General features: G+C 37.7%; 2 protein-coding genes across 2 annotated transcripts; both read left to right on the top strand.

Annotated features, from left to right (window-relative positions):
- The first annotated feature begins 47,543 nt into the window (after positions 1–47,543).
- LOC108680757 lies at positions 47,544–58,893 on the top strand. The gene is made up of 15 exons (XM_018169652.2): positions 47,544–47,556; positions 47,783–47,945; positions 48,493–48,755; positions 48,970–49,516; positions 49,872–50,068; positions 50,529–50,710; positions 50,915–51,098; positions 51,659–51,841; positions 52,352–52,561; positions 52,878–53,012; positions 53,389–53,517; positions 54,040–54,141; positions 54,821–54,942; positions 55,574–55,869; positions 56,253–58,893. Exons 1-15 carry the CDS (start codon positions 47,544–47,546, stop codon positions 57,748–57,750), a joined length of 4,224 nt encoding a protein of 1,407 aa, XP_018025141.2. The 3' UTR covers positions 57,751–58,893.
- A 420-nt stretch (positions 58,894–59,313) lies between these two features.
- LOC108680738 lies at positions 59,314–70,199 on the top strand. Its single transcript, XM_018169629.2, has 9 exons — positions 59,314–59,507; positions 61,950–62,104; positions 62,786–62,908; positions 63,587–63,643; positions 65,309–65,459; positions 65,770–65,865; positions 66,079–66,184; positions 67,930–68,090; positions 69,545–70,199. Exons 2-9 carry the CDS (start codon positions 61,969–61,971, stop codon positions 69,888–69,890), a joined length of 1,176 nt encoding a protein of 391 aa, XP_018025118.1. The 5' UTR covers positions 59,314–59,507; positions 61,950–61,968; the 3' UTR covers positions 69,891–70,199.
- The last annotated feature ends 1,890 nt before the right edge of the window (positions 70,200–72,089 follow it).

Here is a 72,089-nt window from a genome sequence, read left to right as displayed (position 1 = left end):
CTTACCTCTGGTCATACAATGGCAGACGGTCCGAGTTGTGAGTATGTCAATATTTTTCGCTTCTGAAGAGTTACTTTTATCATCATGTATGGTTATATATGACCTCAGAATACCTTTTATTGAATATTTTCTTATTGCGTTTCTTCATTTTGTCAATCAGTCAAATTATTACAGTCACGCTGAGTCCTAAATTCATTTAATATAAAAAATTACATCCCTTCGATACCTGCCAACAGATATAATATAACGCATGCGGAATATAGACAGACGCAAAATGTTTATTGCTGAGCATCGTGTTTTCACATTAATGTATACAGAACAGCAGGAATGTAATAAGCGAATAAACATTGAATCCCATTCGCTTAAGATAAATTATTCAGCGTCCTCCTAAGACAGGTACTTGCAACATGATACTGTGGGCACTCCAGGGTGGCATTTCCACCCTTTTTTTAAATCGGTATAATTTCGGGACATGTAATTAATGCTTGCCAGAACATTAATTAGAGCATGCACCCTAATTAAGTCGTCGTCTCAATTTTAATAGCTTCAATTCAGATGATCAATGCATTCTTCAAAGCAGCACAATTTGGACCAAAAATCAGATTGCAATTATGATCTCCCGCCAGACAACCCTAACGAGATCTGCTGCCCAAGTCTAGCGGCAGGTTGGGTTTCCGGCGTCGCTATCTCTTCTTCCTCGCGGGGATCAAAGACGCTGAAGCTGCTCGCAATTTTCGTCGAATCAATTGGTTGACCGGAAATTTAGGATGAATTTTGTTAAGCTAAATGCATCTGGAACGTGGTTATCTGGTATGTTGAGCCATGCGTTTTAATAATAGATATGGGGAAATGCTTACTGCGATTAAAGGGATCAAGATATTTTTTTCTATTTTTCCGATACAGCGTTCGAGACAATAAAAAATTGAAGCTAAAACTTATAGATTAGTTAACAAATATATTACGTATCGTTTTGTCAGATGGATTCTAAATTTAAAAATTAAATAAACATCCAGACCAATACCTATTTTCACGACGAAAATAGGCAGTTTGCCCATGCGCAGGAAACCACTATCAATTTTAATTTTATCTCAATGATGAAAGCTGCGGACTTGTCACCTGCAGTGGACCAGAGAACCATATAACGGAGGCTCGCAGCAAGACCGTCACTTGTCCAGCATTGTAAGCTTGCACCAGCATCATCGTCTCGAGGTGCCCTACCTCATACCAGCATTGTCATTCTCAGGATATTAAAAGTTAAATTTACAATATTCCATTGTAATTTCTGGTATTCAATAAAATATTCAATATTCTGGTATTTCAATTCGCAGGTTTTTTCAGGGCATTTTAATCAGAAAATTTCCTGAGTAACTGTCCTGGGATTGATTTTAGATTTTCAGAATAAAATAAATTAGGTAAATCACTAAACATTTGCTAAGTTCCTTTATGTCTGGGTAATATTAAAATGGCAAGTTTTAAGCAAAGCAAAGTTCATTTCAAACGGTAACGAAAAAATTATCTGCTAAAGATCTATGCAATAAAATTCAATGTCCCTCTTAACTTCATCTTCGAAGTGTCAGACATAGTTCATGCACATTTTGGAATTTATTGTGTTGTATTTAGTATTATTTTCGCACGTCGTCAGCACTACTATCACTAATATTATCATAACTCACTTCTTGTTGCAGCATCAAATCATTTGGGTTGTACACCATTTTTTAAATTTGTTTTGGAGAAAATACATTCGAGACATAAGTGGGTTAAAATTAGGAACAAGTTGTCGCACGGTTTTCCTCCTTATTTTTATGGTATGCACTCTAAGAATAGATCGCCTCTTTATTGGAGAATTCACTTCTCTGTGCGATTGTCACGATACAAAAAATAAAAAATACTCTTTTTTCATTGAGGCGAGTAGTGTGAACCACTCTCGATTCTTTCTTCAACGTTTCTTTGAAGTGCCTGCTCTTGAAATTGCAGGAAAGAATGAAATTGGTATTCGTCTGAATTATTTAACTACACCCATCCGGTATACAACAATCATATTTTCGTGGATCACTTAGGGTTTTGAAATGCAAAGTAAGGTACGTAACTCGACTGCTATACCTTCGCAAACCTTTCTGTTAATTTTACAAATAACGAGAATGACAGTTGTGGAGCTTAATTCGCCTCGAAACAGTTCTGTCCATGTTTCGAGCAAAAATTTAATTAACAGCGAGTCCATTTAGTTCTATATTATGCCGACTTTTAATTATATTATGCAGAATGTTTTCTTTCCGTGCTGCGAGATAACATAGCCTAAGCAACGGCTCTTGGAGTAAAGGATTTACGTGGGATTTGTCCTGTTCGATGAAGCGACTCCTATTCATATATGGAAAGTAAGTAAGCTCTTTGCTTTCAGCTCCTTTAGCATTGTTATTACACAGGATGTGGTGGAAAATAAGCAGGCTATTACGCGTGACAGGAGTTATTACAAGCATCGTTCATGAAAAATAACGAAAGCTGCGGTTATTCACCAAATAATAATAAATATTGAACAACTGGTTGTGCAAATCCAGAAGTAAACAGTACTTAATTACGAAATACGCATTTTACCAGAAACATATATCAGTACAAATGTATCCTGAATTATGTACAAAAAATATGCCAGTCCGCATGCAACTTGTAGCACACGCCACATTAAAATTATTACAATCTGTAAATAAAAATGAAATAAAATGTCAAGAAAATATCCGGAGACAAATTTCATCATCAGCGCTAGAAAACTGGCGTAAAAAATTTGGGCAATATATAGTAATAAAGTTAGATCAGAATATTGAAAACTACACCAAATTTGAAAAACTCGGTGGAAAAAACGCAGATATACCCTACCTATCAACAATATTGGATAAGTAAGACGTTATTATGAAAATTTCTCGTCGTTTGAACTAATAACGAAAACTAAAAGTTCCTCGATTGTCAACGAGACGTGTACCATTCGCGTGAATACGTACGTGCACATCCGAATGACATTCATGTAGCATTATGTTGGCAGAACAATATTGCTATCTGTTCAGTATGACATAATCGGGGACAAATATCGGCAAAAATCTCACATTAGAGTTAGATTTGCTCATCTAGAATAGAATAGAATAGAAGTGTCGGCGTTGAAGAAATAGGCCCATGGCCTGTTGCCGATTTTTGAACTTTTCGTGACTTGATTCACAAGGGATCCGGCCTTTGGAACCCGATCTTCCCATAGCTGACGATTGATTGAGATAGCTGCTGGACTTGGCATTTTAAGTATATAGTAGATATTAGTCAGTGTGGTCCCGACTGATAGGTCAGTGCGGTGACAAGTAGCAGGTTTTTCTAGGAAGCAATGGCATTCGAAAAATTAAGTGCCCACAAAACGATATTCTTTTTAAACCGTATTACTCATCGTCTGTTGCAAGAATACAACTCAACCGAAGAATATTAACGGTTAAATGACAAATATCCTACATGAAGATGACTAACAACTACGCAGATCCGTGAAAATTTGTGCGCCCGTACAACGCATCTATTCTAAACCGTATTACTCATCGTCTGTTGCATGAGTACTACTCAACTTAAGAATATTAACGGTTAAATAACAAATATCCTACATGGAGATGGCTAACAACTACGCAGATCCGAAGTGAACCGTTGACCTGGCGGGCAGCGAGCGGGTGAGTAAAGGGGATGAGACCATCCAGACTCCTGCCCCCGACGTCTCTACCTCGAGTTCACGGCGCAGCGATGCCTTCACGAACCGTGTTTCTTGCGCGCTGCCTCCACTCTACTCGGCCATTGCCTCGTCTAGGCCGTCGTGATGATAAAAATGTCTCCTACTTCAAATCTTCCCTTCTGGGGCCATTCCTAAAAGTGATAATTGCCGTCGAGAAACCGGGAATTATCCACCGAGATTGAAGCGAGCCACTAGGCTTCCGCAGTTTCTTCTCAATCCAAAGCGCGGGAACAACAATAGCGTCTTGAGTAAGTGGCCTTAATTCTGCGGTCTTTCATTTCTTTGATTGCGCGTAATTTTTATTCAGTATAGCAAGATATTTTTCGCATACAAAATCTGATTCTAGAGAATAATTTTATCATATATGGGTGTACCCACTCATTTCATATTACCGATTCCTATATTAATTTTCAACCCCCAGGCATGATTTGTAGAAATTATTTAGGAAATGAACTTCAATCTCAAATGTATTCACTGCTGAGGAGCAGATGAAGCATTCACAGTGATTTTTGCATCGAATATATAGTATCTGTTAATTAACGAGTAAGTCTTGCATAGAATTTGTGTAATCTGGTTAGCTAAAATTCAAGAATTATTTCAATATACATGCACATTCCGGTACTCATCGAACGACTTGGACAACTATGAGTAACTAGTAACGAACTAATTCTTACTCGTTGAGCCCAGTGCTATCGATTTCCAACGATATGTTCAGAAGAGATTAATCCTTTCCTTGATGATCTTGAACTCGAGCCGCCATTTAACCAGGAGCCAAGTTTGCCAAGTCTGAGAGTGCGATGGGTTCCTGCTGATCCTGTGGAGGCTCTTGGAGGAGTCGGCGCACTTCCGGCGCCATTATCGAATCTCAAACTAAATTTTGATGAAAGGCAGAAGGCAGACACGAGGGTCTAGCTTCTACACCCAACGTGTGAGAGATCCAATAATGTACTGAATTGTACAGGTAGCATGAATTTTGGGAAAAAGTCATTCGATATTTTTATAATAAATAGTAGCTTCAGTATTAGAGTGAAACGATCATTTTAAATATTTATTTCAATTATTTTTCACACAATTTGCATGGATTTATATTATACAGGTGCTCTATGAATTAACTAAATTCTCATCATTGGCAACGGAACTTGTTTCAGATTTCGTGCACGGAACTCAGTGATCCCAGTTGATAAAAATATATAGTAACCATCTTGCATTAATTAAGCAGATATATCATCATTGCAGAAGGTAACCGGATTGAGAAATATTTAAAGAAAATTATACCCAACTAAATAAACTCTCCTTTCATCCCTTCAGCCATGCTGTGAGTTACTGTTTTGATGTCAGTATTATTGTATCAGTAAAAATTCGGACAAATCTAGATGATATTTTCATGAGATTCACTTCAATATTAAGTGTTCGCTGCATGGGGAACACATGCAGATCAAAATAATCAGCTTCTCGATTAATTTGCATGCTTAAACATAATTCTTCCCCCATAATTGCTCACCCTTACCCAAAAATCCCACACCTCACGGAATAAAATCCCCATATCAGTTACTTCCTCCGAGGCTCTTTAAATTCATAGTCCCGCTGAAGCCCGGCACTCAGCGGGGAATTATCAGGCGTTCCCCCTGAGCGGCGCTTAATAAGCGCTGTCAGTGGCAGCTCAGGGGCGCGTGTGTTGCGGTGGTGCACTATACCGCGGCTGCAGCGTATCCTGGATACAAAGCACTGCCTAATGGATAAAAGGGACTTGACACTAAGAAGTCCTTTGATTAATAACAGGGACTTGACACTAGGAAGTCCTTTGATAAAGAACAGTGACTTGACACTATGAAGTCCTTTGATTAAGGACAGGGACTTGACACTAAGAAGTCCTTTGACAAAGGAAAGGGACTTGACACTAGGAAGTCCTTTGACAAAGGAAAGGGACTTGACACTAGGAAGTCCTTTGATTAAGGACAGGGACTTGACACTAGGAAGTCCTTTGAATAAGGACAGGGACTTGACACTAGGAAGTCCTTTGATTAAGGAAAGGGACTTGACACTAGGAAGTCCTTTGATTAAGGAAAGGGACTTGACACTAGGAAGTCCTTTGATAAAGGACAAAGACATGACAGTTGATCTGCTGAGCTTATGTTTCTTTTTCTTGGTGAAGACTTAGCGAAATTGTAATTTAGCGTCTCAGATGCAAGAAAAAGTTAACTAGCTGTGGACTAGTGAAAGAGTTGGTTAAATTAATTATATAACGTTTCAGGAACCATATACAGCAAAATTAAGGTAGAAAATTAATTCGCTTGCTTATAATTACGGTCATGGTAATTTTGATGACATTAAAATAGAAAAATAATTATATTCTTTTATGTACATTGTTAGATGAGTCAAAGTTAAATAACGTCGGCGGCGTATATAAATAACAATGGCTAGTTAGAACACGAAAATTTGCACTACTCTGTAGCGTTCTAATCACTGCAGAATACCGTTCCTATTGTCAAGTCAAAGGAATTCCTGATCAGCTTCGCTTCAGAGTAAATCGCTGCAGTATTAATTAATGACTTACGCTAAGTATAGCGACGGAGTAAAACATTGAGTGCATTTGTACCTTCCATCATCACCCGAGCAGCTCTGGAAAAATAAAAACTAGCCTGAGCCGAGATTTCCTTTCATGCATTCCACATCCGAAAAATACTCGGCAACGAATGAAATTTCTTCCATTCGTGGAGAAGCTGATGCAACTGGAAGCTTCAAAGCGACAAAGCTCAGGAAAATCTCCGTCGCCATTGAGACGCAAACCACAATGTCGACGAGTTTTCCGTCACGTACTTTTGCTCTGATTTTCAAATCCGACTTTTGACGCAAACTCGGAGAGCAGAGACTTGTTGCACAGACTTACAATACAGACTCATGTGTTTAAAATACTCTCACAAGTACAAAGTTCTTTCAACGCCGACATCTTTAACCGTGAATCCAGCCACTGCAATATTAACCTAAATTAGTTTCATTGCAACATTGTCGATTTCTTTGCCTGACGAAGTGAGTGCACTGACGTGATAGATTCTCTTGCTCAATAAGAACAGGATAAAGAAAAAACTATTATGCCATTTACATTCGCTTTTTGCCTCTAAAACTTTCATTTAAAGGATATAATTGTCTCGTGTAAAAATTTTCAAAGCGTTTAAGTTGTAATTGTGCTTCTTTCTTCAGTAACTATAGTGCCTAAAAATAGCTACGAGAATATGAATTTCAAAGGTGCGCCAACCTGTGCGTGATGCGAAAAATTCAAAACTCAGATAAATTTTTTGAAAAATTTGTCACCTTCTACGATAGTCCGACATCTCATCAGTAGAATCAAATTTCATCCGGCGTCGTAGCTCTGGTCGAAGATCTGGGCATAGCTCTGGGCATAGCTCTGGGCATAGCTCTGGGCATAGCTCTGGGCATAGCTCTGGGCATAGCTCTGGGCATAGCTCTGGGCATGGCTCTTGTCTTAGCTCTGGGCATGGCTCTTGTCATAGTTCTAGGCATATCTCTGGGCATAGCTCTGGGCATAGCTCTGGGCATAGCTCTAGGCATAGCTCTGGGCATAGTTCTGGGCATAGCTCTGGGCATAGCTCTGGGCATAAAGATTGGGCATAGCTCTGGGCATAGCTCTGGTCATAGCTCTGGGCATTGCTCTGGGCATAGCTCTGGTCATTGCTCTAGGCATAGCTCTGGTCATAGCTCTGGGCATTGCTCTGGGCATTGCTCTGAGCATTGCTCTGGGCATAGCTCTGGGCATAGCTCTAGGTGAACCTCACTTCAAGTTAACGTTATTCCTAAAGCCAGTGAAGCAGTCAGGACTTACGAGAGCTTCCCTGCAATAAACTCACATGAGGTGCCCGTGGACGCTACTCCACTTCAGTCGTGGGCTCATTACTGATGGTCTCCGACGCTTGTCCAACATCCATACGAAGGCCTTAATGCGGTTGATGTATTTCGAATTTTAAATCCTGACCTGAATTTATACTAACACGTATTGTAGTCTTCTAAGTAATTTCTCTTTCTATTGACAGCGGTTCACAAATTATCTCAGTAAAGAACCAATTTAATTTTGAGTTTCATATAATCCAAATGTAGGGTTTTCCTACTTCTAGTCGTCATAATGTAAATTATGCGATCTGACTGCCATTATATATTTTTTGTTAGACTGTATTTTCGTTAGACTGTATGTTTGTGAGACAGTTTTTGACTTTGTATGACATCCTTTGCAGTGATTCTAGTTAAAAAATTATAAATACTCTCACAGTTTTGTTATTATCTGTAAAACTATAAATATCTCAGCTGCCAAACCCTAATTTATTTTATTCCATCATATAGTAGCTTATGTGAAATCCTAAGTTAAAAAATGGCACTGATTTTGGGAGACAAACTAAAATTTTTTAACGCATTTTTGTTAAATTTCACACTCGATAAAGTTGAAGCAAAGTCACAAGTTACGCGATGAGCCTAAAACAATCAACGTGAAATTTATTTGCAACATCTTTCCATCACCAGCCGATTTTTTAGAAAATGAAATTAGCTCGCTGGCAAGCTCGATTATTAAATTTCCTGACTATTTAATTAGTGCACAATTTTGCACTTTTCATTTGATGACCCGAGCTAAGGGAAAGAAGAATGCTATAGCATAACGCACTAACGTGAAATTTAGCTTCAGTAATTTCCAATTTGACAGTAATATGTATAGCAAGAGCAGCTTCTGGGTCGACTAACGACGCATTCTTGTCTTTCGAACTGAAAGGGCGCGTCTTGCACGGATCTCGTGTCATCGGAAACCGATTCTTTTTCTCTCGCTGACATCCGCGCGACCTACGTGACTTATACTTTTGCCTCAAAAAGACGCATTACATAATTGTTATTTGCGCTGTAATTACCTCAGTCTCAATCTATTAATAACCGATGACATATAAGGAACTACTATATCTTTGGCTCGTGGGGAAACTGCCAACTATCTAGGCTTGTGCAATTTAACTCAACTGTGAACATCCACGGCAACTCGAATCTAAGAAATTGCCATTGTTGGAATCGTATATCGTATATCATGAAATAACCACATCATCGTATGAATATATATTCAAGAGTGTTCCACAAACCCTATATATTTTCCTTCCCACCTTACGACAAAAAAAAATTAAGTCTTAATAAACGTTCCGACCAAAAATGTATGAACAATAAATCTTTTTTTTTTCAGGAAATTATCGCCCAAATTCGAGAATTCGGGTGCATGAGACTTAATCGCTGACAACTCGATTTAATAAAGCTTAAAGTTTTAAAATTCGAATTGAATCGAGGTATTCAATTTCAAATGCAATTTATCAATTAAAACCAGTGTTTAATAATATAACTTTTCGCTGTTAAAAAAGTTGACTCGGCTTATACGAGCATGCGATGCAAATTACACACGCTGTACAGAGATTGGTGTTAGAAATAAGATTTGTACTAAATCTTTTTCATCACCGCTACACGGTGAATTCTATTTTGCTTCAGTGGAACGAATTTTGAATACTTTGCGTCATTCTGATTGTCTCCTGTTGCTTCTAAGAATCGTAATCTTTCATTCTATCTTAATTATCTCCTTTATTACTCCTCGATCTGTATAAAGACCAACTATATTTATAGTTCCTGTCTTAACTGCTAAACAATTGAACTGATGTATCTGCTGGCGCCCCTCGAGCGCACTTAAATAGAAGTCACTTTGAAGCTGTGCTGATATAGCAGCTCAAGTGTTTAATACGAAGGGATAAGACCACGCTCTCTGTGAAGTGTTTGGGAGCATTCAGACGGTATCACTGACACTATCTTTGCAGTATACACAAGCTGCATTAATGGACGTCCAAAATAGCCTTTTCGGAATTTTTTTTCACCTGTGAATTCAATACAGAATTTCCTTAAGGCCTGTTATATTACAGCCTCGCTTGTTTCACTGACGTATCATTCATTCTACTTGCCATCGTAAGTTCAATTTTATTTGCACGTTTCAATGACGAATTAAAATATTAATAGTGCGTTTTCAATGTAACAATCAATTTACCTCATTTTCCCTAAATTGATGATTTATAAGGCTCTACATTGAGGTTGCAGTTGCAACTTCAACCAAAGTTACAGAAAGAAGTGACATGGCTCTTCTTCGTCCTACTCCGCAAGATGCATCTAATTTTTTCACGCTAGTTTCATTAAAAACTCATCGCAACAAAACTCTTTAACTCCATAACTCCAACAATTCATTTCACCACGCAGCAACCACTTCACTTCACAACTTCACTCGACAACACCCCTTCACTTTACAACTTCACTCTGCAACGCCCCTTCACTATAAATTCGGATTCGCAAGACCCTATCACTCTACAATACTGCAGCATATCACTCCTTCACTCCACATGCAAATCCACTCCACAACACATCACTTTAAAACCCCACTCCACAATATCCCTCTTCCGCAACACCCGTTCAATTCACAACTTCACTCCACAACACCCTTTCAATCTACAACTCAACTCAGCAACTCCCCTTCAATTCACAACTCCACTCCACAACATCTTTCCACTCCATAACTCTACTCCGCAACACCCCTCTACATCACAAATCCACTCGTGACACAACACATCTCCGAATTTCGCATTTGGAAGCTCCAGCTTTTGGCTAAAGAAACCTCCCCCCTGACGTCCACCAGACGGCAGGTGCGACACGGCAGTCGTGGTCCCGTCCTGAGGCTCGTAGCCTGACTGGTTTCGCCGCCCAGAGGCTCAGCGAACAAAAAATATATCTGCGCCGCCACTGAGGAAGATGATATGTCTGCTTTTTCGTATATTTTTTATTTGACCGCTAGTTTTCGACTATCGAAAATCTTGGCTACACTTCTGAGATTTTCTAAAGTCTAAATTTTGCCTAAGAGATAATTTTCAGTGCACATTGTATTGCGACTATTTCACTTTCCAGCCTGGCCAAATTTGGCCACTAAAAATCTTCTTCGTCCAATAATCATCAGACTCTACAACAAATCAGCTTGCTGCTACATTTACGCCCGAGTTTACAATCTTTTAATTGCATTGCTGAAATCTTTTTTCAGTTACAGGCCACTATTTCAAAGACCTGCCCATTTGGAACAGAAATAGCAATGGATCGTCGAGTACAACACAAGAATATGTTTACTAATCATTGATATCTATTGAACATGTGAGATTTTCATGTTCTTTATTGTTATCATATGAATTTCAGAGGCAATTCAAATAATCGTTAGACGGTAATAAAATCTGAGGCGTTTTGTTGAATTATCGAACGAGGCTCACAGCGAGTTTTCAATTTCACTATGAATTTTTTTTTTTTTTAATTTCTTCCATAGATGAACGTAGATTTAGTTGATATTTTAGTCTGACTGCTTGCTCGTTAGGGGCTTCCTCATATTCAGAATTAACTCAAAGCACCCACACGTTGTGAGGCTCCTGGGTCAACCGGCACGTTGACTCGATTATGCATAGAAGCGCACAATGCGAGCACACAATGCGAGCAGGCGCATGATGCGCTTATCAGGGCCCAGGGGACTCAGACACTTCAATTTACTCTGTGTGTCTCGTTGAGATTTAGCTCCAAATTGCAGGCTCCAATCTCCGGTAAGCTTATGATGAAATGGGAATTAGTGCATCGAGGAAACAAATGGATTCAGAATGAGCTTCATGATTAAATGTCATCATTATTTTTCAACATGAATGATATTGTTGTTTCTTGGCTCGGTATAGCAGTCTATATAAATTTACATGACACCCAAAAAATATTCACTAACACAGTTTGGTCCAGAGATAATTTTTCCTGTTAATTGAATCTCAAAATTTGTTTAGGTTTACGAATTGATATCATTATTCACTTTTACGGTGCCAGCAGCTGTATACTGCATGCTATACCATGTTACCATGTGATTAGAGTACTGTCTTGCTATGTGTTTAGTATACTGCATACTACAGTTAGCACATGGCAATCACTAAACTAAGTGTCTTTTCGTAGCTCTAACTCAGCGATACTCTAAAATTCACCCAATGCTTTCTAATAACAATATTGTCCACGGTTCAAAATCTACTTTATCATTTTGCATAGAAGTGCTCTTCTTGCTGCCGAAAATACTGCATAACTCAGCACTATTTCTTTTCGCTGCTTACCGCGCAGTGGCGCTGAGGTCCTGAGAAACTTGCAGACTGTAAATTCCGGAATATATTTACTGGAAAGCTAAACAAATTTTACTTTTGCTCCAGCCAAGAAGGATTCGTGCTCTTCGGACAAAACTTTAGGAGTGGCTATTTTATTTCGACGTTTTCAAAATTTTCAACGCAGAACCGTTACGGCCCAGAGTGAAACTAATCTTAAAATTAAAAACTCCTCGCTAAATTTCTTAGTAGGAGCGCAATTATTTTTTTGGTAAGGATAATACTTCGGATCAGTTCATATTATTGAAGCTACATCTTCCACTTAAGAGTTATGTCGATAGTACTACAACGTTCATTATGTACTTACCATACACATAGGGCATTTCATTGAATATTACAAATATTTCTTACAACTACATCATCTTAGTTGAATGATAAACACAAACATTTTAGATTTTAGAACAGTTGGCTATTTTCCAATTCATTTATCCTAAGTAAAATTCTAAATTTAATCGCATGAAACCCATCTCAAGTTGTGATAATATTTTGTACAAATGCGAAGAAAAACGAGATATACACCCAGTTAGAGACCTTACATTCATATTATTTATACATGAATCTTTACCACCACTTCATGCTGCTCAATAACCTTTCTCTTCCTACACAGAAATGATCCATGCTGAGCGCTATTCCACTTCGCAAAACATCCTCCCTCGCTCAGATGGTTTATCAAAATGTATGCTATGCTTTCTCCATGTTGACAGCCGCCGTTCAAGAGAGAGACTTATTCAAATACAACCGCTTCTCTTTTTTCAGATCCATCGGAAGCGATTCCATCCCCGTTGGCTCTTTTATGTTCTCGGGAAAGGCAACAGTTTGTCTCCGGGCGCTGTCATCCAGATCTGGTCATCAATGCCAACATAAAAATCATTTTTGATTAGAAATTTATTACCAACGCGATCGATATGTTGCTAATATTTTGGGCATCTATTCTAATTAACTCTGCATTCTATTCTGATTAACTCTCAAACTATTTAAATGTAATGAATTCATCTTATAAAATCAACTCGTCTCCCGAAATTTAGGAAAAAAAATGTCGAGGGTCGTTGCTATTTCTTTCCTCCTTTCGACTTCCGATATCGTTTAATCCCCAGCAAAAGTTCACGTTGAGTCTTTCGAGTCGAAACTGAAAAAATTGTACGAGCGACTTCTGATGGAAGACAGGTTTTTTTGACTGCCTGCAAATTTTTAATAACAAACGAACCAATGCACCGTAGCCGGTCCATCTTTATTTGAAACAAGCGCTGTCGCTTCCTCCCGGCTTCTTTGCTTTATTTAGATTTGATTAACATTTAACGATAACTTGCCTGAGTTATAAAGTCAAAAGTATTTATAAAGTATATATTTATAAAGTATACATTTTATACTTTATGAAATGTACATTTATAAAGTATACATTTTATACTTTATAAATTATAACAGAGTCAGAGTTATAAATTTTATATAAATTTTATATAAATTTTATATAAATTTTATATAAATTTATACTTTTTATAAATTTTTTTATTTTTATTTTTTATATTCTGTTCGTTCTCTTATTCCACTTACGCAAATACTCAATGTAAAAATTTACTCTCAATTTTACAAAAATTTACTTAATGAAAATGCTCAAGAGTACTCACATAATTTTCAAGCACCCATATTTGCACTATTCCGACTAAAAGATAAAATTTATCTACCGGATCGCGTGTCGCATGACAGCAGTCGATGCCGCTGCATTTTCTGCAGCTCATACTGAGACCAGTAATTGAATGACCAACCAGTCCCATCACGTCCCATGAAATGGACCATGTCTTCTTTAAAACAAGAGAGTGTTTTCCATTGAAAATTTGTTCAATTCCATGGACACACTAGATGTTTCTTTCCTGTTCAACACCGGCCTTAATGTTAGATGCACTGCGATCGTATGTCTCACTGCATTGTTAGGGTTTTATAGAGCAGGTTTTAATTCATAAAGTATTTTTATATTCAATAAGTATTTTTAGGTTTAGAGAAATCTGTTTATTACGTGCACGGGTTAGGAATGCCCGGCTTGTCATTGTTGTGCGGAACCGTGAAGGAGGTGGGGGGATTGTCGTGTGTGATCAGGGTATAGCTAAGAATCTCTTGGCATGTAAATGTGTGTAAATAGGCGTAAAATCTTTGGCTGTAAACCATGGTGAAAACATAATCTGTGGTTGGTCTAAAATTAGGATATTCAAATTGTGTATTTATTTATGAGTCCATTAGGTTGCATTGGTTGATTTGTTGTTGATGTAATTTCAGAAAAGCATCAAGACTTGAGAATTCAACACTTAAGAATTACACCTTTTAATTAAGAACTCGCGTATGACTTGAGCCTTGGGGAAGGAGAGAAAAGGGGTCTGAAGGACGACACGAGCCACAAATGAGCAAGAGTGTTTGGGTCTAGCTGGCGTAAGGATTGATCCCACAACAATATCTAGCGATAATGTCTTTCAGAGGACGTTTTCTTCAGTCCATCTGCTTTGCCACGGATTACCAAAATGATCGGCCATCATCATTTATACGCTAGCTTTTGTTCCCAAAAATAATAATTCTTTCAACTTGATTATTAAATGTTAATAAATTATTCATCTGATACGCTTCGAAATGAGTTGTGTGCATTTGGTACTAGTATAGCAGCCCCAGGAAAATAAGTTAACATTTTCATTTATTTTATTTTATGTGTTTTGAACCAAGCACAGGGCTGTTATGGTGCGTACACACGAAACTTTTTTCAACAATATTAAATAGGGGTAGTTGGATTTAAAAATTGAGAGCTGGTTTTCAATATATTTAGGATAACTTAATTGAAAGAAATCGAGTTTTCGTTGAATTTTAAAATTTCTATTTACATGTGTCCTGCTAAATGGGAGTTTAAAGGGATCTTTTTTATTTTCAAAGGTACTTTAATTACTTTCACTTTTACGTACTTTATTTTCCAAATTATCTACTGTATTTGGGACGACGGAGCTTGGAGTGATAGGATTCGGGATGATGAGATGAGGTGTTGATGGGATTTGCAAAAACGTGCGGAATTCTCAAATTGCAGGGAAAATCTGTCCCGGCAACGCAGGGCTAACCTGCTAGTTTATTATAATATATGCACTTTATTTGTTGAGTGATAATACGTTCGGGCAGTGAGAGATAACATATAATTTGTTTATTTTAATTGAGTTCTTGCTGTGACAGACAAAATAGAAGTTCTTTGATAAATGCATTCGTCATGAGACATACCACATCCAAGTAACTTAGTAACATTGCGTTCAGTGACAAAGTATATATTTAGTTGTTTAATAATTAATATAACATTCAAGCAATCAGCCTTTGTCCCATTTTTCATCAGAATACCGGATGTTAATACTTCAACAACTCATGGAAGAAAATGTTTTCTATCTGCTGTCTGTACCAAAGGAGTCGTTTCCAAGATTATTCCGGTTCTCGTGAGTTAATAAAGATTTAGACCAAGCAGTGCACAGGTTGTGGAGTTTTGCCCTACCAACATCCACGGCCGCGCTGAGTCAACGACTGGTACTTTGAATGGTAAATTAATTGATTTTCTAACATCTATACCTTCTACGACTATAGATGTAATTTTTCTAGTGATCTTCGCTTTATGGACTGAAAATTACACCGTCCGTTAATCATTGGTTTTGGAATATAAGTACTTTTTTAGAAACTTTCGCAAATAATAGTGCACAACATTTATAATGGATGTAATTAATAAAGTCAAAAAGCTATGAAACTGTTTTGCAAATGGATAGCATTTTCTGATTTCAAGACACCAAGGCATATCACCGCTGCTGGAAGAGAGCAGACGGCCTGGCAGTAACAAACAATATCTTGGTTCCGTAATATGGAAGTAAGCCACCATAAAGAGCGTCGGAGCGCAGTCAAAATCTCATTTGTCCGTGTTGCTGCCGGCAGCTACAAAGCGAACGATGCAATGCTGGCTCCTGCATGGATACAAAATTGGTTGTCTTGGGTTCGCATCAGTTTTGCAATTAGAGTAATCAACCTGTATAACACTTCAAAATTTTAGCTTCTTATTCACGATGCATGATTTTTTCGTGGAAAAAAAACAGGAGCTTGTGAAAACTCAGTCTTGTTTGGAACATTTTCACAGAAAATGTTTTTTTGTGCGTCGATACAAGCCAGCTATCCTATTTACAGACGACCCGCTGATCACTTAGTGGGAAGAATTTTTGTTTGATCAACAACTTCCAGAAAAAAAACACTTGGCGTAGTGTTTTCTGTTCCGACAAAGTTTGCCGGTGTCTGTCGGAAGATAATTTTCTTGTAAAGACGCAGGGCTTCTTCTCGGTTTGGGCAATGAGTTCCATCTTCTCAAAAAAGGATAAAACTTTGCAGTTATGCCTATATTTTGGACCTGTCTTTTTCAATCATATCAATAAATATTCTTTACATTATCGAAGAAAAACTTACTTATTGATTTAGCGTGCGTGAAGCAGCTTACTCGTTTCCCTTGACCTCGGTATTCAGACCTGCTTTTGTAAACTTTATCCACAGCACATAATAAGGATCTAGGATTTCTTTTACAAATTATTCACAATCAGTTCCCCAATAAGAATTTCATAACTAAGAGTTGACCGGAAAATATTTGTTATCTATATTATAAGTGAGCAAATTATAGATGATGTAAGGGCAGAATCAGCTTCTATGAAAATATTTATTAAAATTTAAAAATTTGATTCTTTCACTGTACCTCAAATGATGTATGGTATAGCAAAACTTAATTCCCAAATTATGTTATGAAAAAAATTAACTTTGTCAGTTTGACAGTGGGCTTTTTTATAAATAAGATCGTATATTATTGCAGCATTGATGCGCAAGGTTCTATTCTTCCTCCAATAATTTAAGAAACTCGTGAAACATTTTTGTTCGTCTGCCACATGATCGTAAAGTTCGGATTCGTGGTCGACAAACGGCCTCAGTTTGAAAACTTGAATTAGTTCACCAAAACTCTGGGCGCTATAACACTCAGGCTAACACCCATTATCGTGTAAAAATGACCAACCAACAGACAACTATTCAACTATTGGCAAATGTCAGTCAATTTTGTGAAATAAACTTTGCTCCGCATAAATAAAGTCAATGTTTATCGACTGAATTCCGATGAACATCGACTGATTTCCGATGTGCTGAAATTCTTAGAACATATTGCCTCCGAGAAAATATTGTACGAGATGTTAAATATAGTTATTATACTGTAACAATTATGAACATAAATCTTTATGATTTCAATGCTTATTATCCAAAATTAACTGCTCTATACGAAATATTCCTCTCAGGCGCTGAGAATTGGAAAGTTTAAAAGCGGTCAGCATCCATAAAAAGTTTAGCAGCTTAGGAATTTGGCACGGCTTATATGGCCAAAATGAATCGCCTGGAAGTTTTCATTTCAAATTCAGGGCAGTCTCAACTAAATCCCCCCTTCAGCTCGTGAGGTATAATTCTAAATCTTGTATAGAATCCAACTTGTATATAAATCATTGATTCACATAACCTATTTATTATTAAACTATTTGCTAAAATTTTGTAATTACGATCAATTATATCGCCCACGGTTCATCTAATAAAATTCTAGTTTTAATTGATGACTTTTTACGGTGTATTTGCCTCAAGTTAATAAAATTGGCTACGAATTAATCCTCTTATGTTCGTAAATCATCGACACCTTAGAAGTTTTCAAATTATTGGTAAATTAACTGACATCAGCTGCCTCTTTGATTAATTAATATTATTGAAATGAAATTATTGCAAGCCAATAACACCACATTTTCCTTCCTGCAGCTGCACGGACTTGAGGATTGGAATGCGTTGGTTCGAGCTTTGCAGAGAAGTTTCTTTTATCATTGAGTTGAGAGCACCGATATGCTCCGGGATGCACCCGGAGCATATCCTGCGATCTTAATAATCTTCGTTCCAAATAACAAATTTTACTGCATGTACTATACATTAAATCGTTGTATTGTTGTAGTATGCAAATTAACAAAGACAGCCCGTTCTCCTATCGTAATTCTCGCGAATTGAGGCAATATGGCAACACACACATATATGAATCCACCTTACTGGCGGTGGCAGGGAAGAAACGCCGGCGTGGGCACGGGTGTTCTCACCCGCGTCATGGCTATGGCATTTGACGAGACATTACCTTCAAAGTTGGACTTTAAATTAATAAAAGCGTTCAATATTTGAAATTATCATGGAACAAAAATTTCCATTATTATTACTGAAATGGAGAATCTGTCTAAACATTTTCTATATATGGTGTTGCAATTTTCAAGCATTACGCAACACAAATTGTTCGGCCTATTTTGCGATTTATGGCAATTGAATTTAAAAAATTCAAAATTACTTATTATTATTATTATTAGGATTAGAATTTTATTACAAAATTATTCACACCACTAAACAGTAAGTTTAAATTCAAACGTTGTCCCCTAAATATTCGTGGATTATGCTAATTGTATTCCTATTGTAATTAAATGTTTGGATGTTTAAGAAAGTATTATAGTTTTTGGATGAAAATGATGTCAGGTTATGCATCTCTGCACTATATATACGTCGTTTGAGTGCAATTTTTCAGAAATAATAATCACTATTCCGAGAAATCAAAACATCAACCGCGAGTAGATGCTGCAATTGACCCTTTGTTTCTGTCACGAGCAACCTTTAAAATGAATTTAATAGAAAATTCTGTCAATCAATGACTCCTAGAGAAAAATTATTTCTCTCCCACGATACTACTAAGGTTTTATAACTTACGCCATAATTAATTTAAACATTTAAACAAAGCTGAGAGTTGGCTAATAAATTTTCTGTTGTAGAAACCATGCTAACCTCCTGATTTTGGTCGAAATAATCATTTATTTTCTATTGATTCGTGTCTTTAATTAGTAAACATTATCACCAAACATTCATCAGGCTTATATCACCTCTATTTTGTTGGTCGGCCTTCATATTACACTGCTCTTTGTGTTCGTTTTTCTCAACAGCAGCACTTACGCTCCAGTTTCCCTGCCCGCCGACCACCAAATTAGTTGCTATCTGCAAGAAAGAAGCCAAAACATCGAGGACGTTAATCTGGGTTGTTTTTCTGCTGCTCGCCTTCCTCATTTCGGCGCAGTAATCTTAGCAAGCCATGGCTTTATCAGAAGACATCTTGGATAATAGGGACGTGGGCGAGTGGATCACTGCAGTCTTAAATCCCTCACTTGGCTGGTCTATAGGAAGATCTTTTCGATCGACCGGCGCACCAGCAGGTTATTTTATGGATAAATCGCCCGCGGCCGACCTGTGAATTGGTTGGTTACTTTATGGATAAATCGTCCAATATCTATCTGGGCATCATTCAAATATTTTATAAAAGAGATTCTCTGGCACTGCTTGCATTTATTAAAAGAATGATGGCGAATGCACAAACGGTATTGATAATTTATATAAATATAGAAAAATCTATTTCTGTAATCAGACGACTAATTGAAAAAAATGTGCAAATCAAATTTACTGATCAAGATGAACGGAGCTCTATCGATGTCAAATGAAAAACATACGACGTGCATAGGTTTATTGTTTCATTCAATAGCTGATAGAGGATGGACTTTAGGCGTGATGCGAATTAAATGGTTTCAATCAATTTCTTTCTTCTCTTAATGGCCTCTTGCAAGAAATTCATTCTACTAACGATGGAGTCGGTAGGCACTTCAATGGCGCCAGTCTTGAGTTCTTGAGAACTTTGTTAAAAATGAACTATAGAAGCCGCCACGAAGAAGGGAACTTGTACAATAGCTGTCCGTGGCACAGAGAAAATCCAAATGCAGGATTCTGGGAATTTACGAGCGCCGGTGCTCTTTGCGGCAGCGGTCTTTCCAGTTCACTTGGCCCGGCCAGTTGAAAGTTTATCTTTCATCATTGGAGGCCAACCATCGACTTCGTGCCCTGCAATCTATAGGCCAGCAACGGATTTCAATAACTGAAATAAGTTTAAGGATTTAAATAATAAATAAACGAAAATAAGTCTGATGAACATAATTTTTTATTTTTAAGCGTATTTCTGGAATAAGTGCAACAAAGACTGATGTTCTTGGCGGGGTTGGCTCGCCTTGTATCAGGAAGCTGCAAGAAGACCACATCTACTCCCGGAGGGACAAAATTAGAGGAAGAAGGCATATAATTGACTAGTAACTATTCCCTATTATGTGTGACTAGGAAGACGTAAAAATTAAACGTCAGAAAATAAAAGATACCAGTCAGAAACTCAGTTTTTTCTTTATTAACATATTTTTAGGTGGCAAGTAAATTCATTGATATTCATTTATTTACTATGAGATAATGAAGAACGTTAAGAAAGTCTTTGCCACTTCATAATAAAATATAAAATTAATTTACAACCAACTGCGAATTGATTCCAGAAATAAATCCGGTCGATGAATTCCCTGATATTGATTTTTTACGGGACGATGTCATGAGTTTACCTGAGTTACCTCAAAGTTTAGCTAGTCTATATGTCATCCATGATTGCTCGAGCATTTGAATGTTCTATTAAAATAGATCCACTCGAGTGGAGAATAAATTGTAAGAAGCAAGACGAGCGGCACTAATTCTTTATTAGCTGGCTTGTCATAGCGACTAAGGTTGAATGAATTACCTTTTCAATCGTATAAATTTATCAGCTTCATTTGCCTTAATTTCCCTGTCGTTATTCGTTCTACATTCACGCAATCAGTTTTTGTCTATTGGGGAGTTCGTGAACGCTGCGCTACAACGAGGGCGCTAATTTATGAACAAATCTCGTTATGGAGTCCAATCGTCGCGGCTCGTTGTACATGCTCCCATACTGCATATAAATTGCAGTGCCGAAATTGCCTGATGGCAGAAAGTCATGCTGCGCGTTGTTGTATCGTTGATAGATGTCAACTTGTATTGGCATTTGGTCAGATACTTGGAAGCTCAGATCCAATCCGAGACTTTCGACGTAACGTTTCGGATATTAATTATCTGTCTATTTCATTCATCCCGAGTGAGAGAAAGGATATTTTTTGATCGTACATGTTCATCAGTGTCCCTGCCAACCTTGTTAGACACATTGCTGTTGAGAATAGGTACGAAATACTTCACCCTTTCAACATGGCAGGAATATATGTATATTTTTGAAGAAATCTATGCTAATAAGTCAATATATTTTATCTGATATTTTAATCTTAATATATTCCAAATTAAACATCTAATACAATTCTGCAGCCCTACAATCTTTCCGCGTTGTCGCCTGAAATATGCAAACTCAGCCTCATTCTAAAATCTATTGCATATATACAAGCTGGAGACCACGGTGTAGATCGAGAAAAATTATTGATCCCTCGTATTATAAATCCCACTATCAGAGCTTTTCTACTGCTATCAAAAAAATGTTTAATCTAAATAAATACTACTGGAAGTAGAATCAGTGCAAACTGTCATATATCCCTTATTTCATTTCAGATTGAATTTTCAAATTATCTACGCAAATTTAGCGATACTGAAATCGAAATCAATAAAGAAATGAAAATCCCAATTAAAGCTGGCTAAGTCTCGATTAAATAAATTTCACATCGAGGTAATTTCCCCGATACAACAAAAATTGTGGAAGCTCGCTAAAATAGTTCCAACAAATTTACGGTGTAGGGCTTCGAAATCACAGGCTTGTTGATTTGGTCGTTAGTAAATTAGTTTTTGAGTTTGTCTGTTTGAAGCCGGATGCCGTAAATGAATGAGGGCTCGCGATCGCTTATCTAAAATCTCTATCATGTCGTGATATTGCTGGGATCTGAAATTTATTTTTAGTGTTAAAATCATGGGCATTATAATGAAGGGTTAACGAAGGTTGGTGTTTAGTATATGTCATGAATCTATTAAACAGTGGACTCTCAAGTATTTACCGCACCGGAGTTTACATCGAACTGATTATTTTATATTTGGTTGTTGACGTATAGGTCTGTCCGTGGGACTGTTGACTCTGAAGTTGCCCTCTCCAGAAACGCCTACTGACTCATTTATCAAGTGTAAGACATGAAAATCGTTTACTAGAATTAAATATTTGCTACATGAGCGTGTTCTATACTCCTGTGTAAATCAACAAAAGCTGAAGTGAGGAAGATCCGTACCAGTTATTACAGATGGAATCGAAATTACAAATGTAAGGTTTTTATTCAAAATAAAATGCCTCCTAGAAAAAATATAATTCAAATTTCCTTTAACTTCAAAACGAGTGTAAAATTGGAATTCTTTGATAAGTATGTTTCTGTACATTTCTATTTTTTTAGCATTGCTATAGCTTGAAAATTGCTTTCGAGATTCGGGATAACCATATTCTCAAATTTCCGAGATTTTTCACTTATAACAAAGCCGGGCTAAGCTATCATTTTATTATTGATCGAGGCATATATTCACCTAAATGATTATTATCGGCTTCACTCTTTCATTGTCTCCTCCATGAACGCCATGAAAGCCAACTATTAGCATTGACTCTTATGAATTACCCAGCAGTTTGAATTAGACACAAATCCACATTTTTGTGGGGAAATTTCTTTAAAATTTTAAACTCGTTATTCGAACTATTTAATAAATTTGATCTTCAATCTTCAGCAAACAGGAGCTTCCGCTTAATGAAATGGACTCTGCAAGCAAATAACGTTATGAAAACATTGATTCAAAGTTCAGATCATTGAAACAACGTTCATTCGATGTTGTTTAAACATCGAATATATGGCAAGGGATTGCTTTGACATCAAATGCATATCTTGATGAAAATAATTCCGTGCCAGAATAGATGTTCCAATGAATAATTAATTCAGGCATGACGCTTAAAAATGGGCATGTATTTCAAATATATAATGCGAGGAGTTTCTCTTCTATAAAACCCCGTCAACTCCATTAAGATAAATTTAAAATAAATTTCTTCTAAAAACATCTCTGATGCGCATTATTTACTTACGCAGCAATTTTCAGTCGCCAAATTATTTGATGTCGCAATAGTGGATAAAATTTTCTTTGAGACACTCATTTAGCTGCTTCTGAAAGGATGTTGTATCGCACAAAGAAGTTCGGTTTAATTTGACAGACGCGCAAAGAAGAGCCTTTTACGGACGTCTTACATTCATCTCCATGCCTGGTGCTGAAGCCTCTCGTTGAGACGCCTAGTAATTAGTTGCGCGTCTAGCAAATTGAAAAGTCACCTTAAAATGTGTACAGAGACTAAATTTATTTATAAAGCTTGACGCAACATTTATTCGTAAACAAATTAAACACGAACATTAACCCTTTGTGGACAGACGGGACCTCTCTGTCTCTAGCCTTTATGATCAAACAGCATTGACGACGGTAAATGTATCCGTCTCGGCAGAGGGTTAACCTTGATAGCCTCGGCTTAGATCCTTCCCAATATTTTATCAGTAACCGACCTCCTCCTTCATTGCAATCTTATCTGTGCCAGACTGCAGCCACAATCCCGTCGTCTGGTCGCAAGTTATGGATTCTTCTCGGTCCCACAACGGCTCGTTTGTTCCAGCACGCTCCATTGACAACCACATCACAGGGAGATCACAAAAAACGCACCATCAAATGCGTCGCTAAGGAGAACTTCTCGATGATTTGTGGCTTTCGAAGCTGCAACTCAGGCTCATCCCGGCTAAGTATATTCCCATATTCAGATCCAATGATTGGCCGTTTTTGTTTCTGGATCAATATTTGCGACTTTAGGAATCTACGTAGCTCATTCGAACTTCATTCGTTTTTAAATAGAAAAAGTCTCCAAACATAGACTTTCTAAGGCATAGACTTAGATAAATCGATCATTTATCCCCGCTAGGTTATTTAGGCTCGAAAATAATTTTAAATAAAAAGGATTTTCTACTCGCATTGAAAAATTGTCAATAAATTGCATTTGCAAGTTAATAAAATAGCCTGGGCACTCATAATGTAAAATGATAATTGAATTACTTTTGAGAAATGAACATTTTATATTCAGTTTAATTTAAAATGTTTTTTGAACTCAGGAAAGAACAGTGCGCTAAGAACCCAGAGCGAAGGAATGCTCAGTGTTAGACTACTGAGTAAATAGACGAAATATTGGGTTACGATCGCGAATAGATGCGAACAATATTTTTAGCCCAGGATTACTTGTGCATTAATAGTTAGAACCCGAAATAATTTCATACTGTATTCCTGCACAGAAATACTCAAAGCTCTAACTAATATGTTAAAACTCGATTCTCAAAACAAGAAGCAACAACCTATATATAACGTTGATCGTCCCAATCATTCCTAAGGCATGTTGTGGTAAAGCCGGGACTGTGTGGCATTGCAGTGAAAAGGAAAGCTGTAAGGCAATACTACACGTGGAACCATATCCCTTTCATAGGAGGCTGAGTTGGAATGTCTCCGTGACCTCGACAACTGCACCAAATTCAAGCTGCTGATAAGCCGCACTTGCTAATGAGCAAATTAAAATCTTTGCAGAGTAAGCACCGTAAAAGTGAAAAAACTCGATTCATTGGCAATCCCAAAGATAATATTTGGTTATAATTGCCATTCATGCACAGAAGAAATAAAAATAGACTCACAGTTGAGCTTAGAAAAAAACTATTTTTCGAGAAGATCAGCCACTTTGCGAAATAAAAAAGAAATTCTTAGAATGGTTACCCAAATTTGAATAGCTAGATACAATTTGCATGAACAGTTAATGTGTCTTCACGCTAGCCTGGAAAGATACCAATAAAGATAACTTGTTTAGTGACTATTGACAGTAGTTGATTTTTTTCATTTTACATAAAATTACACCGATGATTCTTCGTCAACTCATTCTCACCGATTACTTACAGGAAATGATATCAGGCGGAATACGTGTTAAAATAATTTTTTCAATCGTTACCGTACACCAGGTATATTTACCTGTAACAAAAATTGTGTCCATTGAAGCAAATTTTCATATACCCCTGACATGACCATCACCACGAGGTACAAGGAGGAAGGCTTAAATACTTCTATATGAACACCATTAATGTGATCCGCACAAATATCCTTAACTGTTTTCAGTTCAGATTCATTCGCAATGCCGAGTGTAATTCCCAAACGTCAGTTCTCTGAAATGTATTGGATATGAAGAATGTATGGAATCAAAATGAGTTTGTCACGGAAAAAAATTCTCAGTTGGTGTAGAGGCTTTGAAGCCTCAGAGTCCCAGGACGGTCCGAAGATTTCTCAGTCGCCGAGAGTAATGTTAATGTTACCTCGGTATACGAGTATATGATGTATAAATCTGGCAGGCACTCTTCGCGAGTCCATTTTCTTGTCATGCGTCGTATAGATACCATTAGATTGATTCAAAAATATCGTCAAACACGAAATTTCCTTCTCCCTCGATGTATATTTCAAATCGGAATTTACCACTGTATCATCGAGCAAAAGTTTTTTGAGCATTCGGAAAAAAATTTGGCATTCAGAAATAATCGGATCAGCAAAAACTGTATTTTTGACTCCGTTTCGTTTGTGATTCTACTTCTGGTAAATTTAATAAAAATCGAAGCTTTCATCTCTTTACCCGTTATGCCGTGAAAGTATGATGATACAATTAGCTTGCCAGATCAGAGTTTCTTAAATAAAATATTTATGCCATTTCAGAGCATTGCAATCTAAAATCTGATCCAATACTAGAAGTATTCCACAACTGAATAGCAAGCATTGAAATTGGCCTGAAACTGCGCAAAAGATCTCAGACTCAATTTGCAAATGCGACGATAAAAAGTATTGAAAAATATTGCTCGTGATCGGCAGTTTAAAGCTGCTTCATACGCGGCACGCAGCGTTCGTGGATGAAAATTTTTCGACAATCTCGTTAGAAGCGAGGGCCCTTCTTCCGGCTATTTGGTTCGAAAGGAATTCTGGCAGCTTCGTAAGTAATTTCCCTATTGCCTTCATTGTCGAAGATGAGGAAAACCCGTTTTGATAGTGTGTTCCTTACAGCATTCCCCGTCGATTATGTGGTAGCAGCCTGTTCCGATAGTGTGTTCCCAACAGATCACTGTCAATGATGTGGTAGCAGCCCATTCCGATAGTGTGTTCCCAACAGATCACTGTCAATGATGCAGTAGCAGCCCATTTCGATAGTGTGTTCACAACAGGCCACTATCAATGATGTGGTAGCAGCCCATTTCGATTGTGTTATCACAACAGATCACTGTCAATGATGCAGTAGCAGCCCATTTCGATAGTGTGTTCACAACAGACCACTATCAATGATGTGGTAGCAGCCCATTTCGATTGTGTTATCACAACAGATCACTGTCCATGATGTGGTAGCAGTCCATCTCGATAGTGTGTTCCCAGCAGATCACTGTCGATGATGTGGTAACAGCCCATTTCGATTGTGTTATCACAACAGATCACTGTCCATGATGTGGTAGCAGTCCATCTCGATAGTGCGGAACATTTCACGTTGACGTGATCCTGTTGAGAGCACGAACATCGCTACAACTGTGCATCGGTTACATAATGATTTTTTTATTTTAAACTCAGTTCTTTCAATCACTTATAAAAAATTAGACATATATAAAATTTTTGGTCAAATCCTAGTACATATATCGGAAATGCACAGCGTACCAACTACTTCTCAGTCACAATAAAATTACAAATAATTCCAACGAGAAACATTCGAACCACGCATTACGGAACCAATATTTAAACGAGGCAATTTAGCAATGATCATGATTTCATTCGTACACGCTTTTATTCACTAACTTGTCTGTTCACATATGAGTATCATAGAACGACAATTTTCCGTCGTCAAATACATCAAATAACATTCAATCAATTCGATATAATTGATTATAAGCTTGATACAGATCTATTGCGATGATTTTAAATTAATGTTCAAGTTGATCCTTGCGTAGCTTTCATGCTCGGAGTAAACAAATCTCGAATCATTGTAAGCCTGAACCTAATCTTTGATCTAAAATTCAATTCACAATAGCATGTTTTGCATGACTTTCAGGGCTTCAATTGGAATCGCTTTCATCTACATTAAAAAATTAATTAGTCGATTGATCAAAGTGAACACAGGATTGAGATCGAGAGCTGCATGCTCCCCAACCAAGTAAATTTACTTCATGCACTTGGTAATTTAACTTTGAATCTTCACGCCATGCGGGACAAATTCAGCTGATTTTTCACATCTTGAAATCTAACGTTATGCCGTCTTTGTGATAGTAATGATGAAATGATTTTGATAGTGTGTTGGGACCTTATTGGTAGTATTGCCAGCATGTAATATTCAATCCAAAAACTACCACTGTACTATTACTGTTATTTGAAAAAAAATTCAACATTTCCTGAGATCTAGAATCTTAGCCAAATATATTTGCTAAAAAAATGGAGTATGAATGAACTTTAAAAACGGACAATATAAATAATTATAGAACCAAATATTCATCATAAACATATCGTGCGTCCTCCTTGCCCAATCGATCGCAAAGGAAACGGTCATCGTTCATGAAAAGGTATACTCTTCAGCATGAATTTTAGCCTCAGGCTCTAAAATCAAAATTAACCGCTTCGGATTCGTTGAGATAATTTCCTAGTTCCAGAGTCTTTCTGAGCAAATAAAAATGACACTAATTTAGACCTAGTGATGAACAAGAAAAACTGAGTGCAGGACGAAACTGAATTAACACGTACAAGATTTTTATAAAATAAAAGAACCTAGCACCACCACGCTTTTTTACGGTACAAACCAGACGCACAGTAGCAGAGTCAACTGCATGTCTACGCGAGGTCACGTCAGAGGAGGCTTGAAAACTAAAGAAGATATGACAGATGTCCTAACGCGTAATAAGCCTGTGTGTTGCACCGCGTTTCTTAACATTATTCTACTTGCACAAATTGCCTCGACTGCTTTTACTGCGGCAGGGGAGTACAGCAGTAGCATAGGCTACTCTGCATATTTTATATTACTGCCAATACCTTCGCATGTTCCCTTTCCTGCAATAAATACTCTTAATCTGTTTATTCTAATTACTCGGGATATCCTCTGTACTCCTAAGAACTCCAAAATTACCTCAGATATTGAGAACCTAGCCCGTTTCCTCTGTGCCTTAATTTACTGATAGATTCTATCCAAAATCGAGAATTAAACTTGTGAAAGAAACAGGGCATTAAAAAATGCATAGAATGTGGAGATACAAGCAGCCTATATTTAAGAGCTAGAAAAATTAACTATAGAAATTTATGATTACCGCGATTTCACTAAAATTATATCTTATTTCCATACGAGAAAATTCTATAGATTTCGATACAAACAAAAATCAACGACAAACTCTTAACAAGAACTACGCACGTACATTTTCGGAGAATAGAGCTTGTCAGAAAATATATTAAGAATAAAATTTCACGATGAAACACAAACCATTAGACACAAGTTTTTAATTATACGAAATTCTCATTAATTGTTTGCTATCATTCGATTCGGCAATATTTGAAGCTGAAAAGCACTCGCTGCTGGTTTTTTTCTGTATCGTCTAAAATATTCCAATACGGAGTAGTTCATTTAAACTCTTAACGCTGAGCTAATTTTAATTTTTTAAGTCCTGAAGTTTTGTCTTGCATAATTAACATTCAATTTCCTGCGGGCAATATTCGAGACCCGTCCTCATTTTGGCCCTATAAGTACTCAAATACTTTTAATTTTTAAGAGAAATCATTAATTGCCGACTTTCAAAATGAAAAATGAGTTCGTTCTATTTACTAAACATGTCAATTTTCCTGCATCCAGAATTATAAATATATTTTAAACAATTTTTTTATTCTTAAAATGGAGGAATACTTTTTTTTCAATCATAATTAGAATGAACAATCAACACAGAATTTTAGATATGACAAAAATCAACATCTAACTGATTTTATTTAATCCATACTGTGCAGACGTTAAATAAATTATGTCGTTCTATCTCTTTGTCCGCTCGGTGCAGCGAAGTTTTCATTCCCAAGTTGTAGTCGAATTTCAATAGCAATAGAAAGTGTCCGTAATTACTCAGTTCTCATTGATTATAATTACAATTATTAATCAACGTAGTAATTGAGGCTCTTTCACCTTCATCAGCAACATGGATGAAGCACCTTAACGCTCAGGAAAATGAACGTGTGATCTTCAAATAAAAAATGCCAACGAATTATTGAAAAAATAAGGACATAATGAATGATTGAAAGAATAATGACATAATGAATGATTGAAAAATTAAGGACACTTTTCATGGTCGGAAGTTTTTTCTACTAAATGCTCGCCGTGTTTCTTTTACTGTCGCTTTAAGAGTTCGGTGTTGCAATATAAACCATACAATTTTTCGACTTCATTGTATCTTTCTTTTTTGCTTTGAGAGCCAGTAATTATAAATTAAATTGGTTAAATTGTGTCAGATTTGGACTATAATTTTTTATTCAATGATATAATGCGGGTTAATTATAGCATAATGCACGCGTGAAATTCTCGAATCCCCATAATTTTTCCACTTGTTCATATATTTATTATTTACTTCAGAATTAGATTTTTTAATCAATGTCGGTTATTCAAGTCGGTTATTCAAGATTTGCAATGTTCAAGAAAAAGCCCTCACCCCCAAAAAAATATTTATAAGAAAATCCCCTATGAATAGTGTTATGTAAATAGTTCTCTCTCTTAAGAATATACCGACTACCATGAACGCATTTAATGCAAGAAAACTCTGATTTGCTTTTAAACGAAACAATAAGCAGCAAAAAACGTTAAATAACTCCATTAAACAGCCTCTAGTTTCAAAATGAGCGCTGAAACTCCCACGAATATGCCTAAATGGATTAAATAAAACTCGTTAGCAGGAACAAACCTGCTTTTATCTTAAATAAGAGTTCATTAAGTAGCTCTCAGTCAGAAGTTCTTTTCTGAGCCTCCAAGTACTTACCTCAAAAGAGGGACTCCCCGACGCTGCGTTCCACATCACTCAGATCCCATGGGAGAGAAAGCTGACGAACTGCGCTTAAATTCCTTTCTTTTCGCACCGACAAGCTACACGCGATCTTGACGCGCAAAATGAATGTCCTGCAGCTGGAACTGCTGCGTAGGCTGCAGCTTAAAGTGCACAATGAAAATCCTGCAGCTGAAACTGTTGCTTAGACTTCACTATTCACTGCAAAATGAAAGTCCTGCAGCTGAAACTGTTGCTTAGACTTCACTATTCACTGCAAAATGAAAGTCCTGCAGATGAAACTGTTGCTTAGACTTCACTATTCACTGCAAAATGAAAGTCCTGCAGCTGAAACTGTTGCTTAGACTTCACTATTCACTGCAAAATGAAAGTCCTGCAGCTGACACTGTTGCTTAGACTTCACTATTCACAGCAAAATAATGTCACGCAGCTGGAAATGTTGCGTAGACTGCAGCATAAATTGCAAAAATGAATGTTTTGCAGCTGGAACTGTTGCTTATATACGCTGCAACATCGATTGCATTTACAAAATAACCTGTAACTTTTCAGTGATCAATGGAAAATATTATAACTCAACTTAAACACTTCGCTTCAAGTTGAAAATATCATTAAAAATATAGCACCTTCTTGTGAAACTTTTATTTGTAACATGTTCTGGAGATATTAATCGAAACAGCTTCACTCTCAAAATAGGTAAGAAGTCTTTTTTTAATATTTTTGGCCAGGCCACAAGAATGCATTCACCCAACAATTCCCTTCGGCGGCTGTGAATGTTTTCTCTATCAAATCAATCAAACATATAACCTGCACCTCCACAAAAATTCATTGGCAGACTCGAACTGTTGTGCCGCTGCCGAACATCGATTGCTGTTACGGTCTCGCCGAATGGGGCTATTTTCGTGCTTATTGCATCCTTGAGAAAATGAGGACGGCAGACACTAATTTACTCGTAATGTACCAGCTTTCTCGTGTCGCGCCAATTAGGCGAAAATATTACGCCTGCTCGCACTCTCTCAATAAGATGCTGGCTGTCTGGGGGCCAAGTTAAAATACTGAGCCCATCTCGCTGCTTCCGGCGGCTGCTGGTGCCATCAGAGATCGGCAGCTAAAGCTTCATGGCAAAGCCAAAAGGTCGTAAGTTTTCTTTTGAGTTGAAAACGGATTATCTTTTTACACTTCAAATTTGGTTTCTATATTTATGATCGACAAAAAGCTTTGACATTCACCGTATTTTCAGCCGCGGTAATTATTTAATTCGGGGCAGTCATGCTTTTTTTGTGGAATTCATGACTAAAATGCAAAATTCTAAATGTATGTACAGTCTAGTATTTTCGATGACATCGAAATACAACACAGAACTAAAGTTTATCATCACTAAGACACATTGTTCGGGAAATAATGAAATTTTTCGGTCACACTAATGTTACATCATAGCAAGAATTTCACCGAACGTACGGAAACTGTTCACGGCACTATACTTTATTATCACTAGAGTCAGGCCAGGAATTTTTTCCCAAATATTAAATTTTGAAGCAATGATTTTTTTATTAAGTCCACATGCTTGATATTACTGGGGAACACGAGACGCAGGAACCCTAGACCCTCGAGAAGGTCTGCTACGGATGGCAGGTGGTAAGATATGGGGGCAAGGAAAGGGTATACGCTGTTGGAAAAAGTTCATTGTCAAGTTAAAAGTAAATAGTCATTTCAGCCTGAATTTATACTTCGACACCTGAAATTATAAAAAATAACACAACTTAAAATTATTCAAAATCAGGAAGAACTTTTTGGTACATTTTCACGTCTAAATGCGATCTCTACTCATTATGGAACTAGAGAGAAGAATTTACAACAGATAAAATGGCAGAGTTTCTCCCTCTCTCATGCGTTAATGAAAACCGCATGGAAAATATTTACTGATATAAGATGAATGTCATCAGCCTCGGTGATATCGAGGACCGAGTAATTAATCGAATCGGGGGGAGTCAAGTGGCAGTAAGAAGAAAGTTCTTGAAACATTTCTCCGAGGATTGACTTCAGATACAACAGGCTGGTGAAGATACTGCATATGTTTACTGGCCTCGATATCTTCTATATCCAGTGTCTTCCACACACTCTAAATTAATCTTTTCTCTCAGGAAGAGAATAAAAGAATAATCAATTGCGCAACGAAATAAATTCGGAATGCATAATAACCTTAATAGCCAGATGAAGGCGCTCATTTGATCTGAACATTTAGGTTTAGTATCAGCAGTATAAATTTGGTCGTTTTCATGATAATATTTATACTATTCAGGTATTGAACATTATAAGCTTTTATATGGAACGTTTCCAATTAAAATATAATAAATTTACTTTTAATTTTATCTACTATTAATTTTTAGTAAAATATTATTATTGTTAATAATATTATTGTCACAATTTTAATTTGATTAAAATTAATGCAGTATTGAATTATAATCATCGTTGTCCCTTGGGTAAAATTTATCACAAATATCTTACTGAAATGCATTATAGAATATTTTTTGAGATTTTTTAGCAATTAATTCTAACTTTTCTCTTGAACATTATTTTCCCTAAATATGCAGGGAAAGTCGAACATTTCTACTTCACATTCAACAGTGCAACGCCTTCACAATGAGACGACTGTAAACAAGAACAGCCTTGAGGGCTTGAATTCGCCTGAAGCCTGGAAGTGCGTCAGTAAACACAGCAGGTGAGCTGAGTTCATTACGAGCAGCGTAGCTCTGCAGACGCTCAAGGGACTGCGAAGTTAGGTGCGACTTGCAACACCGACGTCTGGTCCTCGAGGATTGACATGCCAACGTCTTTCACCAGCCCAACTTGTGTTGGATTGCTCACGTTAATTGTATCCGTCTTCACAGAGAACTGGTGCACAGTACATCGTATCAGCACTTGTGACAAACATATGAATAAATTAATCCAAAATCTCGGTACTGATTATACGTGCTCCCCCCTCTCTTTAATGTATCGTCATTGAATGGAAGGACGTGATTAGTATTACTTATCATAAATTGAAATTCAACAGCTCAAAGCAGGGCTCTCGATTTTCATTCATTTCCACTGATGATGAAAATATGCTTCAAGTTTTGGATGGGATTACTGCAATGAGTGCGGAGTTTATAAATGTCAAATGCAAATTAATACAAAAAAGCGAGGTCCATCTCACAGAAATTTCGCTTAGCATGGTTCGGGCTGTTCTGCTTCAAAGCTCTGTTGTTCTCATTTTTAGGCCTTCAATTCACATTAATTCGGCTCAGTAATTGCAAGTCTTGTCGTATTTTTTGAACTGAATTGCTGCCGCATATCTAATCCTCGTTAACGACCGAATTCTCGCAAGTTTAAAATCTGCACTGTTACATTTTCCGCGGTACACGCTAGCTCCTTCTTCCACTCGCAGCCGCTCAAGGGAGCAAGTTTTCCTGAAATCTAAAATCCTTTATTAGCCAAGGCACTTTACGGAAATGAAAGTGCCTTGTTCTTTCGCTTGCAGTAATTACTTTTAATCCATTTGCAATTTTGACAGTAACTACCGGCTGTTGAAGGACCCATTGTTAGGATCATTGAGGTCATTTTCATCAAAAAGTAAAACCTAATGGAAGTGACTCCACTGGCCTAAGTAGCGTGCTAGCTGAGCTTCTTCTCTACAGCATCTCACAGGCATTATTTCTGAAATATTTGATCACTGATCGTGGACTATCGATTTCAAATCGCGATTATATCCTGTTCATTTACCAATAAAAATTGTGAGCTCTAAATTGTATTGCAATTCAGCGTACAATGCAGGAATATATACATCATTACAGCAAATACGTTTGTGTCTCTTACTGAATAATTTGGGCAAATCGCATCTATGAGCAGGAGTTTTTTTATTCTTAATTTGAGCGTTATGTTGTGCCTTTAGAAACGCGACGTATTGCATAGTCACTAACTCCTCTACGCGAATTTCTATTATAGTAGCTAACTAAACTTCAGGCCAGAAATTTAGAAGCAAAGAAAATTCCACCAAAGTTCATTATATCTTTATAGAAAACGTTAGGAGTCCAGTTCCGTCGTCAGATCAAAGATTCTAGAATGCAGATAGAATCCCAAGTGAGTACAACTGGAAGTCAGGGAACCGAAATTAAAAACTAAATTTACAAATAACGACAGAGCACAAGAAATAAACAGCATCGCAAAACCTATCTATTCAGCAAAACCTATCTAATCACAAACGTTTTCTATTAAGGTTTGGTGAATTTTTTTTACTTCTAAATTTCTAGCTAATTTGCGATTCAAGCAAGCGTGTGACATCAAACTTAAAGCTGCCTTAGGCGAGGTCAACCGTGGATTTTTTCGGCAGACTTCAAGCACCTATAATTTTCAATAGCCACCGCCCAGCTCCTGAAGATGGTTTTAAACGGTCCAGCAAAATCCCCAGGATTATTTTCATCCTCAGGCTTTTAAGCTGTTGTAAGAATACTGTTTCTTGAAAGTTTCGCTCCAGTACAAACCATTTGCCTGCGATGTCACAACTTGCCATGCTCGTTGCACTAAGGTGATAAAAGCGATAAGCCCAATTTGATTATTCTTCTAACGTATTTAAACCACGTGCTTACTCCAGCTTACTCCAACTTTATATACAGTCACGCGCCCTCTACGGCTCCTATTCCAACCTATCCCAGTCACGCGCCCTCTCCGGCTCCTCTTCCAACATATTCCAGTCACGCGCCCTCTACGGCTCCTCTTCCAACCTATTCCAGTCACGCGCCCTCTACGCTCCTCTTCCAACATATTCCAGTCACGCGCCCTCTACGGCTCCTCTTCCAACATATTCCAGTCACGCGCCCTCTACGGCTCCTCTTCCAACAAATTCCAGTCACGCGCCCTCTCCGGCTCCTGGTCACAAATCATTCGTTCAGTTGCATTACCATCAGGATTCTAAAGATCAACTATCTCCAGTTGAGAGTATTTTTCCAGTTCAAACGTAACGATTTTGAATTCAAGTGTTCAGTTATTAGAGAAAACCTGTTTTTACTTTCTGCCTTCTATACGTATGCACTAAGAAACTTGATTTATTTTTGCTTCGTCCATTCGCAAGCTAAATTTGTACTAAATTAATATTTTTATTAATAAAATGGCAACAAGAACATTTGAGTCAACCCGTTGACTAGAATCAAGTTTACTTAAATCGCCGAGTGCACGTGAGAAGCTATTAGCGGTAACATATAGGGGGCAGCAAACGATGACTTTAGCTTTCGTTGAGCTCTTCGTAAGTCTCGTGATCTATGTCAAGGGCCTCTTCTCTGACACAATCGAAGTATCTCCAGATCAGCAATACAGTTCACCGGCCATTACGTCGGGACAGCCACCGCAAGAGTGGCCTTGGGATCACCAATGATGGTCGTGAGGTGAGGTACACTGAAGAAAATAACCATATATTGCCTATTGTTCTTGGTTCCCTATTCAGCCCATGTCCTTTTTTGTTATCTTATTTGGATTCATTACATGTAATATGATATAAAATGTAAAGATCGAAGTTAGTCACTTACAAATTCTAGATTGATTTATTGAACAGTCGAGTTGATTTTGGTGAGGTCTTCCATAAAGCAGGCGTTTTAGTTTGTTACGTTTCATTCTAGACTGACGGCTACTGTTAAACGCTTTGCCGGAGCAAGATGGACATTTAGAAGGTAAAAATCCACTGCATTTCGCTAGTATTTCGAAGGTAAAATCTTGCAGCCACGTAGCAAATCGCTCATTCATCACACATTTATGGCCATTTGCAGAACTCAAATACTTGAGCTTAAAATTTGCCTGGGGCACGATTTTGAATCAACTTTAAGGCTTCCCTATAGTCTTCCTTAATAAACTAAAATCAAATTTGACGGGTTTAATTTCGCTTAATCATCTCACTGTAAAGCTTAATACTTTTAATTTTGGGAAAATAATGGATGCATGCACGTGTCAGTCTGTCTTGCAGTTAACGCCGGTATACATTTTGACCATTTCAACAATATTAGAATATAAACTGAGAAGCGTATCTATCCATGGACAATGAGTATCGTTCATCGGGATTATTTTTCAAAATTAAATGGCTGACCATGTCACTGTTAGTTCACGGTGAAATATTATAGGCTATTTTTGTCGCTCATTGAAACATATTAATAAACTTGTGCCTGAGCGAGAGAAAAATATTCCTTTGTAGTGGAGGACAACAAAATGCTTCATTTCACGGCCATGTTTGGCCTCAGCTGGCATGCGAGACTTCGGCTGCAGAACTGTATCGGCTAATACCGACGAATGAAAAAGAATTTTAATAATAGATGCAATGCATATTCCAAAAGACTCTTCCTGAATAACTTTTTTTGTAAAATAGTGCATTCAGCTTGTTGTGCATGTGAACAATTTTTTCCGAATGTGGCAGGGAAATACTTATTATCTCTAATCATTGACATCCATGGAAATTAACATGAAGCACTATTCAATTGCAGAATCATTACAGTGTAGCATAGATGTCACTCAAGCTATTTTAAATAAACCTATTCGATGCAAATTTTATGTTTTTAAATGTTCGCCCAACCTTAAATATGATTTTCACACTTTTCGACATTAAGCATCAACGTTATACCTGGTATAAAATGTTAGAGATGCAGTTTTTCTTCTCTTACTTTAACCTTCAGAGCTTAATTGGATCGTGGAGGTCAGGCACGTATAAATAGCTCGATATTACCTTCACTATTGCTTATCAGTTTATCGTCAATCGTCGGTGCTCCGAAAAGGCTCATAAAATAATATTCTGTCACCTCAGCAAACCAGCATCCCTTATTACAAATCATTTGGAATAATAACAGACATTTATTAGCTTACTTCCAACTACAATCGCCACAACTTCAACTCGCGACCACAGGGCATGTATTTTAGCTAACTACCATCGGCTTTTGCTTGTTTCCAATTTTTTTAACTAAAGCTGGAGATATTCAGGCATAAATAACTGCCTACTACCATCAGCTTTCATGTTGGTATGCTCATTGAAAATCTATATGACATCCTGCAAACATTTTACAACCTCATGTTATGAGTAAAAAAAGATGACCTTATCGTAAATTATTCCCTCAAAACTCAAATCAAATTAAATCGTTAACATTCACTGATTTACCTTGCGATGATTATATCACAATTTGTATTGAATACTCTGTCGAATTTCATAGCTTTTGGGTACTAAACGTTCGATTCATTTTATTACATGTTGATTACGCAGTCGTTACGCAATTGTGGATCGCTAGCGATGTTCGGGCACAATAGATCGTTTTCATATACCGGCACGAATCCATGCCCTGCAACAATGAATAATTCTCGACATTCAGGCACAATTTACAAGTCAACTGCCACCGGCATCAGGGTTGATGTTGTTTATCATTAATCCATTAATCACTGGAGGCAAATTTCAATAGGATTTCTCAGGGTATCACGGCACCTGACAGTAGGCGTAAGTTATGACGCTGGGCGCCGTGTGTCGCGCGCTCGCCAAGACTAAACACTTGTTGAAGGTTAGACCTGAACCTGGCGGGGAGGAGCCCAGCAGTGCCATAGGGGCGGTCTGTCGGGTACATCGGGCATCGCTATGCCCCGGCCAGACCTGTGGTGAGACAAAGAGAGCTGGCCTGAAGAGCTTCAATTCCACCTCCATTAAGGTCCGGAAACTATGCAGAGTTATATTCAGCCACCGATTTTTAAATGCTATAGGCATTAAATCTCTTGCCTGGGCGGGCGCGTATTTTCTTGTCATGCGAGTCTTGACCTTCATGCAGGTGGTGGAGTGTCAAACAAGATGGCAAAAGCTGTGCAAAGCTTTTTGCAAATTCGAACATGTATATATATGTGATTTGTTGCTTTTCAAGATAGGCCTTTCTGACTCGGCAAAGAAAAAGAATAAATCGCTTAGTGTTGGAGAAGAGTAATGCTACAAAATAGCACTTCTAGGGAAGGATAGTACCCGAGATGAATGTTTCTCGAAAAAAGTATTACTATAGAAAAGAGTAGCAATAGAGAAAAGCGGTGCAAGTAAGTGTAGTGTAGGAGAAGAATAGTTTTGAATGAAAATGGTAGTGAAAAATAGCGTACCAGAGAATACGTAATAGTGCCTGAGAAGATTTTTGCTTGAGAAGACAATCAAGTGGCAACCAAGAGTAATCTTTTTATCCATCGATGTACCCTACTTCATATGTAAATCGATTTCATGTCAGGTATTAGAGAGCTGAGAGCACGACGCTGAGAGTCAGGTATGAGAGAGCTGAGAGCACGACGCTGAGAGTCAGGTATAAGAGAGCTGAGAGCACGACGCTGAGAGTCAGGTATGAGAGAGCTGAGAGCACGACGCTGAGAGTCAGGTATGAGAGAGCTGAGAGCACGACGCTGAGAGTCAGGTATGAGAGAACTGAGAGCTTGGCGCTGAGAGTCAGGTATGAGAGAGCTGAGAGTCAGGTATGAGAGAGCTGAGAGTCAGGTATGAGAGAGGCACAATTCAGATCTGTGACCCTACGTCTGCCAGCGACTGCAATGAAAGCCAAGCAACTGCCCGCAATCAAACTTATTGATTGTTCGCAGCCCCTGACCTCTCCAGCTCGTGGCGGCGGAAGAGTTATTTTATGTTAAGTTTAAGCCGATTGTTTTTGTTTTTACTCGTTCGAATTAAAGAAGATCCTAATGTCATTTAGTTGCTGAGACTCGATGGTCCAAAATTTCTCTGAGCACTGAACTGTGACCTTACTTTTTGCCTCAAGGTCGCACTGCGCATCGAAAGGCAATTTTCGAGTTTAGGTTTGTTTTCCATTGCCTATTATAACTGAAGACACTGTTAATAAATTAAATACTGACTAAACAGAAATTTTGATGTTTTGGTGAAAGGAAGATTTTTGATGTTTTAAAATTTCTGAATTTCGATGTTCTGGTGAAAGTCACAACTTGCAGAAAAGTGGCCAATGGCACTCAATAATTATTCCTAGTTTGTCGTTTCCTTTATGGCGTGATTGATGCTATTGTGCTTGGTGAGCATTTGCCTTCTCAAATAAATCAGCTTATCAGCCAGTGAGAAGTTATAATTCAACTAAAAGCAATACCTTGAATGAGAATAATAATCTATATGTATTGGCAGACGCGATCAAATGAATGAAAATAGTGCCAATATGAGGTGCCTTTTAAATTCCGTTTAACATAAATGCATTGGATTAGCTAAAGATGAGAATATTTCGAAAATTAACTCGAAATTGTAGAACTAAGGCCACCAACAGAATGTAAGTGCCTCATTGTTCACTGATGGACTTTTTAGATTGATGCAAATTGTTCGAACTTTCAATTATTTGGAGCTGAAGTTTGAACCCATTAGTTATTGCACGTGATAGGTCGAAGTGGGAATTTTCGCAATGAGAAATTTTTATTTACCTATACTCCGATTTATATAGCCTGTTTTTAGCGCATTCTCTCATTTATGAAAAAAAGGCTCTATATTGTGCTCGCCATGTTCATCCGTCCGTCAGTCCGTCTGTCCGTCTGTCCGTCAGTGACTCCGCATTTTCGTTGACGAGAAAATGCGCTCTCTGTCACTCACTGCAGTGAGTACTGAGTTATATTTTTTGTTCAGTTATACGCATGATAAATGAGAATTGCCTTCAGAAATAGCAATTTCAGCTTTCAAAATTTACCTCACCTCAACTTGTTCGTTTCCCTCCAAACAATAAACCGACACACTTGTGTCGGTTCGGTGTCTTTTGGCGTCGATGATTTTGAAGGGATTTTTTTTTCCATGTTAATCAAATTCAAGCATATTAAGTGCTAGATCGATTTCCAAAAATCGTAAGACTAGTTTTTTAAACGTATAAAAAGCAAAAGGAAGATGCGGGAATTGTCGTGTTGGTATTTCCCCACGAATTTTCAACACTTTTTCGGAAATATTTAAGTCGTTCGGAATTATTAATAATTCAGAATGAATTTTCGATGGCGATTTTCAAAGCAGAACTGCATACGTATATTGACGTGCATGCAATACTTCGTTTTCCAAGGGACATCACACATATTTTCAGCGGACATCACAAATCGATTTGCAAATTCTTTAGAATTTAAGTCTAAATTAAGTCCCTCATTCCAAGGAAAACATAGAATATAAAAATTTGGTTTTAAAAGGGCTTCATCAATGCGAGAGATGTAGAAAGATATACAAGATATTACTGCCTGTAATAATCATCGGAAATAATTGATATGATAAATGCTGCTTTCATATTATAATGAATTAAAATAAGTCTTAAACAATCAATTGAAAACTACTGTGGCAAAAATTTGGTCAAAATAAAGTCATAAAATAATTCCATAAATGTTTGCTCCTATATCAATTATTTCTAAATTTAAGCACATATTGATAAATGCGGCGTTTAAGTGGTATTGAGTTAAATTTGAAAGGAAGTTTGAAACGAAAATAACATACATATTACGAAGCTTTAAACGTGTAAATATCTTATTATATAATTTTTGTCAATTTTTTATAGCAAATATCAACAATTTTTGAATGGTGTTGCTATCCTATATGGTATAATATCTTATGTACCATTTGCAGATGTTAATTTGCGCCAGTAGATAAATGCTTTGATTGATGCAAGTCTAGTGCGAATGAATATTGTAATAAGATTCAATAACATCAAATTTCGAAGTGAGAACGATGATGATAACATTCTGGTGAACCTTTGATAGGAACTCACTACAATGGAGTGGATGAAATGGGATTTATGAAAAATTCTCATGTACTATTGATGCTTGAATACTGAAAATTAAATATGAAATAGATAGGTAAATCTGTAATATATTCATCTAATTTAAAAAATTGAATGCTAAACATATCTTAATGACATAATATTATTAATATTATATAATAATAATTGTTTGTTATACTTTTTAGTATTATTTAAATAAAATTTATTTATTTATATCAAAAAATTATATAAATATTTTTATTCATTACAAATTTTAATTTAATATAATTTTTAAATTGATTCAATTTATAATTTAATTAAATTTTAATTTAATTTAATTTTGGATTTAGTTAAATTTTTAAATTCATTTAGATTTCGATGTGATTTTTTCAACATCATAGAGCACATTTTGCGCTCCATAATGTCCATGTTCCTCCTGTAATTAACGCGAATAAATCATTACTACATTCAATGAAATTTTTAATGTGGACGAATGCAGAAAAGAGTCAGCGCCTGAAATGACTCGCTAAAAATAAGAGGGAGCGTTAATAATATTCCGTATAATTTACCAAGAAATTAAAAGCAAGGAAAATTGTCGAAGAATTCACCATTTCTTTTTATGTGGAAACGCTTTGGATTGCGGCAACATCGTCAGTTCTAAATTCCTGATTACATGAATAAATGGTGAATTTTTCGTTATTTTCTTTGCTTCTGAATTCTTAGGATATTTAATATGTATGTTAATTTTTTAAATCCTGGCAGCTACAATGAAAGAAAGTTAGGACATGCATGTATAGCTCCTCATAGAGTAGTGGATTTGAATATTTCTCCAAACAAATAAATTTTCAGATTTTAGTTTGTTCTGATTAGCACAGCTGTAATTATTTGAACAGGTATTGTCACTAACCAGTAGTTTCGTCTTAGCTTGAAAAGCCTCATTTGATTTTCTGTGTTGCGCTGTCGTTTAGAAAGTGAAGCTTTTTACTTTGGGTCCAATGCTTCAATTACTGCTCAAAAATCAAGCCTATTGTATCACGACGCCTACAGTTGAACGCCACTTGGGCATTAAACATGCTTGGCGGATTAATGTAATTACTTTACCCAAATTACTAAATATAAAGTGATCGATAAACCTGGCATTACTAAATTAGCTTTATTGTTGTAGAGGAAGAACCTTGACGACGTCGGACTCAGCTCATGCGGCCGGCACCTCTGCAGCTCCGTGCGAAGTCCCTTGCTTGGATCACTGGAGGTGCTGTCTGGATGCTTGACGTGCTGGACATGGCGTTAAATTAACTAATTACTTTGTCTGATTTAATTCCTACAGATCAAGAGAACTTGATTGTTATGTTCGCATGAATTAATTAGATTATTTTGGTATTAGGAAATTTGAGTTTAAAAATTTGATCCATATAACGCTAAAATATAAGCGGGCTTTTGAATTCCAGTAGTTTAGTAGATCTAAAAATTGATGCATCAGTTTTTCAAAGGCTGACAGAAGCATAATCTAGTAAATTTCTGTATGAACTCGTGTGAATTTTTTGTTCCCTCTGACCCAAAATATATCTTAGCGTGAACTTGTGACAATGAACGATGGTATAAACACTTAGATTCCAATCCACCAATGATCTCCAGTCGCAATGACAAAAATTTAATTACCATCTGTTCTCAAATTTTTAAAGTTGGGTTTTTTTTTCTTATATGCTCAATTTTTTTCTAAAACACCCACGAATCGCTTCTATGCTTAAGTTGGTATTTTGACGGCCTAGATGAGCCAGAGCTGTTCGCATTCTAGACAAGTGGAGCGCCAGCCAATCGCACTAATGCAGGTTCCTTGTCAAGGACCTGGAGACGCGCCTACAGAGTGTACGGGTCTGAGAAAAAGACTACGGACGGCTGTTCAGGAGGTCCAAGAATTCGAATCGAGTGCTAAGAGTCAACTAAGATCCAATCTACTGCCAGGCTTATTACTGAAATCCGTGTTTTCTTTCAATTTAGTAATAAAGAAAGTAAATGTTCATGTTATGGACCAATGTCTATAATAAATTATATTAAACTAAATTATACTGAAGTTATTGTACATAATATACATATATTATTTTGTATTCCATTGTCATTATATGCTACATCATAAAGTAGCCAAAGTTATAGGATATTGCATTATATTGTTTCGTATGTTAAAATTATTTTGTGATTCAAAAATTTTGCTATAGGTAAAGCCAGAATATCGGAGATCGATAATGCTCGCCAAATTCGTCCATTTTAATTTCCCGATATAGGTAGGCATAAGTTACAGTTAAGTAATACGCTAGCAATATTTATCGGCTCTTCTTTATATGGCACATAACTTTCATTCATGTTTCAGAAATTGAAATTCTTCTTGTATAGTGATCTTCAATAATCTTTAGACATTCACCGTAAGATCCTACGATTTTTGAGATTTTTCTAACTACCTTATTTGCATATCTTCTACAGCATAAATTCCTTGTACAAATTTCTTACAAAACATAATCTATCACAGCACTCCTTTCATGTTTTAACAAATAGTAAAAAAATCCTTTGAGAAAACATTTATGGAAGAAAATATACTTTTTCAGTGAGTCGTCTATGTTCTGAAGCTAGAAGTAATTTTTTTTTTAAATTCTAGATTTCAAAAACTTGTGATCAGCTCAAAAGAAAACAAGTCTTTACAAAATAACATGGTTGAATTATTTTCAAAATCTTTCCGTGCTAATTAAGAGAAACTCTTAAGATTTTGTTAACTATTTCACGACTTTTTATAAACCTACTGAACGGTAACATGCAATGGACACGCGATGAGAACCTTTGACAGGATCAAGAATTTATTTTTTCTATTGGAAAATTTGTTGATATAAATTGTCCTTGGAATTGCCTACCACGTCACCATGAAGGATCCTTCCATGTCAACGACGAGTCCTTGAACATCACCGACGCACCGAATCCTTCCATGTCAACGACGAGTCCTTGAACATCACCGACGCACCAAATCCTTCCATGTCAACGACGAGTCCTTGAACATCACTGACGCACCGAATCCTTCCATGTCAACGACTAGTCCTTGAGCATCACCGACGCACCGAATCCTTCCATGTTAACGACGAGTCCTTGAGCATCACCGACGCTCCGAATCCTTCCATGTCAACGACGAGTCCTTGAACATCACTGACGCACCGAATCCTTCCATGTCAACGACTAGTCCTTGAGCATCACCGACGCTCCGAATCCTTCCATGTTAACGACGAGTCCTTGAACATCACCGACGCACCGAATACTTACATGTCGACGACAAGTCTTTTAACATCACCGACGCACCTCCATCAGCAAATGACGCTGGAAGTAACTAATTAGCGTGCTGTATATGCGATTAAACTGCTACTAAGGAGCAAGAAAGGTACTTTCATTGATACGCTAACATTTTATTCGCTCCATTTATATATTGTTCACTGGAAGTTATTCCTTCAATCTATCAATGATTTTTGATTCGAGATCACCATTGCATACAACAATATTAAATATTAAACATACAAGTAATATGTTCCAGACGCCTACAACAGCTATACGTGTTTTAAATAGTGAATGATTTAATTTTGAATAGTTACAGAGAAGCTACAAGATAATTTCAAGTATGTCAAGTGAGTTCAAAGAAAAAATTGGGTGAGAGGGTGGCAGCAGAATATTATATTGGAGTGAGATTAGATAACATCGATAATTTCAGGAAGGAATATGATAGATTTCATACGAAAGTTGTTTAGATGAAAATCGGCCAGCTGCAATAGATGACAATAGTTTTTTATGGAAGTCGTTTGCTTGCGGAGCTCGCCTGCGAAATTTGATGTGTAAAAGTTGATAGACACTAATATTATTTAAGATAAATTCGAGGCAAACTGTACAGGCAAAATTCTCTTAAAAATGAAACTGCATTCAGGTTTATCGATAATATACATTGGGGAAATATTGAGAGTTGTCCGCCCAGAGTTAACTAATGAATCAGTTATATCTATGAGCTTTGCTCCGTTTTCTAAAAGAAATCGTTAAAACTTATAAAAGATCAATGACGGTAGACCATTCTAAGACCAGCTATACGACGTCCACTTCTGTCTGCTGATACATTAACACTCGTCAATTCTATACTCTTCTGAAAGCATTGTAACATTTGTCGCTGGCAATATATAAATGAATTATTAATTGTATGAAGTAGACGTTTCTCCGAGGCTTGTAGGTAAAAGTTCGTTCCCAAACTTTTTCACAACGCTCTCATATTCTCAAACACGTTAATCCCAATCTCAAATTCATTCCCGATTACAACTGTAATGCAGCAGGCAGAATAAATTTGTTTACGGTATTATTATAAGTATTTAAACTCTATACGTCTAACGACCATTCTAACGCAGTGCATTGGTACCGGGTCAGGCCGACCTACACAAGGACAGAAAGTAACAAAGACCAAGTTTCACTCTTTATCTGAGGACGCCGAAGATATGGGAGCGATTGTGAGGTGACTATACCGTCTCATCCAGAAGCCATGATGCCTGTGCAAACTTTTTCAATAGCCCAATAAACAGTTTTCCTTGTACACTTTGACCAGTTTCTATTGATGAGCTTATGAATTTTTCTGCTTTATTGGGAGATAATTTTGAAATATCCACACTAGTTGGAGAAATTCTAGCGCAAACCGCAATCGTTCATTTCCAGTACGTCAGAAGAACTTAGCTATTTATCGAGGGAAGATGCATAGTTGAATCGTGCGATGAAATCCTTCATAAGAATCACCAAATGAATTAAAAACATTTGAATTCATGAAGACCATATGAAATAATATATAAAAAAATCATAAAAACATTTTTCACTCGTTTAACGATATGTGGCAGTATATATTTATTTGTTCATGTACAACATTATTTCTTATAGGTTTTATTTTACGATCCAATCAAGTGAAAATGACATCCCTTAATTTTTTTCCTCCACGTTGGTCTGGAGGCAACTTATTAACTTCTCCGCGGGCGTCCATCAAAAACTACAACCTTCTGTGCTTCTAATTTAATGAACTACTAGTGCCTATTTTCCCCTCAAAGATAGACCTAATGAAGCTCATTAGGTGGTATTGAGCAGCCTATTTTTTTATTTAAAGGAAAATTTTCTACTTTTTGTTTTCGAAGTAATTTTACGCGTCCGAATAAAAATCGGATCAGGGAGACGGGAAAAACCGGAATAAAGAGAATGTGAAGCTGGTCGATGATCCTATACGCTGCCAATGGAGATGGGAAGGATAAAACTTTTGACAAAACTGATGTTGCAACTGGAACGTTTGTAGAAGATCGATATTCCATCCACCGCTACAGGATGAAGGCTTCAGACTCGACGAACTTCCGGGATCCACAACCATTTGCCTTGATTTCAGTATAAATTCGATTACATCAATGGTCGACAGTATTTCTGTGTCTTAATTGTTTAATTGCATATAATCATACAACGTTCTTTCCTATATCTAGAGAACTTTTAGCCTATTTTGAAAAACACATTGAATTAAATCCTTTATTATTTTTGTAATATTCCATCGTATTTCTAGTATTATACTATTCGAACCTTCTATGATACCATTGTTTTATAAAAATACAGTAAATTAGATTTGCTGGAGGAAAATAGCTGGCGCATTCGCTTCTCATTGTTCGGATTCCAATGTTTATCGTGAGTGTTCTTGCCAGTAGTGAGTAGTAACAATAATAGAGCTTCATAACTGCCAGTGAAAAGACTTTCATTTAACTTAATGACGTTGAGTACATTTTTTAGGAGTCATCCGTCCTTAAATTTCCTCCAACGAAATGTATTTATTTAATTTGTCCTGAGAATTTCGTGTTGCAATCGTGTATCGAGATTCTATTTCTGTATTGTTAAATTATGCGTAGGCTGTACCTACTTGTATTAACGCATGCATGTGCGAGTTTTTTTTTCCACACGCAATAAACCCTTCAAGTCCCTAATTTTAAATCTGTGAGTGCACGTACGATGATTTCAATAGTTCCCCACATTTTCCGTTTATCAATAATTCCGGTTTGTGCCCTTAAGAGGTAGGTTTAGCCCATGGTTGAACTATATACTAGTTCAACCATGGGTTTAGCCTTTAGGGGGTTTAGGGGGTTTGACGCAAGGAATTTTGTTGAATAAATGTTGAAGAAATTTAAATTTCTGCCTATAGAATATTTTTTAATTTTCTCAGTTCGTTCACTGTTTTAAAAAATCTATTATAAAATAAATAAAATTAAAAATATCTTAAACTGATAAATATCTCTGAATACTCATGCCTTTATATTTTTAATTATCCTTCATTTTTTGCTTGCATTCGTCACGTTGAACTGAGAATCACTATAAACGTCGCTGGCTGCGTTACTGAGGCTTCAACGGACTGCACCGAGGCTGCTAGACCTACAAGCCTGCACTCGCTTCGCAACGCGAGCTGCAAGCTCATCACACTGTCACCTTGAATCACCGAACTAGATTATAAACTAGAGTTAATGTTGTAAATCTTGAATGTTACTTTTACCAACAACTTAAGTTACTCCAAAACCTCAAATTGCCCAATGAAAAATTGAATCCTTACACAATATTCCTACGATTCTAAAAATGTATTGCAACTCAGAAAAGCTAAACCCTCGCCATGATCGAGGTCTGAGGGTCCAGAGAAAGTGAGTTGATCGAAATTTTATTCGATAAAGTTTCGATTGTCTCAGCTCTTTTGTGGATAAATTGAAACGTGTGCAAGGAACCAGAGATGTCTCGTCAAGATAATCGCCCATACAAGTGTTATGGCATCATAATGCTTGCAGCAGGTAAGACTTAAATTTGTCTTTTTTTTGCACGACCGATGGAATTTCGAATATTTTGAACAAGATTCATAGATTAATTTATTTAACAATTTTGAATATATACATCATTCTTATGCATACTTGCATCCATGTGCATCCATTTATTTTAACTGAATCATTTAATAAAATCCTGAGGACTATCCGTTATACTGAGAATGAATTCGCTCATCACATATTTACTTTGTATCAGTTATGATCGCCGCGGCTGTGGGTAACGTGAGTGCGTCGCGGACTGTGGTGCACGGCGACGTGTGTCAGAGCTTCTCAGGACGCAAGGTGTACCTGGAGCCTGGCACCACAGCCCTCCTCTATGCCACCAACAACACCGGCGACACATTCAAGTCCAGAACACGGTAAGAGCAGACCAGAGCGATGATCTAAGTTCTGTACACGGTAGACATAGTCACTGGCGTTCATTGAAGTCCAGAACACAAAGGAAACGCTCTCGGTTAACCCATCAAATCCTGTATACAAAAAGGCACTCTCACGGGCAACCCTTCTAGTCCAGAACACAGTATAGGGGTTCTCACTGACACACTTTGAATGAAATCAAAGGCCCTCAATAGTCACCAACTCTGAAAATGGGAAGAAATCAGGTGATCTTTCCTCTCTATCATCGAAGTATTTTTTCATTTATTAATTTTGAAATAAATCATTATCTCGTGTACAATAGATCTTCTCTTCTCCCGAGGGGCGAAAACACTGCTGAAATGAATATTGTAAATACAATTCTTCCGACCAAAAGTAGTTTCTTTTATCAATGCCTGGAGAGAAAGACGTTACCATTTTCCCTAAACCACAATGTTTACTCGTGTGTCCAACAGACTGACATGGACATTTAGAATAGCCATGATTTAAGTTTCATTTCAATGAGCAAAGCAGAGTTTGTTTCCATTTCAGAAGGAATATCAGAGAATACATACTCGAGCGAGATGAGAATCTGCATTCGAATCGAAGAAGAGTTCGCAACATCGCTAGTGTGGATTTTAGCAACACCTTTGTTCGGAACGCAGTCAACGACGTGGAATTTCCATCTTTTGATTACATAAATCCTTCTTCTAATTCAGATGCTCAGATTTTAGAAAACTTCTTTGACCGAAACGAAGGAAATATATTGATGCAGCGTCTGCATAAGCCTGTGGGTTCAGTGAATAGAGGCGCAGGTGAGAGGCTCGCTCTACTTATCCTATACATTTTTAATTTTTTCAACCGAAGATTATTGGGCGACAATTCTTTATCTGTAGTGGAGCCGCGGTTTCCACAATTTATACCCAAGTTCCACATTCAGTAACTTAGCATAATTCGTTACAAAGACTCACTGATAAGAATCTGTTATCTCTATTCATGAATATAATTTGAGAGTATGTTTACTTTCAGAGCGAAACTTACAGGGATATTTTGAAACGACTGCAGCAAATTGGAGAACCCTTCAAGTTCCTTCACTTCGTCTATCGCGGCAGATGGACCAAGAAATACAGAGGAACGACATTAAAAACTCATCAAAAGAAAAGAGTGCCCCAGAAATTGAGCTTGAATCTGGATTCACAGGCAGTAAAGACGTACCCAAGTCAAAACCTGACCCTCTTGAGCAAAATTTACTTGCAAAACATCTACAACTCAAAACTGGTCTTCCACTTGCCACAGAATCGTACAGCCTCGCCCATCAAGAGCTTCACCATCCACCTCTGGCAAATGTACAAACACCCGTTGCAGGTTCCTCTGTGAACATCCACCGAGGCTTCCGAGGCTCAAAAAGAGATGAGAATAAACTTGCAACAGCAGACCAAGAGGCAGTCGACACTCAACTCCAGCAGCCTGACCTGCAGCAGTGTGGCATCAACGTCTACACGTGTCCTGGCTGCCACCTTCATTTCTCTTTCCAGGAATTACACCTGCCATCGTGTTCCGATGATGGATCATGCAAGTAATTCAACTTGAATACTGTACTGTTGTGTTACTCGTCGTGAACGCCAATTTTATTCAATATGTATTCCGGTATTCCTTCGATTTCTGTTCTAAAGTGAACATTGCAACATAAAGTGAACATATTTTGATTTGAAACTTAATTTTCGATGGGTTTAATCGTTAGTGAATTTTACATATTAACGTAAATAGATAAGTTATTAATAATATTGCAATATATGCCTAGTATTGGTAACAACTCAACTTGAGTTCAATAAATATTATTTCTAGTTAGTTTCAACAGGAGATTCACGGAATTTCAAATCCTTATCACCTTCTTAAGATTCTTCTTCGCACCATAAATTTTATTTGTGCAGATGTGACCACCTCCGTTTAAGTGAACCTCCTTACATGAACCCAGAAGACGGACGGGACGTTTGTGGCAACTTTGAAGAGTCAGTTGACCCTTCAACAAAGTTCGTAGAGTACACTTCCCTCACTCGAGAAGCTTCTCTCTATTTCTTCTACAGGAATACCTTTGCTAAGGCCTTCTCTCTTCGTGTTTCAGCTCTCAGTAAGTCAATTGTTTGCCTGTACCTGGCTGAAGTGTATCACGTCTGAATATAATGAATGGAAATCATCAACCATTTTGCTCGTAGCAATTACATTTTAGGTTAGTATTGATGACAATAGAGAATTTTTTCAACTGTGTCACTGGAGCGTGATGTTTAAGTGCATGCAAAATACAGATGAAGCACTATAATTATTGCCGTATAAATGTGGATGCAAAGCAATTAACTCGGTTAATGTATAAGAAGAAAGTGAATTCGCTCCTGAAATATATATAGATGCACATAAATCTTCATCGGCGATTATTGAACATGCAAAATTTAACCTTTTACAATAAATTTTGTTCGGCGGTGAACTGAAACTTAATTTTGAAGTTTTCTAATAGATTAGGTTTATGAATTCACCTCGAATTCAATTATTGTACATTTGTTATTTTTATAGTAAGTAAATATTTATCATCACAGGAAACAGTTTTGTCATCGTTCGGGAATTGTCTCCTTCTTCCGGGGTCATCCGGTCTCCTTTCTTCCCCGAATTGTACCCGAAAGATTATTGGGTAGAGTATATTTTCACGGGCATCAACCAAACAGCACGAGTTCAGATCATATTCGAAGATTTCGGGTTATCCCCATGGAGTTTCGTGGAGGTAAGAATTGCTTTAAAAAGTTTCAAAATAAAATTGGATATTATATTTTAAGAATGCGCGAAATTCTCTAGTTCTGTATAGGTCTATTTCTACATTACTTCTAATGTCTCTATTCAGCGGAGACTGTTTCACAACAACGAACGATTTTCGTCATCACGCATACTCCTGTTAATTTGAATTAATAATCACCTGTTTTCTCTTGAGGTCCACGACAATCAACGATCCCAAGTAGCCGGGTTCAACGGGCACGTGTTTCGTCCGCCGCTGCTGGTGTCTCAGGGGACGCGACTCGTGCTCAAGTTTGCCGCTAACGGCGACACGGGACGCGGCTTCAAGTTCCGATACGTCTTCGCTGACGTGAAAGATCTTCTTCCTCCGTATCGCAGTGGTGGGTTCATTTTAACCCTCTACCGCCTGACATCAGTAACCGGAGCAATGTTGTCCCAAGCCTACTTCCCAAAAAGGATACGTTGCCGCCACGTACGACAACTTTAAAATATTCTCTGTTGCTTACAAACGTATTCAGGTTAATACAAACTGTAGTTTACGTACAATTTAAATTGAAATTTATGTTCCCGGAGAGTGACCTACGGCGGTAGAGGGTTAAGTGCCTATTTTATTGTGAGTTGTGGGTGCTGCATCGATTGATTGAGCTGCTCTACGTATATAAGCGAGAGAGAATAATGTAATTTGTATGACATAAAAGTCGAATTATTACATTCCCAATTAAAGAATCAATCACGAAAGAGATGTGGAATTTCATCCTGAATACTATTTAGGAGAATTACCTACTTTTTGACAGATAATTACCAATTCTCAACCAGGTTGAATGCAATAATTATTTAATTTGATTTTCGACCTGTTTGGCCACCAGCCGATCAAAAAAATCATTTTCCTCCATGTGCCATGAAATTATCTTCCCTCTGTATTTTCTTTCACACCCAAAAGACTGCGGGGGCTTCGTGACCAACATTGGCGGCACGATCACCATGCTGAACATGACCGTGGGTCGGACCTCTGGAAGAGTTACTACCGAAGCGCCGTACGACTGCGTGTGGCTCATCAAGCCGCCCCAGGAGTACGGCCTTAAGTCACATCTCTCCATAAGAGTTCACAACTTCGACTATATGGGTCAGTGCTCATGTATGTTCAATTATATAATAAGAAATTAATACTTGGCATGAGCTTTGAGTCCCACATGAAGATGTACGGAAGGTCACTGCGAATCAACATGTATTCATTTGCACAATTAAACTCCAAAATCGGAACCACTTCAGTCGATAACTGGGATAAGTACTAGAATTTACCATACATTCCAAATCATCAATAATCGAGCTTAATTGCAGGTTGAGCAATCGACAATATTGTATTTGCAGCTGATACTCGAGTACAATTGAGTTGAGTTGCCAGACACATCACGTTAATGGAGTTTTTTATAGAATAAGTTTCTATTGAGAACTTTGGATAGAATAGTTTCGTGGCGCTTAAATACTTCTTGATAATAGAGCTTCGTAATATAATTTGTTGTAGTTTTTGCTGGTCAATAGTAGAGTAGAGATAAATAACTGGCGGTTTCATCGCAATTTGAATTTCTCAGTACTGGAATTATTTAGACTCATGAGTAACATAATTTCTGCAAAGGTTACAACTCGACTATCGAGATTCGTAAAGGGCTGACGAGCGACGACCTCTTGCTGGAAGAGTTAACTCAGAATGGCTCCGGCAGGCGAGTTCTGCAAGGAAAAGAACATGTCGTCGCCGTCGGCACCGGTTTTTACGTTCGTCTTAGAGGCTCCTTCATGGAGAACTCTCATTTTGCCTTGGTCTACGCTTCCTTCAATTACATGGGAGGTGAGATATATTGCACATCTAGAAACTTTGCGTGGTAAACTTTTTCTGGGCACACATCAACAATAGATAATTCTGGGTCTTTCAATGCTCGCTTATTACCTTAGAAAACTGCTGGTTCTTGTCATACCGAACCCTGAAGTGTATTAATTAAGACTTCTCAACGGCCGTTGACCTGCTGTAGATGATCCAAGTAACGAGATCTCGAGTGTGAACAATACTATACTGAAAAAGCTCTTGGTAGTTAGATCACTGTCAGACTCGAATTTCACTTGATCTGCCGTCACTAACGCATATATAATTGCCCCTTTTGCTACAGGCTGCTACCCGTTAATGGACCTGAAGTGTCTAAACCAGCGTTGCGTGCCAAAAATGTTGCGGTGCGATGGATTTGATCACTGCGGGGACGGCTCTGATGAACCTGCGTCGTGCTACTCCACTCCCCCTGGCGACGGTGAGTCTCTTATAAAACTGTAGGCAGGTACAGCAGGTTTTCGGACGGTTATTAACTTCTAAAGACCGGAAGTAATTTGCATTCTTCTCATAGGTTTTATTTCTTATTTACTGCATTGAAATTATATATTCATGATTATGAAACTAAAATTTTGAATTGATGTTGTCAATAATATACCATTGGTTTTATTGCATTGCAAGATTTTCCGTAAGAAAATCAAAGATTCCGTGGAAAATAGCTTGGAATTTTTTCATACTGAAAGTAACTCTCCACCTTCATTTGGGTGGAGAGTTATATAGTGCTTCATACATCTGAGCGATTTGAAATATTTATTTCTTATTGGAAAATCTGAATTCATGGGCCTTCCGCTCCCCAGGAAACGGAGGTGTTGGGGACGAGACAGCGTGGTGGTACAAGCACACTCCCAATTACTACTTCCCTTACAGAACCCCAATTTTTGGGGACCAGCAGGGCTCTGGCATTTTGCTGCTCACATCATTTTTTAGTGAGCTTACTTTGTTTATTTTGAGTCCGTTAAATAATATTTTCAACACCTGCCTGAAATAATTCTTTCACTGCATGTGAAATACAGTGAATATTTTTGAGCAGCTTACAAAATCTTGAATCTAATCAACATATCGTCACTGTCTCAAGAAAATTATCATCCAAACTGAGCTCATGTGTGCATAGTTTAGCGACATAGGCTAGCCTCACAATTCAATCAATTGTACTCTGTATCAAAATTTTTTCATGAGTACGGCAAAAGGCTTTAATTATTTCAGTCATAGCGGAAAATCATTAAAACTATTGTTAATACTGAAGTTTAGCATTAAAGGCTAACTTAGGAATACTTTGCTTTTCTTTTTGAGGAAACAAGATAAATATATGATCGAAAATAGCAGTTAAACTATGCTTTACCAATCATTCACCTAGTTTGTAAGAATTTCTACCATAAAAACATTATGCAGTCTTCGTGCCATTATCAACTGTTTTTGAGACCTGAGACCCGGTTTTGTTTTGATTGCAGTCCTGATCCTGGTGATCGTGTGCCTCGTCTCCTACATGATCAAGCAGGGGACAAGTGCAGCTAGCACCAGGCATCACCGCACCCACAGACGCCACAGACGGCGTAAGAATCAATCGCATAAGTCACCCTAATTCTCCTTTACTATAATGATCTGATTTCTATGTTTTAGATATGAATTCTTTTTATTTTGATTCCTATTTAGCGGATTAGAAATCTTTACTGGGTGGTATAGTGGTAGGCGCACTACATTTTTTGTGGAATAACTTACTGTTATTTGAATACCTCTCTATTAAGAAACCTGTTATCCTCGATACTGTCTGCCCGGATCCTGTCATTTAGAATCTCGCCATTGTTAATCTCGTCGTCTCGTAAATTTTATATCATTTAATAAAATTCAAACTTAACAATTTGAAATTAAATTTCAATTCTCAACTGATGTTTTTTATGCCTCGAGATTCCATCTTTATAAATAAAATTTTTCGTTCAGTCAATATTCCGATCAGGCATAAAACGATAACGATAAGCATCTTGGAAACACCTCCGATCAGCACCAATGTATTCACCTTACCAGGCATGGATCACAAAAACAAACTTTGACGAATCTATATATATTACATTATAAATGAGCCGTTATTGAAAAGACGTACATCGATATGCAAATCGCGAATAATAAATATGGAAAAGAATAAATGTTTTCAATATTTACTAGACTTACGAGACATTAAACAATTATTGTAGCAACTGTATTTTTTAATTCCCTTTATTTTTTCAACAATTTGAGGTGATTCTTTGAACGATGGCGTGGAAATTTTCGACGCCTCGGCCGACGACCCTCCGCTATACGAAGCGCCGCCTGACTATGAAGAAGTAGTCAAGTTGATTCTCTCCGGCAACAACCTCAAGGTAAAAATCATTTTGATTTACACGAAATTTACTGCAGTTTAATATTTTTTCTAAAAACATTTTTTTCTTATTTTTTGCTATACACATAATTTTATAGATATATCTGAATTATTTGGCCAGGCTACTGGTTCTACATTTTTACATTCTGGGTGCTACAAAATTACTAAGGTTTTGGTAGATATATATCTCATAGCGGAAAGTTCTATCAATAAATTTAATTTTACTTGAAGTTATTTACGACATCAAGTCCATATCAAGTCCACAAATGCAACGTAATCACAGTCTTTATTGCGCATGATAAGATTTATCAAATGTTCTGCGTTCAAAGCTTTCGAATACTGATCTACGTCAGTTCGCTTCAGGGCAGAAATTTCAATGCGTGCCCAACAAATAGTTAATGACATGCAAGAAAGGATGAAATGCATATATTCAAGTGTTTACAAATGGCTAAGTTTCAGAAAAGGGAATTTTAATTACAATGGATTTTTCCTTATCTAAGTTTCAAGGAACTTACTAGCATACAAGGAATACATACAACTTACTAGCATACAAGAAATACATACATACTAGCATACAAGGAATATTAGCATACTAGCATCAAAACTTTTGAACGAATTTCTTCTACCGTCAGCTCGTGCGACGCCCTGGAGGGATGACTGCATGGGTGACAAACGTCGAGAGTTCCTCTTCGACTGAAGCCCCCATCACGGCCCTTCACAGGACAGACCTGCTCACTCCCATTGATACTGACCCTAACATCCCCCCTGCAACGCCTCCTCCGAATTTCTCCCAACTCGCACCCTTGCCTGCGATGCCCAGTTCACTGCTCACCAGGACACCGGAGCAACGCAGGAGTAGACGTACTCGTCACACGTCTCTTGATCTTGACGAGCGAGCTGACGTCGTCTTGTGGGACCCCAGCCAAGGGTTAGTTAGTACCCTGGTATATTTATTGTAGCTGGCAACAAAAGTAATTCAAACTAATTGTCAGTAATTGAACCTGGAAGTAGAATAGTGAAGTGAAAGAAACTGCAGCTGTAAATGTGAGCGTTTGAAATTTTGAGTGAGTGCACACAAAATCTGGCTTACACAATTTTTCTAAAAGTTTTAAACAATAATTATGTACGTCGTTGTAAATGTAGCTACAATTACTGAGAATTACTATCAAATTCCTAGCTAAATAATAACTTATGATAGTTAACTAATTTTTTCGGTAGGGCCAAAATTCCGACAGAATCATATCCATCCATGCAATTCAAATTGATTGCACAAATTAAAGACAATAATTTGAACATTTTTCGCACTTGCAGAGGAATTTCAAGTGTCAATGGAGAAAATCAGGATTCACCGTATAGTTATCGTTACCATCCCTCCACTCCTCCACACCTTCCCAGCGCCCTGCGCAGGTCGTCCATGCAGTCGCCCACTCTGTCCGTCCACAGCCAAACCACACATCAGGGTCAATGCTCCATTCCCGAGATAAACGAAGTTGGACTTCAAGACTTACCAAAACCCGTCGAGGTCACAGAGACGGAAAATGTCACTGCTACCTCCAGCGCAAGACCGGCTGAATCCCTTGGTAAGCAGGATAGCAATCAAGATCAGAATAATGAAGGACTCCCGTCATCTCAAGCTGAAGAAATAAAAACAGGAACTTCCAAATCTCTAATAAAATGTACCAGGAGGAGTAAGAAATGTAACAAAATCAAAAGGAAAAAGATGAAATGTAATAACGAAGAAACGTCTTCCGAAGATCCGAAGCCCCCTTCATACGAGTCTGTGCTTCAGCAGGTTCTAGATGAGTTTTACATAACAGATGAAGCCTACGTCATCGATGACATGAAGAATAACATAGGAGCTCAGTTGAGAGTGCGAGTGGCCCGCGAGAAGTTCCAACAACTTTGCGCATCCAAAAATGATTCAATGGACGAAATCTACACAAAAACGAGTAAACAGCCTGATCCTGGCACAAACTCGCGGAAGAATACAATTTCTCCTGGTACAGTCAAGCGCCGCACTGCCAAGCTTCTGAACGCTAGGCGAGCCGACGAGTTGAAGGGATCGTCATTCACGAACGTGAACGCTGTTGGAGTAGAAAGCAAGCAAATAAAGCAAACTGACTACCTGAAAAATTTGAATGCTATTTCGAAATCCTCGGGCATAGTATCGAAATGTAGTTTTCGGAAGAACAGGAAGGCGTCATTCACGAGGAATAAGTCGACACCGTCGCTTGGAAACCTCGTCTCGCGCGATTTGGAAATATATTTCTCACAGAAAACTCCGTCCCCAGTCAGCAATTGTGATGATAGTTTAAATTCAGCGAACACTCGAATAAATTTTGAAAATTGTACGATGAATGATCAAGCCAAAGATTGCCAAAAAGAAGATGAAGAACTTTATGCGAATTCGAAATATCTCTCCCAGCTTTCAGATGGATTTCGAGCTGGAAGCAACGTTGGTAGAGAAGATCGCCATTCAAATACCAGTGATGGCATAGAAAATAATGAGGCTGACTCAGTTGAATATGTTCCTTCAAGAAATGAAGGATTTTCCGTTGATTTAGATGAGGCTGGAAAATTAAGCGAAAGCCTTCCAGAACAGCCACGCACGGAAACCCATGACTCGCTCAGCTCAAGGACATTATGTGATTCGAGCTCTCATATTTACGAAGAATTTGATACAAATGTTCCTTCTGAAACTGCCAAGGAGACTGGAGCCATTCCTAAACGACATCGTTTCACTAAAGTCAATACTGTTGAAGCCCCTAGCACTACTGAAAGCTGCGTTGAAGTCATGGATTCTGAATAATGTTCTCCTATTTTACAGCGTGGTGTGTAATAAAAAAGGGCGGTTAATGGTTTTGAATGGAACTAAGGTTCCTAAGATTTCCGTGACGATGAAATCAAAGGTGGTGTAAAAAAAATTATATAGAATATTGTGAGTTTGTTTTTTTTTTTTGTATTCGAAGTTCAACTACGACCGCATTTCATGACAATATTTTTTATTGGCTTAACATCTAGTATTAGAGAAAAGAGTCTTCATTCCTAATTTACCTCTTAATATCACGCTCTCGAATCCTATATATCATTAATTCATGAATTAAATTGGCTCGAAAATATAAAAAACTACCATGACAGGCGCCAACCGTCTGAAACTGCCGAAAAAGACCGACACTGAAAGACGAAGTACACTCCACCTACTGCTCTCCGGCGTCACGCTGCGAGCTGAATAACGTCACGCTGCGAGCTGAATAACGTCACGCTTCAAGCTGAATAACGTCACGCTGAGAGCTGAATAACGTCATGCCGCGAGCTGAATAACGTCATGCTGCGAGCTGAATAACGTCACGCTGAGAGCTGAATACCGTCATGCTGCGAGATGAATAACGTCATGCTGCGAGCTGAATAACGTCACGCTGCGAGCTGAATAACGTCATGCTGCGAACTGAATAACGTCACGCTGCGAGCTGAATAACGTCATGCCGCGAGCTGAATAACGTCACACTGAGAGCTGAATAACTGCCGCCTCCACGCACCGCATGAGTCACTCACTCACGTCCGTTCGTTCATCGCAATCGATGACTGAGTGAGGCGTAGAGAAAGTATACAGTGTGTGAGTTCTACGTAGAACGCTGATTTATAGAAAGTTCATTAAATTTACAATGACTTAAAATGAAACTGCCTCCAATCAAAAAATCATTCAAAATTATTTTTTCAAGTCAGTTTAAACGCATAGTTAATGTATGGAAGTTTTGTAGTTAATCCTGCGAGATCGTAATTGATATTTTAAAAAACACCCAGACACTTTACGTTTATGCTATTTAAATTTATAAAGACTTTCACGTACTCAGAGCGACGGAAAATAACTAGGTTGCTTTATATAACAACCAATGTATAGTAATGGTTGGTAATGAACATAACATTGGCCAAGAATTAATAAAATAAATAAATTCAGTTCTCTCCTTCACCTTTAACATTCAAACCTAAAATTTAAGAATTAAGTAAGTAGAGAGGAAGCGTCTCCGATCATGCGCAATTTTTTGATTGACTTCTTATAAATGATCAAGATTTCAAAGATTGATGAAAATCTCCTGAACTTACATGACCTTTTCAATCTTTATTGCGGGGGCCCTCAATTAAAAATGCCATTGGAATTATCAAGCAATCAGAGTTACTGGCTTTAAGGTAACACGATTATAATCGTGTTATTTGAGATTCAAAAACATAGGCTTCAATCACCGTTATAATTTAAGCCTGAATTAAGCGGATCGAACAGCTTTTGCCCTGTCAGAATAATTCATTGGCAAGAATATGAAGACGGTAACACGTTCACTGTTATGCTTGCATTCCATGGCAGCCAGTGTATCTCGGAACATGGTCGAGGGAGGTTATGTAAACACGAACTCTTCCACTAGAAAGACTGGAATTCCTCCTACATCTGCATGAGTAATAGTTGTGCAAGCCGTCGAGTTGGTGACAGCGCTATAGGGGAACCGTGGCGTGGGAGAAGAGAAATTGTGGACCAGAAGACTTGAATCAAACGACTTAATTAAAGCGTTTTTCAAGGTCAGTTTAAAATACAATTCTGAAATTTGTGTTCCTCAATAAGCTGACATAGAATGCTATTGAAACGGAGAGAAAGCAGGAAATAATCAAAGCTAAAAATATGTTTCTATCAGATCAAAAATTTCAGGGAAATTGCAGTGATTCACAAGGTATTTTGTGTTGAAACCTCCGCAAGACCTTACCAAATTCCTCACATTCCTCCTAATTCCTAAAACGTGTTATTTGTAAAAAACATTTATGGGTCCTACGAATACGACCTGTAATTACAGCATAAGTTACTAGAATCGAAGTTGTGTGAGGATAAGAGTTATGTCGTCATTCCCTTACATGTAAAATAGAATTTATTTATTCATCAAACCCCATTCATTGTTACATAAATTTGCACATAATTGGCCGAACGAGTAAAATGTAAAAAAAAAAACATTTGTGCCAAACGCACTTTATCCTATAGTTGTTCCATTGTTAACTTAAGCCGACCAATATCAGGAAAAGAACATCACGTCATTATCCTTGTGATAATCATGTAAATGATTATTCAATGATTGCTTTAACTCACTGGAATGTGGAGCCTGGCGCCGCCCGCGCTGGCGCGTCTGTCTGGATCACTCGTGTCGGAGCGTTGCAGTCTCTGGCGTCCTACGCTGTCGGTCCTTACCCACCAGACATCTGACATTGAATCAACGTTTTATTAAACATCGATAGGTTAAACTGACGTTATTTCAACGTCGTTTTAACGTCATTTGCCGATGGGTAGTTTGTCGCGACTGCCGTGGCCAGGAGCCGTCATGCACTCCCTCATCACTGTGAAATGAGGAGTAGAACATTGAGATAACGTGGCCGAAGCTTATGAGGATGTTATTAGTACAGGAAAAACATTAATGCGGCAGAGAACAATAATATTACATGGCAACGCACCAAAGAACTTAAGGAAAACATGATGATGTGTCAGAAAACTTTACGAAGACATGGCCGATTTAGGAGAGTATATTGATATAACATTGCCGATGTGTCTGAAAACTTTAAGTGACTACTGCTTCATCAGTGAACTCTTAAACCAACATGATCGTCGAGTCAGAGAAGTTCAAGAAAGCATGGCCGTTAAAGCTCTTTAGGATAAATAAGTAGGTTGACGAGCAAGAGAACTTCAAAATAACGTGAAATATGATTCAGAAAACTTTTAAGTAACATTACAGGTGCTTTAGAAAACTTTTAAGTAACATTACCGGTGCTTTGGAGAACTTTTTGGTAACACTACCGGTTCTTTAGAGAACTTTTATGTAACATTAGCGGTGTTTTAAAGAACTTTTAAATAATAAGGCAGATGCTACAGAGACCTTAACCCTCTACTGCCTGACATGAGTAACCGGAGCAATATTGTCACAGGCCTACTTCCCAAAAAGGATACGTTCTAGTGAGCGCAAAATGACTTGTACTGATGGTTGCCGCCACGTACGACAACTTTAAAATGTTCTCTGTTGCGTACAAACGTTCTCAGGTTGCTACACTCAATAGTTTACGTATAATTTAAGTTGAAAGTTATATGTTCTCGGAGAGTGACATACGGCGGTAGAGGCTTAAATTAAACATAGCTCGAGCGTTTGAGAAATCTAGTTAACATGTCTGAGTCAAAGAACTCCAAGAACATATCCGGTGCTTCAGAGGAAACGTAGCCGGTGCGATAGCAGGGTGTAATTTAAAATATTATCTGTAAAATAATTTATTGAGAAAGCGGCTGACGTGTAGCATGTTAATAACAATGTATTTCGCACAACCTAAGTGAAATTCTGGAAAAAAAATAATTCTTGTCGTGCATTTGCCGTAAATAAAGACGGGAAAATTTTTGCTGGAATATCAAACGAACTAGCAGATAATGAATTCGCTCATTAAAAACTTCTTTATCTAGGGCAATTTCCTTCTTTCACTATCTGCAGTCTCTATCTTTCACTAACCGTGACCGAGACAGGCTCAAGACGCGTATAAAGTATTGGACTCACTCTTCATGCTATGAGCCGCTGCTCGCATGGAGAAAGTTTTCCGCCAAGTCACCGACTGTGATACAAAACGCGAATACGGTGATAAATGAAATTAGATTATTTTTCTCTAATGGAGCACTGAAAGCAGATTTTTGTACCATAAACGCCATTATAAAATGCATGAGATTTTATGCTGAAAAGGTACTAATTATCATGTCGAAAAGTTACTTCACAAACTTTAATGAAGTACAAAACGTGTACGAGATAATAAATTGAGCAGAGCCAAAAGTGTTCCGATAGGAAGTAGTTTTCCGTAAAGGTTCAAGTAAGTCTTATGCAACATTATATATTATTCACTGAATCACGCTACCCGCTTTCGAATTAAAGCATTTTGTGTACACTTACTTAACGAAATCTTCGTTGTAATCCAAATTATTTTTTTTACAAGTCATTTTATTTTGTCTTGCAGTTATAAACAAGTGTTCAACATGCAGCAATTTTCAAGTTTCGCCTTCACATGTTTCGCCAACTTGGCTCTAGTATACACGGCAGCTTCCCTGGCGACCAAAACATCTCTCAGCCCGGACCTGATCAAAGAAATTGCTGACCGTCTACACTACACAAGTAAATTATTTTCTACACTTTTGGTATATAATTTCTTACTATTTATCACTTATATACAGATATAGTGAGTGACTGCAGTGTTAAAATTAAGCATTCCATCAACTAACAATGAGCCACTGCACTTTTTAATAACAGTTATCATCTTCATTATAGGAGCAATTAAAATTAATGGACTGTTTTCGTAAAGTATCAAATTCTAATTTTTAAAGGAAAAATATATATATTTGAAGCATCCAACGCACTCCTGATATCGAATGCATGCTCTCCACAATTGAATCAACTCTTCATTTCGAGACACTTCTATGTATTCTATTGAGGCATTCCTTTAAAATTGAGCAATTATCTCATTAATATAGCTGTTAATTTTAATAATGATCTTTAATGCAATATATGTCTAAGTAAAGCACATGATATTATTTGGAAGAGCCTGAACTGTTCTTGTAAGTTTTTTTTAATCTCACTCATAGTAAATAAAAGTTCAGCATTTCAATGAGGAAATTACAAAACTGAAATTCAGATGCGTCTAGCCAAAGAAAACTATATACATAAACATATGAAATTTGTACATTTTTTAAATTTATAAAAAATAGGTTACGGTATACTAATTTCATGCTCATCAGTATAATCTATTACTGAGAATTTTAAAAGTATCATCTCACTTCAACGATATGGTTCCTCCAGTCTCGAACCAACCACCAACACCAGGCGCCGACCGTCTGACGGTCGTTAACCTGGACCTCCTGCCTGACGATGTCATCGCTGACGACGTCGAGGCTGGAGTTCAGGATGAGTTCGATAACGTGGGTACGTATAAATATAATAGAATGGAATAGAATAGAAGTGTCGGCACTGAAGAAATAGGCCCATGGCCTGTTGCCGATTCATGTACTTTTCGTGACTTGATTCACAAGGGACCCGGCCTTTGGAACCCGATCTTTCCATAGCTGACGATGACGTAACTTTGCCATCGTTATCGAGTAGATTTTGCTAGCATTGGAAAATTGAAACTGAAACAAGTAAAACTTCCGAAGAATGATTGTTTGTTTGAAGGTACAGATAAATAATCGCTGCTGAAAAAATTTCTGTTAATTTTTTGCTTAATTGAGATACATGAATACATCTGAGAAATTTCCGTCTAAAATGACAACATAATAGCTGGCACAGCTACAACTCGACGCCGTTACACCAAAGTAAACGAAATATAACACCATTTGAATTTAAAAATAAAACTCAGTACTCACTGCAGTAAGTGATAGAGAGCACCTTTTCTCGTCGACGAAAACGTGAAGTCACGGACGGACAGACAGACGGACGGACGGACGGACATGGCGAGCACAATAGTATATTTTATCCATAAATGATAAAATGCGCTAAAAATATAACCCCTTAACAGTGTTCGAAATCATCTACGAGTGTATGCGATGAGTTAGCCATGCAGTATTGGAATTAGATCAGTAAGATAAATTTCTTATCTGGTTTCAGATAAGGAGCTGGGGGATGCTCCAGAAAACCTGACTTTACCTGAGCACCACATAAATAGTGAGTAAATATATTACAATTCATAATCATTTCTTATTATTTTTATTTTACGAAGCAGTTGCCGTATAGCGTATGGTTCAAACGAACTTCGAGTGCATAAGTTTAAGTTTTTAAGTTCTTAAACATAAGTTTAATAGCAAATGAAAAATAGATAGACATGAGAAAGTATGAGAACGGATAAAAATGAATAAGCACTTGATTCATAGGCTCAACGAAATAGTTCCGTTTTTAGGCGTCAACGAAACACCAGCAACGATGGAGCAATGTTGCGGAAGCCGCCAGACTGTTCCAGGTTCTGGCGGCGGCAACCGGGAACGCTCTGTCGGCGACGGTAGATAGACTTGTAGAAGGAACGACGAGGTCCGTTGTTGATGACGAATGCAGTCGATCGTCTTCTATAAGGCAGATTCGACACGCGCTGCGGAAATTCCGTGAGCTAAGGAGGCGCCGAACCGCGAATGCATCGGAACGTCAGAACAGCGACCTTGAACTGCGTGCGCTGATGCATGCGCAGCCAATGAAAATCGCGCAATATCGGCGTCACGTGATTGAATTTCCGCTTATTGCACACGAGTCGCGCAGCAGTGTTCATTACGGATTGCAGTCTATATAGTTTGGCATTACCATAGTCCAATCTGGTCAGAACGAGCGCCACCTCGAGGGCCTCGAGGACCGGCCCAGAGAGATAGCGGATGACGCTACGTATTCGTTGCAGAGCGCCAAAACGTGTGAACATACGAAATCGGAGCTCTCCCGATGAATAAATAATTCATGCATAAAAATAAATCATTCAGGCATAAAAATACATGATAAAAAATTTCTGCACGTCGACAGAATTGGCGAGAAAAGTCTTTTTCCAATTTTCAGTTGTCGACAATTTGAAGCTCCAGGCTCAGGTCGGACTTTCAACACTAAGTTTCTAAAGGTATCAAATTTAAATTTGTTATCTATCTATTTTTGTACATTTAGTTTTTTTAATTACCATACCCCAAAAAATTAGAATTAGTAACAGACACTTACTTATGATTAAACAAAAAGTTGGGGCCTGACACTAACTTCTTGAAATACAGTGGGGGGAAATAAATATTCGTACACTTGAAAAATCGTATTTTAATGTATGTAAGTACACAAACTTAACAGGAAAAGTGATTTAAATTATGTATAGAGACGCATAGTATTAAAAAATACTATCAAAAGAAATTAAATCTCAATGCAACAAAAAACAATGCAACATGTTCACTTTTCGGGTGAAAAAAGTATTCGTACAAAACAATAAGGAATTTAAAAGCAAAGAAAACGCCAAGAAAACTCACCATATCGATATTGAAAACGTTTCGGAGTCCAGCTCCATCATCAGTTCGACTAAACTAAAAATGAATAAAATCACTTTAAAAGTCAAAATTCAAAGACAGACATAAAACCTAAACAAATAATTTAAATCACTTTTCCTGTTAAGTTTGTGTACTTACATACATTAAAATACGATTTTTCAAGTGTACGAATATTTATTTCCCCCCACTGTATATAAGACACCTATCAGTTATAGGCGAAGAATTAACAGCCAGGTAATCTTCTGTACAAATACAACTGATGACTGAATGTCTGAACAAAAATGTTACTGGAGAGTATGTGTGAAACTGCGATCACAGGCAAAGTTATTTGCAGGAGAAATGTCGCTGATGTACCAAGGCGTGTACGTGCCGGACGCTCGCTTCAATCCTTTCGTGGACGGAATCTTGGTCAACATGGTTGCTGAAATGCGGCGACGGCAAATGGACCCGCTGTACTTCCGGGTCCTTAAAGGCGGTGGTGTCGAGTGAGTGGAGTGATCCGGGTACATAATGGATGGTGAGCTCGAGTGAGTGGGGCGAGCCGGATCTTTAATGGCAATGGGGTCGCGTGAGTGGAAAGATGCGGGTCCATAAGGGGAGGTGGGGCCGAATGAGTGGACTGATCCGGGTCCATATGGGCGGTTGTGTCGAGTAAGCGGAGTGATCTAGGTCCATAAGGGTGGTAGAGTTGAGTTAGGGGAGTTATCCGTGTACATATGGGCGGTATTGTCGAGTGAGTGGGGCGAAGAAAGAAAGTTTTTTGTTCTTTGAATGAAAAATTCCTCCCATTTTCAGGTATGTTCCCACTCGGCGCAAAGAGGACAAGCCTACAGAAGCTGATGCTGGGCCAGGGCAAGCACCAGAGAAACTTCAATCAGAACGACTGAAAGAGTTCAGATACTAAGCTGTTTTGTCGATTATTTCAGTCGATATATTGAACATATTGACAAAGATTGTGGGACATTTTATAGTGGTTATTGAAGCTCAAAAATAATCAACAGAAACATTTTGTTGCGGTGTATACATGCGCTGATTGTGGATGTTTATATGAAATTGTATACGAATGATATATTTTATTATTAATTTTTCGGTCGATGCACACAGTGAAAAACCAAAACGAGAGCCGATCGGAGGCGGTGTCATCCGTGGCCTGACTCGCATTAAGCGCTTCGGCAACGCAGAGGTTCAAACTTCGGGGAACGCAACCTTGGTAAGACAAGTCCACAGATAGTGAATATATTGTTTTATTTCCATAATATTTTCCATTGCTATATGATCAAATAATAAATTTGTGCGTTTGACCCAAAAACGCCCCACGTTATTTACACTGCCAACTCATGCATGAGACTTGTGTATACGCCGGTGAGTCGGTCGGCTTGGCCGTTGTTAACACATTACCATGCACTCAGCTCCGACGGTGACTGCACCAACCGTGCGATGGAGCTTAATACATAATAATATAGAATAGAATAGAATAGAAGTGTTAGCACTGAATAAATAGGCCCATGCCCTGTTGCCGATTCATGTACTTTTCGTGACTTGATTCTACATGGGATCCGGCGTTTTGAACCCGATCATTCCATAACTGACGATTGTTTAAAATAGCTGCTGGACTTATTGCCTGGCCCGTCCAGCCCTAATACGTAACTCGTCCAGACATGAATACGGACAGGAAATACACTAATTTATTTGTGTGATAGGTAACAGAACATATGACAGAACAAATATGACTGTGACACCAACCGAAAATAATTAAATTAAAATGTTAAATGTTAACATCCGTGAGGAGTTAGACAGACCAAGCCCTTCTTTCTGACTAAGGCCATTTCGTATTGCATGGTCAGACAAGAAATAACGTTTTTGGAAAATGCAACTAAACTTCCTCCAAAAAACCACGAATTGTTGGCTATTAAAACTCGTATCAAAAATATACATTGAAATAAGCTTTACGTATATTTTTTGTAATTTATTGCTAGTAAAATGCAACCTAAAGAACTTTGTTGCATAGACGAAAATGCTTTTCGCGAGGAAAAGCAGGATCGCGTCTACCAAATCAAGGCAAGATCGAGCTGAATTTGGTGGAAGAACAGCTTAATGTTTGAATATTGAGGTCCTCCCAGCACAACTGCTTAGACTAAGCGAATAGTTTTTTTCATTGACTTTTGGTGTAATGATTGGATTTTTCATGCGTAGACCCTAGGCCTGTTGGCTTGAGAAAAATATTATTTATGTAAGTTTCATTGCAGCTACATTGTATACTCTTCTTGCTAGTATTTAGAGATTTGCTAACTCCTCTGTCTATTCGATAACTCAAACAATTGATTTGTAATAAAAATAAATTGTCATGTATATCATCTTCATAGTTTTAGCTGTCCACAGCTCACGCAAGAAGTTACCGTATACTACAGGTAAGGGGAAGAACGTCTTCTTGTATTTTGTGTGCTCCAAATCCAGTTCTATTTCTACAATACAATCCACCTGCACTGACACAGGTAGATTGTATACACACAGGGCACAGAAAATACAGTGACTTGATAAAAAGTCACTGTATTTCCTGTGCCCTTAATTAATCCAGTTCCTAGAACTACACCACTGCAATAGGTAAGAGTTCAATAGAACTACACCAACCACAAGATAGGTAAGAAGTTACTGTATTTTTTGTGCTCCCAAGCCACTTCATTTTTCACTCAACATTATTCTAAATCAACCGTCGTTTAGGTAAGAAGTCACTGTATTTTCTGTGCTCCCAAGCCACTTCTTTTTCACTCAACATTATTCTAAACCAACCGTCGTTTAGGTAAGAAGTCACTGTATTTTCTGTGCTCCCAAGACACTTCTTTTTCACTCAACATTATTCTACACCAACCATCTTTTACGTAAGAAGTCACTGTATTTTCTGTGCTCCCAAGCCACTTTTTATTCACCCATTACTATTCTACACCAACCGTCGTTTAGGTAAGAAGTCACTGTATTTTCGGACCACTGACCGTGGAGTTCGTGTTCGACACGACGACTGGCGTGCAGATCATCAACACGACGCTGACTGCCTTGGCCGGTCACGGTCTCGCTCGAGTCAACTCCACAGACGCCCAATTTCTGGATTTCATAATTGACAGGTTTGACGCATCTGAATTGCGCATTTCAAATAACAAAGATTTTTCTCGTTTATATAAAATATTATTGTGCTGATTTTTATCATCTGTAATCTAAACTTGAGCATGGGAACTGTTCACCTGTTTTCATTCAATTTCTTGTTTTCAACGCATTTCTAGCGCTCTCTGTCCAGCTCAACAAAACTTGCTGCCAGCACTAATAATAAGTCTGAATTTAGTAACTAAAAACTATGATTTTTATCACACAGATAACATCAGGGTTTCTTTGCTGTTTCATAATGCTTTTCGAATTTCACTTACCGGACTCTTCTTTTACTTGTATGTACTCTTGGGGGCCTCAACTTTTTTCGAACTATTCCTTCTCAGTTGCAGTCAAGTTGAACATTTTTTGTGTTCGCTCTGACGAACTTACCGGACTTTCCTTTTACTTGTATGTACTCTTGGGGGCCTCAACTTTTTCCGAACTATTCCTTCTTCCAAGTTCAAGTTAAGTTAAAATCTTTTTCTGTTCGCTTTGACTGACGAACGGACTTTGACTTTCAATAATTAATCATGATGACGAAGACTGTCGACGTGACTGTAGGTTCGAGGACGATGGTTGTGCGGCCCTCTTGACGTGGTTGTGGACTACCAAGAGGACGGTATTGCTGCGACGAGGGCATACGCGTATTTGTACGCATTGCAGTTCGACTCGCTCACCATCGTTGACAGTCACGGCGCTGAGATGCAAGACTTTAGAATTATCAGGTAGAAATACCTCTTCGAATTTTTGGGAAATGTTCACTTAGATGAAATAATTTTGAGACTATCAATACTATGTACGACAAGTGAAAATCCCCAAACAATTTCACGATTGTAAGCGAGTTGGTACATGATTTAAAAATATTTCAGACCGCTCCTGGATCACATGCCGTACGCCGGCAACAGGACTGACACTCAACAACGTCTGACGCAGGACGTGACGCGGTATCTCTTCTCCAACGCATCCTTCATGACCGCCTTAATGAGACGAGCATTCCAACTCGCTTCCTATGACAAAATCTTTCCTCAGTTCACATCGGTTTCGAGACATCATACGACAAATGATTAATCTTAACTCATATCTTTGGAATAAATGATTTTTAATTTCAAATCTTGCTCAGACTATATTAACCATTTCATAATGAATTTCTAACTCTGTCTATTAAAAAATCTAAAAATCGTTGCCCTTGTACTAATACTTGATGAAATATACAATTATCATGTTAATTAAACAAATATGTTCAGATTCATTGATATAAGAGTCTAAATATCCCACTATTTGTTATTAACGTTATTACTATCAAAATGTTCGGTAAATATTTTATTATATCCCGACTGAGGCCTATTACACAGTAATAATAAAACAATTGTAGTGACTTTTTCATTCATGTGTAAATATTTAAAAAAACGATAAAAAATTTAATTGATTCTCATAGTCCCGCAACGTACGAAATCAAGTTGCGGGGATCGGAGCAAAACCAGAGACTACGTCGTCTCAGCCGCACAGCCATCTTGAGGCTGGTGCGGCGAGAGGGTAGACTTGAGCGAAGACTCATGAGGATGTTCGAGAGAGGAGGCAGGAAGCCCTTACCCAAGGAGGCAGACGCCGAAATTAACGGGAATCTATGGCCAAATGTGGTGCGAAATATGAATAAAACTTCTAGTCCCGAGGATGAGGTTCCGCCCAAAAAAGAAATGAAGCTTATATCTAAAAAGGACAAGTTTCTGCTGTCACCGAAAAAAGTCGTCAAGCAGAAAATTTTCGATAATATACCTGACTAAAGAGCTGATATCGTCGTGTTGTTTTGTCTTTGAGTTATTTGTTGTTATTACGTACGAATGAACTTCCCTATTTCATTTAAAGATAAATATTATAAGTGCAACGAATAAGCGACAATTTTGTTCACGCTTAAAGTGACTAAAAGTTTGTTTGAAGTAGAAAACTTTTATTCGTCATCAGTTAAATACCAGCATCTAGAACCCGCTGTAATATTTCCATATAAACCTGAAGTAATTAAATAGGATTCTAGCAAGAAATTATATTTATTCCTTCCAAATTTTAGAGTTATGAATTTGAAGTAGAATGTTACGCACCATAAATCATATGTTGATCTCGAACGTAGGAAAAATATGTCAGATTGTAACAGTAAAATGCAGTGTCATTTTTTTAAACTGAAACTACTTCAACTACACACTATCTTCCAAAGGTTGCAGTTAAGTGTTTGCACAGTTATAACGGTTCAATTTGAGAGTAGTAAATACTAATTAACAATTACAGTCCCACCGCCATGCAAAATAGTCCAAATTAGCGTAGAACTATGGGAAAGAGACTAAATTTAAATTTGTATTTACGTATTAATAGAATTAATTATTAACACCAAAAAGTAAAGATGAATAGGCATTTTTAGATTAAACTCTCCTTGGTTCTTGAAAATTGCAGTGAAGCAGAAAAACGTTACTTCTGTTCGAAAATCAGTGGATGCCGAACACAGCAAACTTAAAGATACGACTTTCCCTTGCTGCAACTACTGTGAGAGCTTGAATTGCACATTTATCCGTTGGCATTACAGCAGTGAACATGCGAATCGTCAGAAACAGTACAGGTGAGTGACATGGATGATTATATTCTTTCTTACTTGCTATCTCGCGTCCAATACAAGAAAGAGAAGAGGAAATGTCCACGATGAGTAACGCTATAACATGAACTTCAACCGGTTAGAAATTGTTTTAACTATGGTTTAACGGCGTTTAACGGTCTTACCATTGTCCAGCGGGAAATGATTTGGAACGGCGCCTAAGAGTTTGAATCTAAAATCCTATACTGGGAAGCAGCGAGTATTAAAAATCCAAGACACATAGAAGAATTGTGGTATTATTCGCACGATGGCAGAGACCTAGACTAGAGAAGTTTTTAAAGATAGCGGCCAAATTGAATCGGTTCATGTTCCCTTGCCTAACAGTTTATTCTGGCAGTCAACTTCACATTCATTCATAGACAGATTTGCTCTTCAGTCAGTCACGTCATTTTGATCCTTTCAGCAATTTCAAGTTCTCCCACAGAGGGCAGTTGAGCTGCTTGAGCATTTTGGAAACTTTTTGCATTTCGTTATGAAAGTCAAATCGGAGTTCTATGTGAAATGTAAGTTTGAATTGGTTTTCATTTTATTGTCATGGATAAATTTCGTCCTCATTAATGTAATTCGTGAAAATCGGATTCGTGCAAACATTTCCTATAAGGCTATACCATGCAATGCCGGCTAATCTGCTAGAATTTTATTTAATTAACAATCTTTCCCGGCAGTATGAAATGTTATGACCGTTGTTTAATCTGTTCGTATTATACCAGTTTCATAACCTACACATTTGTTACATCTTGGTTCGTATAAATTTTGTTTATGGCAGGACCTGTCAGACTGTCATTAGTGTTAGGCTGTTAGCTACTAATCTCAGGCCGTGGCTGTCTAGCACACGACGAAATACGGTCTCAGGTAGTAGCGAAGTCTACCCAGAATTGAAGTTTTCTATGGCTGTAGTAGAGAAAATATTGATCATATCCTGAAACATTCCCAAGTTGGGGTCAAAGGAATTGGAATTGGGGTGCGTGGTGACCTACGGTCACGACCTTTAAATCGGTCATACACGCTGCCTAAAAAAAACTTTTACTAGCATCAAAAAATTAAAAGTTCACACTCTTATGTTAACAAAAAAGTTCAAATATACCATATTCACAGCTGTCCTAAGAAAAAATATAAAAATTCGACAATCGCAAAAAATTAAAACCACGTACTAAAACAATTCGGCACGTTCACACGTCTTCCCACCCTCACCTCTCTCAACCCTCCATTCCTCAAGACCCCACTTACAACATCCTCCTCCTCTCCCTCATCATCCACGCGTTTTCCAAATATCTCTTCACACTCTCAAACATAGCCGCAGTTGCTCCCTCAGACAGACCCGTAATTATCGCCATCCACTCTTAAA

Source organism: Hyalella azteca, unplaced genomic scaffold (genome assembly GCF_000764305.2).
Source record: "Hyalella azteca isolate HAZT.00-mixed unplaced genomic scaffold, Hazt_2.0.2 contig11733, whole genome shotgun sequence".
NCBI classification, from domain to species: domain Eukaryota; kingdom Metazoa; phylum Arthropoda; class Malacostraca; order Amphipoda; family Hyalellidae; genus Hyalella; species Hyalella azteca.
Note: the sequence above shows the minus strand (reverse complement) of the source record. Positions and strands in the feature narration are given on the sequence as shown.

Excerpts from the sequence above, each read along its gene's own strand:
- LOC108680757 (XM_018169652.2), top strand. Across the intron at positions 50,711-50,914 it reads CCCCATGGAGTTTCGTGGAG|GTCCACGACAATCAACGATC; the intron begins GTAAGAATTGCT and ends TTTTCTCTTGAG. Across the intron at positions 53,518-54,039 it reads GCTGCTCACATCATTTTTTA|TCCTGATCCTGGTGATCGTG; the intron begins GTGAGCTTACTT and ends TTTTGATTGCAG.
- LOC108680738 (XM_018169629.2), top strand. The coding sequence starts at position 61,969 with ATGCAGCAATTTTCAAGTTTCGCCTTCACATGTTTCGCCAACTTGGCT. Across the intron at positions 63,644-65,308 it reads ACCTGAGCACCACATAAATA|GAGAAATGTCGCTGATGTAC; the intron begins GTGAGTAAATAT and ends AGTTATTTGCAG. Across the intron at positions 65,866-66,078 it reads CAATCAGAACGACTGAAAGA|TGAAAAACCAAAACGAGAGC; the intron begins GTTCAGATACTA and ends CGATGCACACAG.